The 71,766-nt window shown below is 39.9% G+C and overlaps 4 protein-coding genes across 11 annotated transcripts; 2 read left to right on the top strand and 2 right to left on the bottom strand.

The window, feature by feature from the left end:
• Positions 1-85: 85 nt before the first annotated feature.
• Positions 86-3,262, bottom strand: omd (integrator complex subunit 5 omd). The gene has a single exon (XM_022853519.2). It carries the CDS (start codon positions 2,927-2,929, stop codon positions 311-313), a length of 2,619 nt encoding a protein of 872 aa, XP_022709254.1. The 5' UTR covers positions 2,930-3,262; the 3' UTR covers positions 86-310.
• A 782-nt stretch (positions 3,263-4,044) lies between these two features.
• On the top strand, positions 4,045-22,960 carry LOC111272204 (WD repeat-containing protein 44). Of its 3 annotated transcripts, none has more exons than XM_022853513.2 (15): positions 4,045-4,100; positions 7,529-7,697; positions 11,020-11,190; positions 11,341-11,642; positions 12,107-12,323; positions 12,732-13,096; positions 13,737-13,916; positions 14,831-14,941; positions 15,557-15,639; positions 15,933-16,079; positions 16,399-16,643; positions 17,044-17,294; positions 17,597-17,959; positions 18,454-18,623; positions 18,940-22,960. In XM_022853513.2, exons 2-15 carry the CDS (start codon positions 7,539-7,541, stop codon positions 19,122-19,124), a joined length of 2,949 nt encoding a protein of 982 aa, XP_022709248.1. In that variant the 5' UTR covers positions 4,045-4,100; positions 7,529-7,538; the 3' UTR covers positions 19,125-22,960. The 3 variants fall into 3 exon arrangements, with proteins under 3 accessions (XP_022709248.1, XP_022709247.1, XP_022709249.1); XM_022853512.2 differs by lacking the exon at positions 4,045-4,100 and adding an exon at positions 4,807-5,201; XM_022853514.2 differs by lacking the exons at positions 4,045-4,100; positions 13,737-13,916 and adding an exon at positions 4,807-5,201.
• Positions 22,961-32,051: 9,091 nt separating this feature from the next.
• Positions 32,052-63,030, top strand: LOC111272203 (putative sodium-dependent excitatory amino acid transporter glt-6). 5 transcript variants are annotated; one of them, XM_022853508.2, is made up of 14 exons: positions 32,052-32,192; positions 34,074-34,172; positions 49,129-49,232; positions 52,936-53,085; positions 55,434-55,650; positions 56,443-56,485; positions 57,141-57,243; positions 57,442-57,568; positions 58,143-58,376; positions 58,497-58,590; positions 58,814-58,914; positions 59,231-59,365; positions 59,845-59,998; positions 60,719-63,030. In XM_022853508.2, the coding sequence occupies exons 2-14, from the start codon at positions 34,114-34,116 to the stop codon at positions 60,755-60,757; spliced, it is 1,560 nt and encodes a 519-aa protein (XP_022709243.1). In that variant the 5' UTR covers positions 32,052-32,192; positions 34,074-34,113; the 3' UTR covers positions 60,758-63,030. The 5 variants fall into 5 exon arrangements, with proteins under 5 accessions (XP_022709243.1, XP_022709245.1, XP_086829324.1 ...); XM_022853510.2 differs by lacking the exon at positions 32,052-32,192 and adding an exon at positions 33,642-33,755; XM_086973198.1 differs by lacking the exon at positions 32,052-32,192 and having other exon boundaries at positions 33,767-34,172.
• A 2,021-nt stretch (positions 63,031-65,051) lies between these two features.
• Positions 65,052-68,901, bottom strand: LOC111272207 (uncharacterized). 2 transcript variants are annotated; one of them, XM_022853518.2, is made up of 5 exons: positions 68,785-68,901; positions 67,938-68,051; positions 67,316-67,572; positions 65,687-65,877; positions 65,052-65,293 (listed from the first exon to the last, which is right to left on the bottom strand). In XM_022853518.2, exons 2-5 carry the CDS (start codon positions 68,038-68,040, stop codon positions 65,095-65,097), a joined length of 750 nt encoding a protein of 249 aa, XP_022709253.1. In that variant the 5' UTR covers positions 68,041-68,051; positions 68,785-68,901; the 3' UTR covers positions 65,052-65,094. The 2 variants fall into 2 exon arrangements, with proteins under 2 accessions (XP_022709253.1, XP_022709251.1); XM_022853516.2 differs by lacking the exon at positions 68,785-68,901 and having other exon boundaries at positions 67,938-68,071.
• Between the last annotated feature and the right edge of the window lie 2,865 nt (positions 68,902-71,766).

Below are 71,766 nucleotides of genomic sequence, written 5' to 3'. Positions count from 1 at the left end.
AAGCCATACACAGAACATATGCAATAATTTTCTGCCCTGCCAAGATGCCATTATTTCTCAATTCTCAAAGATGAAAAGCGTTGGCTATTGCTGTTCATACAGTTTCCGTACACAGTTTCGCGCAGTCTTCAAATTGAGATTTATTTACATTAAATTCTATAAACATACAACTTCCTTACGGCATGATGGTTTCACTAAGAGGATATGATCTCCTAGCAGATCACAACCGTGTACTTACCTGTCCTCTGTGTTTCTTGTGCTTTAATGATCACTAGTTTGAAAAATTGCATGAAAATATTCTCATCATAATTTAGTTTACAGGAAACATTTTCGCGTACGCGGCTCCAACCCTGTCCATTTGATTTAACATTATAATACGAAGATTATTGGTAAATCGAGCAGGTACGGGCTCCTCTTCCATAAGGGTGCCACCAACTTCTCGCATATAGTTCCATATATCGTTGAGGATACAGTATAGATGGAATGAGTTAATGTGATCAACGATCAGAGGAACTTCCGCCAACGGACTTGGGAGCATCTTGCCCAAACCCATAAGTTTGAGTACCTTGACAGTCATGTCCTTCTGCTCAGGACACATATATGAATCTTGCGAGTTTTTCCAGAAGGTCATTTGACAACCCAATAGTGAACGGATGATTACGGCGGCCGAATTCAATGCGGGTGGATCTTCATTGGCGACCAACGTAAGGATCTGCCAAAGCATAGGATTGGCTCGAAAACTCTCTCGGATATCAACATCTTTTTCCTGGGTGGCCTTCAGCACGTCTTCCGTAGGCCACACCGGATGGTTGAACATCACGTCGGGGTTGACGATGTCACAAAGAATCGTGGCGATGCTAATCATGCCTTGGTGACTTTTATCGGCCGCGCAGCATTCTTTCAGAGCCCGAATAAAGCATTTCTGGTTCTCCCGAATCAGATAATCCGCCAGCACTTGGCCTATAGAAAACTGTTTCGCTCGTAGACCGTCTCCGACAACACCTGCTCTCATGATAGAACTGTGACTCTGCGGGAAGTTGATTGACGCAACGATTTTTCGATTTTCTTCGAGTAATGAAGTCATCGTATGCGGCTTTAGTACGCGGTCAGCGTCTCGCGGAATCGCACCAAATAGTCTACATGTATTTGAATCCGTTACCCCATCTAGCAGAAGGCGGAGCGCCATCTGTTGAGCGAGGGCGTTGCTACTTGTAGCTGAAAAGAGCTTTAAGGACGAAATCATCCATTGAATTTTTTTCTCATGTTGATCTTTGTCCGATATTCTTGCCGCTGCAAACAGGACCACCACGGCGGCGCATATGATCTTGTAGAGAGTAGACTCGGGGATTTCCTCTGAGGGTAAACTGCACACTCCTAGTAAACTGACGATCTCAGCCGTATATTCGAGATTGCAGTCGCTCGAGTGTAACGATAGAGTATCGGCGAACTTCCACAGGATCTTCTTAGCCCGCTCCTCAATGACAACCAGCTTCCTTAGGTTGCGTAAGACTAGGATCGGATCAGAAACTCGCCCTGAACGAAGTTCAACTATCAGTGCGTTGAGTGAGTCGATTAGCACGGTTGGCTGACTAGTCTCAATGTGCGATATGATTTGAAGAAAGATTGGTGGATCTGTTTTGGTGATGAGCATTTCAACAAGAAATCGCATTTTCTCCGAAGAGTGCAGGCATGTGAGTGAAATAAAACTGATAGTCCATGGACAGGTAAGATCAAGTTGACTTAAAAGTTCTTTGGCGCGTAGTTCAAACGACACTAGGAGCGGTACCGACGCTTTAGAATAAACACGCTTTTGCAGTTCGATAAGAAGTCGATCCAGAAACGAAGTCGTATAAGCGATAACTTCTTCTCGAACCTCAGCGACTTTTTTTTGTTTAATTCGTAGTGCGAGCGATAGAAGGGCAAGGGCTTCGTGCTCGTTTCGACCACACTTCAAGAATAGGTCTACGAAAACCTTTTGAGCGTTATGCATACCAGGAGTCTTATTCATCGTTCGAAGCCTTGTATGTTCTACTAATCTGTTGAGGTTCGTTGCAGTCATAATCAGCGGCAAGTCACTCACCACAGAGGTAAGCAAAAGTTCAGACATGATGCTCAGATCAAGAAGATATGGAATGACTACAAGTTGTTCTGATGTTGGTTTGTCGCATAAGCTACCACTAAGCATGTCAGCTAACGCTTTTTTAATGTCGCCCGAGTGCTGACCAGCTAGATGACCCAAGATTCCAACCACAGATACGAGTTTATTACTGTCCACAACTCCCGGCTCCTGGGTAAGGAAATGTTTGAGGCCAACGGTAAGTACTCTGGTTATCACCGTGTGCGGGAACGATGAGCCAATATGCGCTACAACCCAATCAAAATGTGGTGAATAGCGAATCGTTGTATCCAGTAGAGCGTTAATACAGCGGTCGGTGTCGAGATCCGCGGCGTTCAATACGCATTGCGACGTGATATCAATGAGAGAACGCATTGGAGGGCATGACATCCACCGTTGCATGACTTCGGCCAATTTTAAACCGGATCGCCGATCTGCGAACTTTGAAGAGAGGTGCCCAAGTAACTGGAGCGACCAAGGGGAAACCAGCTGTGCCCAAACCGCTGGAGAGGTCTTTACTAGCGAGTATAAAGCCTGATGAACCTGCCGAATAACTACCGCCATTTGTGACGACGCGTTCGTGGATAAATTGCCTTGGGTAGGTCCGTCTTGGGCTTGGCTTTTCTCAACCGCACTTTCAAACACCTGTTCGAGATGTTCAAGAACGGCTGGTCGGGACGCTGGCACCGCTTTTAGCAGGTAGATAGCACTTTGTGTGAGTTCCAATATATCAGAGCGTTGGGCCAGAAAAATTTTTAAATGCAACCTAGCTTGTTTCTCAATCGAAACGTTACTGCTATCTGGAGCAATCATTATGGGCTCGAACTGAGTTCTCAAACGAACTCGGCTGACCGTCTTTTAAAGGCGTTGCATTATTAAAGAATGAAGCACAACACACATTCACATCGCCGGGTAACAATCATTATTTGCTAGTCAATAAATGCAACACTAGCTACATTACCAACTAATAGATTAAATCATGTTTTATTTGACTTATGAACAAAATTGTTCTTAAGAGTCTTTCCAGCAGGTGCTGAGTGAGGTCTCGCACTGGTGCACACGGTGCGGCCAATCGAGCGCGTGGCCTTCTTCGTCGTTCTCGTCAAAACAAAACGCGCCTTTCCACAAATTCAAATTTTACGCGGGCAGTGTTTCTGCACTATGATTGAAACGGCTAGATTTTTGGTTGGAGAAAGACAAAGACCCGTCAAACGGCTGACTCAATGCGCGGGACGTTTTAAATCATTACAAAGCATGATGAGTAGGTATTTATAAAAACAAAAAGTTGCTAAAGCCTCTATATTCGTGTCTTTTTTATATGAAAACATTGGACTAAATAGAACCTAAATTCAGCCTGAAATGCTGTTTCGAATGACAATGGAAATTACAGTGTCTTCATAAATGTTATTACCGTTATGAATATATTATTATTATCATAAAAGATTCATTTTATTGGCAAATTTGGTTCTATTCGGTAAATATTAGTTCTCATTCTTCCATGCCATCGACACGGTTTAATGTGTTATTCAAAAAGAGTACACTAAAAAATTTTCGGAAAACTAGTATACCAGGATTCGAACTCACGAAGTCTGGGTCATCGAATTTATTATCACACATCTCTTTGTAGGCCTATTATATTCACAACTCACACAATAATGTTCTGGCCATATTAGGGAACCACTCAGAATTCAATGAAGCTCCTATTGAGTGACCAGAAGCTTAATTTACGAGATAGTAAGGACCTTAGCAGCCTGACAAACCGCAAAGGCTAAAAGATCTCGCTACCGAATGCACCACGACAATCATGGGAGTTTTGATGCTCGGAAGGGTTTCATTACCAAAACATGTTTTTAAAATGTCGCTGTACTTTATCGTACTGAAGAAGTATCATTTCCTTATAGAGCGATTCCGTGATACACAAGAGCAGGCTTAATTGCCCTTGAGCACAGACTTGCCTTTCGGTTATTACTAGCGCTGTAAAAAGGTAAGTTATTAATATCGAAAATATAGTGAAAATAATATTGAAAATATATCCTTTATAAGAAACGAATTAGGAAAATCAGCTTATACTAGCCTTATAATATACGTTATAATAATGTATACATTTATAATATATCAGTTTCCAACATCTATAATAAATAGATATTCATTTTCTTATTTGTGTCTATGTCGAGCGGCAAGCAACCGCATCTGGACTTGTTTGTATACAAATCTTGTTTTGTAATGGAATATGTTAAACCAACGTTAGAAACGCAATATTTAAATACATTATAAGTAAGAACTGGTAAGGAAAGTTAAATGTGTCAGCTGAAGATGACGTACTGAAGATGACGTTACTGACGAAAACGTACTATCTAGTCTTAACATGTTTATTAATACCGACTAAAATAATTCTTCAAAAATGATCGTGTTAAGCGTACCTTTCTTAAACCATAGGGCTTTTTTTAATACGCTAAACCCCCCGGCTTAACTTAAATCCTCGAATTTCACCAATCCAGCCCTATTGTGTGTGATTCGTCAGTGAAAATGTATTGGATAATCTCCGATCAAAGCATACACATCTAATGCTCTGCACCTCTCGACGACATGTTTAGTTCGATAGCCCGGAAAGCCGACCAATCCCAACCATATTTTTAATGTTATTGTTTCTGGTATGAGAGCGGACAACAGAGTTGCCTTAGCAGACGACGTCTTTCTATTCGTTCACTCATCCAGTGGTTGTCGAACGATACAGGGGAAGCATGTGTGATAGATATATATTCATCGATCAATTGTCATGTGAACAGTAGTCATTGCCAGTGTGAGTTAAGAAACGATCGGTGTGCTCACCTCGGATGTCTCAGGAGGCGCCCATGGGACACGATAGCAGCAGGAAAGTATTAATGTTAGTTATTAGAACTGCTGTATGTGAGTGTTGTCTCTGTTGAGCTATACTATGTAAGAAGTGAAAAAAACGTTTTATGGAAGTTTCGCTTTAAGCGTGTCGTTTGTGCATCGGAAAAGGGAGACCAAGCGTCTATCGGCTCTCCCTGCATTCCGACATTGGAGTCGCAATTAGACCAAAGCTCTATCTGATAGGAGACAGGTAAGTTTCCCTGAAGACGAGAGATACAGTAACTAGATAGAAATAGGCGATACTTCCTCTTTTGCAATTATCGTTTGACAAAAGTCATGTGGGTGGTAACGGCTACGATCGAAGTATAGAAAGATACGGATTCAGCAGATATTGAAAATGCTGAATAGCACAGAATAATTATGCGATATTGAATTGCGCTTTTTGAGACGTTACGATCTGTTTTGCGTATTCAAACGAAACACGAAGTTTGTTCTATACGGGAAGGGATAGCGAATTCTCTGTGAAGTGTCTAGCTGCAAGACTTTTTGCCTCTTTAGCAAGTACTTAAAGTCTACAAGTCTTGGGCCTTTTTCGTGCACAGTATCACCAGAGAAAATCTATAAATAGTTTAACAAAACTTTGCCAAATTTGCTGCGCATACGGCGGGACATTTACAAGAAATACCACGTTGTGCTCTTTCTACATGTAACAGCTGTGTTAATGCGCACATGTAAACATCAATCCATAGACATCTCGATAATTCAAAGCAAGTAAATATTTTATACAATTTCCCATACTGTAATTTCTTATTGCGTCATAAGATATTTGCCTTGTGGCGTTTTTCGTATGGTGTTTATTAAAAGTTAAGGGTTTATGTGACAAGAGCCAGTCGACTACGATGTAACCGGGAATTGTCTGACGATCGTCAAAACCATGATATTTTACGTGGTTCACCGAGTACCTCTAGAGATTTAAAAGTTTTTTATTTATTCAGATTTATTTGACGAAAAAGCGCCGACATTTACTATACTCGATTGGGTCAAAAGTGGGACCTACAGTAGCTTTCAATTGGCATACCGCATCTCATTCTCTTTGAAGGCTTTTGGTTTCAAAAAACCATGACATCTTCATCAGGAGTCCATCCATATCTATAATACTTTTGGCTCGTTGCGGTTATTATGTTGACCAAGAGTTCAACTAGTTTGATAGACAGGGTCAAAATGTCACTATTACAAGTGATGTTCGTTATTACAACTAATACATTTCTCTGCACTTGTCACGTGCAGTATAACTTGTAAAGTACTGAAGATAATTTTTTTAGACGTGCCCCCACAACGAGCTTACATTTTAAAAAGGCTAACGAAAAGGGACAGTATAGATAATACATTGAATTGGATCGTTAGAAGTGGACACGCGCGAATGTTTTTGTTCCATTGTCTTTTTTTTGTTAACTTGTGCGCACACGTGTATAAATAGAGAGATCAGATATTACATAAAATAGGGGAATTGGTCGATTTTGCAAATTATAATAAAATCATCGAGTATAGTTCTATACGGAAATTTAAAATCGAACAGCATATAGAAAATAACTTTGTAAATACAGAGAAATTTTTAAAACATGAGCGTATTTATATTTTTTCGTATGTACAGCAGTATGAAAGCGAGTAATATATGCTCTACGACATATTTTTTTACAGAAATAGTCATTAGGACGGCAATTAAGTAGGTGTCGTCGTCCAGCCTAGACAACTTCTTTTCTTGTGTGCTTATTTGATTTACAAGGATTTCATTCATCACTGGCTTAATGTACTAACGATCACCACATTTTACACAATGTACTACTGCCGATTACAAACGCAATAGATAAGCTGGTAAACATTATTTTTCGGCATTTTCTCGCACAAAATGTCAGTGGCGCAAAGAAGCAAACATGAATTAATAATTAGATTTTAAGTGGGTCCGGCTAGCGAGATCGTACCTAATACTGAATGCATGGTAAAGACTCCAGGTCTGTCACAGAATAACCAAAACAATTACAATTATGTTAATTATTCTTGAGTATATTCATATTTACTTAGTTAAAATATGGAAAATAATATTAAATTAGTTTTAACTAAGCAATGTGTTAGTATAAAAGCAAAAGAAAGATATGTGTAAATCACGATCCTCCTTGGCGACAAGTTGTAGAAGAACTGCATTGATTGTTGAGCACATAATAGGGTTCCATTACTATAGATTAGCCTAAACAATTAGGTTAACATACGGATGATTCTGTGCTGTATTGTATTGTGCTGCACGGTTTTCATCTTCTGTTATCACACCTTCTAATACTTAGATGCCAAAGATTTCCCATAACCTTGTACACCAATAAGCTTATACGTTATAACTTTTACATTTCGGTTGAAATTTAGTACCAAGTTGCAGCTATTTTCCAATTTACTTTTATAGTTTTTGCTAAGTACATATGAATTTACAATGCCCCAGTCGAGTTAGGTTTTTGGTATTGCCTTGGTAATCACACGGATCGGACAGCACCAGAGTTTACGAAATCTGTTGTTCTTTCCCTTTGTTTTCAGATCAGAAAACATGTCCCTATCAGGATCCGATTCGGACGAATTTTTCGATGCGGAGGATGCATCATTGACACAAATTGCTAGCGAAGATTTGAGCACGGAGCCGGCTAGTCTTGATAGTGGAACGCACTTTTTCATTGATAAAGAAGCCCTACGTCTTAAGGCTGATGAGGTACGGGACTCTTATAAGATATTATGTATACATATATATATAGATAGTCGAAATGGTCATGTATTTATGCTGTACTGTAGACTGTTATTTTTGCGTTCAGTTCTGTACCTTCGGCTTATTTGAGCAAAATGCAGGCATGATAGGTCGTCCTTTAATGCTTAAGCTTAAAGCCTCACAATTCGGCGAGTGAATGTGACATATTTTGAAGAACGGATATGAATCTCGGGTTACGCATATCAATGGTTCGCTTAAATATTTTACATAAAACGAAATTTTTTTTTTGAAAAAAGTTTTCAAGCTCAAAACTTATAGCTATAGGGAGATATCTGATGAGTGATTCACTTATTGTTTCTTATGCTAGTGCAAAAATTTAACTCGGCCACAGTTGCTAGCTATATTTATGATAGAAATGATAATGAAAATTCCAAAGGCGACGCAAAATATTCTTTTTCACTATATCAGCTTTCGGCTAATAAATTTATTTTTACGCATAATAATGTATTATAGTCCGTTGTGTATAATGATGGGAAGTAGACCTAATTACGATTTAAATGATGAATCGATAAAGACCCCTTTGGTGTAGTCACAACTAGATTTTAAGTTACATGTTTCTTTTCTAAAGTTGTAAGTTTCCTATTTTTGTATTGTACTGGATTATGATCGTACAGCCGTAAATGTTTTTGACGATCAATTTCCAGGACATCGAACCACACACCTAATAACTGTTTCCGTCAACATTACAATTGGCAAAAACAATTTCTCTCTATTCTTCCAGGTTACCAAAAAGTGTCTATTTATTTTACACAGATAAAGAACTCATCCACAATGTATTAATGATTAAACAGAACTCTTAAATCTGATCTAGAAGGATATGTTGATTAATTATATTGCCCAGTTCTAAAAGTCAACGAGTATTCGTGCTCTGTAGTCTGTGAAATTACGTTTACGAGCAGAGACGAATACTAGATTTTTTCGTAAAGATCAGATCCAAAAAAAATGTTCTTATTGTGCTACTGAAAACTTCTCCGTGCACTACGGCATGATTTGTAGTCTGTTGTTTTCTTTATAAACTCGAGGTTGTGAAGTGGTTAAACAAATAGTGTAATTAGATTTGAAGTGGACAATTCTTGACCGAAAAGAACTGGATTGAAAATATTATGTTCTGCCTGTCATAATATGTGTATATATATATACAGTATGTTATAATATAGTACAGTTTGAGCAAAATAGTTTCACGGGTGTCTGATGTTGAAACGAGTAGCTGTAAAGCCAGCCGGTGGCATCAGTGTATCTCATTTACTAATATGTTGTCGCGTTGGCGCATTTCGGCTTATATCCGCTACTGGGTTTATGATTATTGCGATTTGAATCTTAGCTGCCATTTCATGATTTCTGAACTTGGTGTACTTACTCCTAAACATTGTTGTGATGAGTCTGCCGTTTGCACTATTTTCAGATTTGAGTAAACTTGTTTTTTCTATTAGATTTCACTGTCTTTAAACCAATTTCTTTCTATGTAGCATTTGGTTCGTGATATCCAATCCATATACTTCTTGAAGTCTTTTGCTAATTTTCGTGTTGTTAATACTGAAACATATCAGTCTCGGTCTAACTCGCATAAGAAGACCTGCGCAGGTGACTCGCGCTTTCCTTGTTTTCGTTCGTTCCTAAGGACTCTTGTGCTATTGACATTTCTATGACCTTATGTTTCATTTGATCATTTAGCTTTCGCTTTCGTTCTAAACCCGAAAATGGATGCTCCAAACATCCCTTTTACGAACTGCGTTGCCTACGTGCAATTACATTTAATTGTATTGTTGCACTTCTGACTAAATATTGTATTTTACTTACTGTGCTAATCGTGTTATAGCATTTAGCATTGTTGTCCTATTCGCTTATTACGATTCGTTTGTCGCTTTGTGTGTATAACAACTGTCTTCCGTTTGTTATTGTCCTTTTTCAATTGCGACTGTTAATCTGGTCTCTTTTACTCGCGTTCGTTTTTTTTTTTTTGTTAATACCATCTGTATTCACAAGTTAAATGTAAATTAAATAAGAGAAGACAAGTTAAAATCTAAATACTTGTTTTCGTCTTGACACTCTACTTTTTTGCTCGTGTAAATAATTCCGCTTGTCCTACCTTATTTATGAATGATTATCTTTGCACATTTTTTTGTTGGAAGGCCGCCTTATTCTAAGAATTTTCATATATGTGCAGCATTTGTCCCAGTTCAGAGGCCCTTTGGCTAGATCTACCATATCGTCGTTAAGCAACAATAAAGGTCCCAAGACAACTTCTTTTTTATCTTATACCCTACCTCGAAATTTTAGTTGCTTCCATATGCCATACTCGCTGCTGTATCCGTATGTGTACACACATAATATGGAGTGTATACGCATGTACATATATGGGATATGGCTATGGAACACGTACATAACATAGATATCCTTGTTTTAACCCCTGTGATTAAAAGTTATTCGATTTTTATCTGTCCTAATTCGAAACCATTTTTTCTCGTATTTTCCCTTAGTCCACAAATGTCCAAAAATGATGTTGTTCCTTGCCCAGTTAATCGTCTTTAGCACTTCCATTTTGTAGACCTACCTCAATTCTGATACTGCCGTTTTGCTTTTATATACACCTCTAAGTGGGTTAATGCCCACCATTGCTGTACGACCATTTCTCTATCTTTTCTCACAGTGGTGCGCACGAAATACATGTGCGCGTTTCTTGTATTAGCTTGATTGGGCCAATCTTTAGCCTTGTTCAGGCATTCTTCAATTCTATATTTCTCGTTAGTTCTCTTGTTTACTTCTACTTCTCTAGCTTACTAATAATCTCTGTAATTATGGTTGGTGGTTACATCTTCTGTTTTTGATTTACTGTCGATTCCCTATAATGTGTAGCCTTTTCATTTGATGGGGCATAGTCGATAATTTCTTTGTTATTTTTTTTTTGTTTTATATACATGTGTTTCCGTTTACAATATTTACACACTGATATATACACAAAGGCGTGTTTGAGTTTTTGCTTTTTACCACCTCGTTATCTGTTCGGTTATCAAACTACGGTGAATACGCACTTAAATTAGCTATTTCTTTATTTAATAGTTTCGCAACTCTATTCTGTGGTGACACTAGTGAACAAATCAATAACCTAAAAAGTCTAAGCTTAAAACGAAACCCTCTATTTCATTGTATAAGTAAATGATTATATGTTTGAATATTGCATTATTGAAATTAGAAGCAGTGGAAATAATTGTGAATGAAGGTAACATTGGGGAATCTAACTATATCCTTGGCCTCAACCTAACTTAATTAGGTTGAACAACGGGCCCGGCGGATTGAGGAGCGACGTCAACGCCTTCTTCGAGAAGAGGAAGAACCTTCTCATCCTGGCACTTCAGCATTGCCAGCTCATTTTGACGACGAATCCAGCTCGTATTCTGAAAGTATTGCCTCGTCATCCGTTGAGGGACTTTACCTTACGAAGGTATTCATCTAGCTTTTAGATTTTTATAATGATTATCTAGTGGCGTTCCATAGTCGTATACGTACTGGAACCAGTTACTCTTGAATGTTAGATATGTCACCGCATATACATAATGAATCTCGTTATTGTTAACCTTTACTGTCTGTTCAGCTTAAGCAGCAGACCCCGCTAACATCAGCGGTAGCCCATCAACCCTCGAGTTCATCGTCATCTTCACCGTCGCAGCTGCTGCCGGAGAACCGTCTGCAGCCTCTGGCCAACAGTGCAGCTAAATTTTCGTCGAATAGTTGCGGTGTTAAACGGGCAGGTGTCGGAAAAAATGGAACGAATAACAGCAATTCCCACAATACGAGCAATAACAACCACAGTACTAATGAACCTGACCTTGTCGCGTCAACAAAGCCACCGACGAATTTCCCACAGGAATTCGTACCGCCGATTGCACCCCCAAGGTACGGACCATAATTCACGAACTAAAAAGGAATAGTGATGCATGCGGACAGATTATTAAACGAAGCTTGTCCATATTTTTAAAATAGATGGCCAGTATTTTGTGTTATTATACCCATATTAGTGCGTGAATCTTATAGTGGTTTTCATTGCTGTATTATTGGTCGTTAAGGGACTCGTATACTTGGCAACAAAGAATCAAAAATCAGTGGATCAACAACAGTACAAACCTGCAAATTATGCGCAAATATAATAATATTGTTAGCAACAGCGCATGCAGTGAGAAACAATAGTAAAGCACAAAAGACTGTTATACAAAAAGTTGCAGGTTTGCTATGTAATGAAAGATTGTTTCAGATGGCGAGGTTGAAACGGGCAAGAATCGCTAGTGGAAAAGCCCTTCATGTGACATGAAAATGTTTTCACATTTTTCGCAATCAGCGGCTTATTTTCTATCACGTTACAGACGTCGCAAAACGTCGCGCTCACGAGCAAGTTATGCCGAATCGCGTCGCTCGCCAAACCCTTCTGCATACGACAGTGAGGATGCAGTTTCGATAAACTCTGTAGTACCTCTTGGCCTCCCGGCACCACCCGTTGAAACACCGACTTCGTCGATTGGTAGAGACTTCTCGCTGCCAATTGAAAATGTCCAGAGGGGACAGTTCGTCGTTAAGCCACAGGTCCTAAAAGTTCATTAAAACATATACAGTGTCTGTTAGGTAAACACAAATCACTATGCGCTTTTCTACAGTTATGGCATTTGATGTTTATGGAGTGAACAACTGGTTTCCTATTCTTGCTTAACTTTTTATGATTTCACGTTTTCGACGTTATATCTCTACTGATATTATCTGCCCTGCGTTTATAATACTTCCTCAGGATTATTTCAGTTCGACTTAAGAGCATGCATTCTGTGCCTTTACTTCGGTATTATATGTACGCACACATATGAACTGCATTCTTGACATTTTCAAGGCTCCAGACTAAATCTACTTACTATTATATTTAATGTGAATAATATTAACGCGAATTTAATTAGGTCGACGTGCGTTTACGTGACGTGTTTGATTTTGATCATTTGCCCCTAGGACAACGAAGAAGATAAAGGTTTATCAAAAGAGGAGGTTCGGTTGTGTGAAAATGCGACAGGAAGCGGGAAAGAAACCTCGAAAGAAGGCACTGGAGGAAGATTGCCTCGAAGGTCAAGCAATGCTAGCGTGAAAACGCTTGAATACAAAACTCCCGAGAATTCGTTAAAGGCGACGAATGCATTGCCACGTCTAAGGACAGATTCTGGTCGACAGTTGTCAGACTTAGAGATACTAGAACAAATCGAAGTGCTCAATCTGGACACTGGCGAGAAGATTCCATTAAGTGTAGCTGAAGACAAGCTGCCGCAGTGCGTTAATCCTCTCAGTTTACATTTAATGCGGATCACGCAAGAATATGTGAGGTGAGTAGCTGTTGTCTTCAATGGAGAGAAGGTCTGAGACATGCAGTAAGTGCACTATAAAATCATTAAACGAACGTGTTAGTTGGAAATGTCAGTTCTAGGGATAAGCTTCTATACAAGAACGTTGCTTAGAGGAGAATGCTCTTTCGTGAGACATTGAACAGCCTAAAACTTTGTTTATAAGTAAATCTAAATGAAATCCATTGGACAGTAGTGTTATCCCGTTGTCAGCGCAAAGATTGATGGTTAAGGCCTTACGCATTATTTCTTTGGCACCTACAGTATAGTCGTTCATCAGAGTTTGTCAAGAAAATCTCGATAGTTGCAAAAAATATTTATCAAAATAAGGGTTTTGAAGCACCAATAGTATTTAGAGAACAAAAAATTACATATGTGAAAAGTACGTCTATTATTAATGTGATATTTACGTAGTTAAATTATTCGACCTCAATTTTTCACTTTCATTAGGTCGAAGCCATTCCCGAAAAAAAAAAAAAGAAAAAAAAAGCTCTATTTGATAGTTTTAACGATGGTAACCGTGTTTTCTCTATGGTTCTGGTGCTGCTCATGACGATCTGGTGACGGTGCATTTCTACTATGTGATTGGTTCCTTGCTGTAACTACTCTAACGATTGGCCAGCCCGTGGTTCAAAAGCCGCAAACAAAAGCGATACCTTCGAAGAATGAAGGAGCGTCTCAATGACAGCTCACAAGACGCACTCGACGAGGTGCCACCGTTGCACCGCAGTCTCAGCGAAGTTAGCGAATCAGCTGGCAATAGCGGACCTGAGGCAGGGGCCGGAGATAACGACGATCACAGGTGAACAAGCTCAAGAAAACGCTGTCCCCCTGCTGAGCACGATTTTGTTTTCATCAAGTTTTCATCGGTGGTTACGCCTGGCCTCGTCGGAAAACTCCTCGGCCTGACACGCGCCCACTGGCTCTACCTAGAAAATGTTTTGTCGTGCTTTCCATTTCCAGTATGCGTAACGATTGGCAATTGCAATCAATACGTTTGTTCCCAAAGAATGTTAGTTTTACAAGTCGACTGTTGGAACGGCGTAGATATGTCACAGATTAGCATGTTTCGGTCACTTAGAAAGATGTGCGTAGTCTTTTTCCATCCGTGTGTGATCGTTTTTGTTTTTTGACATATTTGAGCGCAGAAGCTGAAATAGCACGAATGACCCCGAAGGACACCGCTATTAATACCATTCACGTACGCCCGATATATGTTACATTTTTTTTGTTGCTATTGCAAGTGTGTATACGTTACGCTTTTTTTTTCAATTTTGAAAGTTTAATTGTTGCTATAGCGGTAATTTAGGAAAAATAACAATTTATGCTGACGTTTATTTAAACATCCTTAGAACTAATGGGTGTTAAATAAATTTTGAGAGACCGTTCGGTTTCGTTCGTCCGGTTGAATTGGATGTTAGTGTTAAATAAAAAAACGGCAGGCCTTTACGTGCCTTAAAGCACAACGAACAAGTGCTTGCTCTATTTGCCGTTGCGTGCTCTTATTTTGTGACTGGTGTGTAGATACGAAACAATGGCTAACAATTTTTTTAACAGAAATGTTTTTCTGTCTCTTAGTGAGCCTTAGTTTGTAGCGCATTCTAGTACGCGCTAACGGTTCTTCGGTATAAAATGCAAAATGTATGTTCGCTTTATTTGCGCTTTACTGTAGTTACGACCGTGCGTTGAAAAAACAGTATCGCTAATTGTTTTCAGTTCGACGACCAAATTGGATGGCGGCTCGGATATCGAAGGTGCCGGCCTTACAGAGCCGGCTACAGACGACCCACCGGACTTGGAGCCCAGCGGTACGCTGAAGAAAAAGGCGTAAGTTCTCTTTGAACATTTCAGTGATTTTTATTAACAGATAGTCTTTGTATGTATCTGTTGACGCCATCGCTGTTGTCAATGGACAGAAAAATGAGATTTTTTCTGTAATTAGAAGAATCAAAAATGTATTGACTACAGGTCACTTCATTGTTCTCAGTAGTACCTTTTTTAGCTTTCATTAAGTACTACAGCCAACAAAATAGGAACTTAGATTATATTTTATAGACGCAAGCATGTAGGTGGAACCAAAGCGCATGCAGAGTAGAAAACCATCTAATCGCAAGAAATTTGATTAATGTTTTTTATTTTTAGCAGTATAGAATTTGTTATAAAGGCATTTCAATTTATTAAAAAAGTGATTTATGTAAATGCATAAAGAAACTGAAACAAGAGGTGTTTTTTTGAAATAATTTTTCTATACAGAGAAAATAAATATCTAGTGCTCGATATCTTTTACTCTATGTAAGTGAAATATAAAATTATACAGAAATAAAAGAGAAATATATATCTGTGACGTAGTTAGGAGCCATGTAAATGATTTGCACAAGCGCTTCGGATGACAGGGGTATGAATATACTGTATTTCAAATTGGCATTTATTTTTGTATTACAGAAGTAAGTTGAAACAGAAGCTGAGCAAGAAACTAGAAGCCACAGTGACAAAGATTAAAAACGTTGCTGAAAGTGTTGATGAAAGTAAGTTTTCGTTGTTGCGAAAAGATTTTTGCTTATGCAATTGTTTTTACACAATAGTCTAAGTAGGCGCGTGCATGCCAAAATAGGCGCACGTAATGAACACTGTGTATTGCCACATATTGCTCATGCATTACGGAAACCTAGTCAATAGTAATACAAGGATCTATTTCATTCAAGCATCAGTCAGAATAGATCAGTTTTGTAACGGAAGAGCCAACGTAACGATCTAGGAAACTTTGGATTGTTCTAATCTTCTAGATACTACATTTAGAATTTGGTGATTTAATCTGCAGAAATTCAGCAGTGGCAGTCCCAGCATAGTCAGGAAGAACCAGCCGAAGTAGATCTTATGACATTAGACCCACAACCGGACAAAGTTAAGGTGACCACGTCCTCCAAAAATCAGAAGTCGGATTTCGACGGAATTCGGGAAGTGCAAGGTAGAAAAAATACAATTTTTAAGTGCTATTTTTCAGTAGATCAATAATAATGTTATCTGATAGATATTTAGATTAGCCTTAAACTCCAAGTGCAAAAATTATGATATCAGTATCTGTTTCTTCTGGTTTATTTTTTATATTCTTTTGTAGCTTTTTTAACTATTTTTGGATCATAACAATTATAATTTGTACTTAAGCTTTGTCAACCAGCTGTTGGGTTCCCAGACCGTTTTTCAATTAAAAATATTTCAGACTTGTTCTGGTAACTGATCTTGTTTTGCATTGTCTTGTATTGTTCTGTGTGGATTTGGTGCACTAGCTCTGAAAGGTATCCACCAAGGAGCAGTATGGACGATGAAATTTTCGCAGTGTGGTAGGCTATTGGCAAGTGCTGGTCAGGACCATATTGTGCGGGTCTGGGTCCTTAGAGACGCATTCGAACACTTCAATGAAGTTCGACGAAAAAGCCAAGCGAACACTGGGCGTGACCGGGAGGACAGTATCAACGATAACCGCGATTGCAATGCAGGCCAACTTCAAGATCTATTATTTGCTGGTAACCAAGTAAGTGCTATTAGTCTAAGTTGTCGATCGCAACGTTCGACTGCCTGTGACGTGAAGCGGAGGGTCTTATGTATTAAACGAAAAAATCTTTGTTTGACTTATCTACATGGTACATCCTTTACATCACGTATTATTGGCAGACTAACGGAGGTGGAATAAAAAGCCGTCTTTAGAACACTATGGTTAATATAATTATACTACAACATAATAATTTCATAGCACATATGATATGTGTAATTTATAAGTAACGATTGTTTTATTTCTTAGTTGCCACTATATTTATTAAGCTTAGCGACGTGTCCGGTATGGTTACAAGCCTGTATTCTAAATCGTGTTCCGTGATCTGCATTTCTAGCAGACTTCTAGTGTGATTTTTAACTGTGTGATTTTTTTTATCTAGGAGGCCGGTAATTCAGCTGGTATAGAATTAACGGTCGAAGACCGTGGCCCATTTATGCCTCAACCATTTGCCGAATACGAAGGTCACACTGCTGACGTATTGGATGTGTCATGGAGCAAAAGTAACTTCATTCTCAGCTCGTCGATGGATAAAACTGTTCGCCTGTGGCACATCAGTCGAGCCGAGTGTCTTTGCGTGTTTCACCATGTCGAATTCGTTACTGCGATTGCATTTCACCCCCGAGATGACAGGTATTTAATAGGGATCTGTTCTTGCATATGTAGGAAAAGTAAAGAGATAATAACCGACGCTCAACAGCTATAGGTATGTTGTCATTAATGCAACGTAGCACGCAATATTATTAAAGGTGGCTATGCCGCAATTAAAATAAGCTTCTATTATAGAAATATTTAATGCCAGTAGCAAATTGTTACTTCAAATTCACCAATACTCTATCTATCCACTTTTATTAAAATCGGAACATATTCTCTCGCCAATTTTTTAACAACTTATTATGTGATTATCATTACTTTTCCACATATTTTGCTTATAGATATTTTTTAAGCGGTTCGTTAGACGGCAAACTCCGCTTGTGGAATATTCCTGATAAGAAAGTGCATCTATGGAACGAGCTGGAAGGCACTCATACAAAACTGATTACTTGTGCCAATTTTTGTCAAAATGGCAAATTTGCTGTTGTTGGTTCGTACGATGGTCGATGCGTATTCTACACGACCGACCAACTTAAGTACTATACACAGATTGCGGTGCGCAGCTCGCGCGGTAAGAATGCCCAAGGAAAGAAGATCTCAGGAATCGAGCCAATGCCCGGCGAAGACAAAATACTTGTAACTAGTAACGATTCCCGAATTCGCCTTTACGATCTCAGAGACCTGACGCTCTCGTGCAAATATAGGTATAGTATAGTGCAACGACGTCTAATTATTTTAAGATGCAATAGAAATACATGCAATACGATTTTCTAAAAAATGTAATCAAATACAAAACCAGAATTGCTAAATTCGGACTCCGAATGTTAATTTAAAGAAAAAACTGTTCAGGCTTCTAGTTCGAGAAACGGCGCAAATATCTAAACGTTCTTTTTTTTTGAAGATTTATGCTAAACTGCACGGACTCTGCAGTACGTTTAGTTTGTATTTTGTTTATGTCTAGTAAGTAGACAACTGAATATACAAGCTGGCTCTAGTCAGTTCTTTGGGTGCCTTTATTAACATGTTTTTTAATATAATACTATTAAAAGTTAATATAATACTGTAACTGTTTGGATGTGGTCTGTTGTGTTCCAATAAAAATACCTGGCGCGCGTGACCACTTACGAGCCGTTCTCTGGGGCTCACTGGCCATTCTCACTAATGCACTACATGTTGGGGTTTTACTTGATATTTACAGAGGTCTGGTGAACAGCAGCAGCCAAATCAAAGCCACATTTAGCCCAGATGGACGATACGTGATTAGTGGCAGCGAAAATATGTTTACCTATATCTGGAAAACCTACCATGACCACTCAGCGTTTTCCTCAGCTAGGCGAGACCGCAATGCCTTTTGGGAGAACATCAAAGGTAAGTAGCACTCCGCGAACTCTGCGAATAGGAAGCTTCTCGGGCCGAAAGTTGTCTTAAGATAATATTTGATAACTAATAAAAGGAGACAGATATATCTTGTATACCTAACAGAAATAAAAGCAAGGTAAGCGAGGTAATAGGGTTGTTCCAGTTCGCTTATACTACCGACTACTGTATTAGCGTTTGTACGTTTCAGGGAAACAATCATTTCTTTGAATCCTAATGTTTTTCCCCTAAAGTTTCCCCCGTTTCTAATGTTTGGTCTCTCTTTTGTTCTTATGTTTTCTATATTCATTAACGCGCGTTTGACTAGTTCACGATGCTTCGGTCACATCCGCAGTGTTTGCTCCGAAGCCGGATATCATCACGAAGCAGCTGGATGATGCGCTTGTTCCACCTTCGGTAGCGTCGGAAAGCGCCAAAAATTACGTAATTGTTTCCGCCGATTTTCGGGGTGAGATTCACGTGCTAGCGCATTCGATGCGTCAAAGTGAATGATCCGGTCGCCCGGGACCGCTGTTGGCCGTATGCTGCAGCAGTGGGCCCAATGATGATCAGACTTGTGAAGGAGGCGATCGTGATGATAGGACCAGCGGGGTTGTTGGTACCCTTGAAAGCTGCATTGCTATAACCGGCACTGGAAAAAGGCTCGGGTCCTACAGGCGACGAACACCTTAGAATAACTGTTTGGTTACTTATAGAGGCAAGGGAAGCCTTCGAAGGTTACCCAAATGTTTTCACATGAATGATCAATACAATAATTTATTACCAGGAGGAGGAAAGTTGCCTGAAAGGGAATTCTTGTGGATTTGTTACCGATCAACGGTGACGTTAATACTTAATGCCAATAAACAGGGCAGTGTGCGACATGGCCCAGCTAAAGTGACACAAAGGACGAGAAAAAATCGAACGAGCTAGTCAACGAAGCTTGGAGAAGGAAACCTGTTCTTGTTTTTAATCTAGTGAATTGTCACGCACAGAACCACGTTAACAGAAACACTTATTTGAGGAGAATGGTACAACAGCAGATATAGTGGAAGGTTGCAGGCATGTTATATATTAACATAAATTTGAAATTGGCCACAAAGAGAGTTAAGAATAGACAAAAATATACACCGGTTAAAAACGAGTGATTATAGACGTTATCCAACGGTTGAGTGAGATTTCCACGATCGAGAACTGTTGGAAGACCCCATAAGTCCTAGGCCTGTCGATATACACAAATTTAAATGCCTGATGAAGAATCAATGGGTGGCGTCCACTAAGTAAGCAAGATCTATGTAGATGCCAAAACATGAGTTATGTTGATTAAGTGATACCGCCAAGATCGTTCGGTAATACAAGAAAGCCTAAGCCTATATACATACAGCCACGAGCATGGCAACGTGTCTGTGAATATAATTATTAAGTTCTTATAATGTGATCCACCTGGAATTGACTGAGACTGGTCGGTTAATCCTAATGACCACATATACTGTATTTATTATGATGGCGTTTATACCCTTGCAGATAATCAGTCGCAAGGGTATGCAAAAAGATAAATATATTTTACACTTTGCAGCAACACATTGTAATACAGTAGTTTGAGATTGAAAATCACCAGACGATAAGATAAACTGACTTTCCAGAGGTTTTCGTTATTGCGTTAAGAAATGATATGATAAGAAATCCTTCATGTGGTGAATGATATTACTACAGTCTCTGTGCCACAGCATTTGTGTTTGTCCTGAAAAAACAGAACAAGGGCATAATAGGTGTGGGTATATGTAGGCCAGCAACCACTGCGGTAAACGCAATGAGCGACTTTGTAATACTATGTAAACAACACAACAGGACGCGCCAAACCATTGTTGGACAACTATTGTTACGGCGACGCAGAAAAACGAAAAAGGAATGACTTTGTGAGTAGCGCGCGGAGTACTGAAGAGTGTTGATGCTGGTAACCGTTGGAGAAGCAAAAAAGTGAATCCGTGTAGAACTATATGCAAGCATACGTTATATAACAATGACAATTGCGATTGCTTAGTCGAAAGCGTACCTTTGACGTTTCTTTCTACCTGCAATGTATATACAGTACACTATTAGTAAAAATACGCGTAATGAATATATGAATAGCTAGATAATTCGCTAAATGTTCGAGGATGGCGACTACTGCTAGAGGCATAATTAGGAATATGAAGTTGGATGATTTATTTCAGTTTATCTGTTGAAGCAAGGTGAAAATCGAAAGAAATTAGGTACTGTAGCCTTATCATGTACGTTAAGTAGATGCATATTTCAAGTTAAACAATAGACACGCACAGATACAAAACAATCAACCATTCGAACGTGTTGGCAATTATTAGCTGAACGAAATTTTTACTGTTATTGTCTGCGTTAATTTAACTGCTTATCAAGACAGGTCAAGACGAGCTTCCATTGGTACCTGGTAATCGATGGTCCACAATGAAGTCGGCAACGGTTGGTGAGTTACCGTCGCTACACTGAAACAAATTTTATACCTCGTTACTCATTTTTCAAGAGCTATTCTGGTCCAAGCTTAAGGCTGTTACTCAATCTTCGTAAGATTCATTGAATCCACCAAGCTAAGTGAGCCGGTTTCAGACTACAGAAGGGCGAATAGATAAACTTTTAATAAGTCATTATACAGCTCTGTCCTTTTGCCGATAACACGATTTGATAGAATAATGAAATCCGCTAATCGTTTGTCGTATTTGGCTACACTAAAGAAGATACTCTTTATTGTTTCCGATAGCTGAAAAATGGTATCTACTTCTACAACCAGCACCAGCAGAATGATATGCGCAGTCTATAATTGCGTACACGTTGCTTGAAGGAAGTGGAGCAACTACTGCCGAATCATTTTTTTTCGCGCCAAATTTGTTGAATGTTAGTTTTCGCGCAATGGGCCATATTTGCGGTCCTGTTGAATAAATGATCTAATACAATAGGTTTTTTGTATTAGTCAACGATGTCCAAAACATCCAAGTCATAAAGCAAATACGCTACACAATCAACTGTACACCTACTTTTTTGGTTCTTATTTTTTCTAATATAAAAGCATTATGTATACGTTTTGCAGTTACACGAGGAGGAAGAGAAAACAGTGAATCTTTTCTTAGGTAGATACGCTCATTTAACTCTGCGGCTGAGCACCTGCTTGAATTAGACAAAACATAAATCATAAAGATGCTAAAGATGACCGACCTGTGACGTTGTGGTATATATTTATATACATATATATATATATATGAACTGCCACAATAATAAACATGATTTTTATTACTATGAAGTTGATTGCTAGTACCCGCTTGTGCATAGTACCGATTCCTCGATGTAGAATGGTTTGATTACAAGCTGACACTGGTTCATGGTGCAAATCCACTGCTCGGTTAAAAATATTCCACTGTCAGCTATAATCGAAAGTATACAATATATCAATACAAAACCACCTATATTCTTAAATTACATGCTTGGAGAATAAAAACATAATTGTAGTGTTCAAAGGCATAATTGCTAGATCTGTACGGCCCAACACATTCCATTCTTAAAAATTAGCAGACGTAAAAACAATGGCAGTTCACGTATTATTCAAATAGTCTAATCGCATCCGGACCTTCAAACCACCTGTCTGTAAAAAGTTGCTCATACTTGGTAGAGATATACTAAAAAGCGTAATGTTTTTAATCAGTTGCTAAGTCTTTATTTTGATGCGCTAAAGATCCCTTTCATGCGCTGTTACGATTATTACTGTTGCTATACTGTAGTACTTTATAATTAATTTCATATTGAGGTGGGCTGATGTGGATGTTTTCGCACAGATCTAACCAGAGACACAATCTTTATCATCCTCTGATGCTTGGTAGTATATAACTCGAACTCGGAAAATTTTTCGGTTAATAGGGGCTCTTCGATTGCTCTCGTCAACCGTGGTTCATATTTCCAATATTGTGTATATTTTGATAAATTATTAAACAAAAAAAAAAACTTGCGCGTAAAAGCGAATAAGCCATAGGACAAAAAATGCTCCTTAACAAACCGAAATAAAAATTTAGGCAACTAGAACGTTATGAGAGATCTTTTCGTTATGGAGGTGAGACAGCACGATATATAAACATAAATGTTGAAACACTAACACATATAAGAGAGACCCTGGTAGAAAGTGACAGAGAATTGTATACTGTAGATTTTGAACAACGCAAAACGAGGCACAAAAGGTTTTTGCCGTTAATGTTAGTCTACTAAATGAATTATTGATTAGGTTATAAACTATTACTGTATCAACTCATAAGTATCTTATCGTATGTGATATAAACAATGTTCATGTTTTCATATCCTAGTGGCGTGATTACTTACATATGTTACCGTAGGTATCAAATAGAACTCACGGCCTTTTCTTGGCGAACACATCCACGACCCTTGTTTATTCATTAGCACTGTTTATCGCATCGTGCTCTATCGTTACATTAATTAATTAATACAAAAATTACTAATTACATTGCTACGTGGATTGATTAGAGTAAGCGATATTCAGGTGGGTGGTTACGGAAAAAACATTTTTTAAAAAAGTACGATTTGATATTATGGTGACTCGTTTCATGTAATTGGCGCACATGTCTGTGTTTTCGAAGAGACTAACTAAATGAGTCTCGGGCGCCCCCTTAAAGAGCTATGAAAGCCAAACCCTAGAAACGAGGCTCGGTCTTGAAGTTTTGGACGATCAAGACTGGAAGCTTACAGATGAGAAATTCAGTCGATTTTTGGTTACGACGAATCTCAAGAAAGGCGCTTTTAGTACCCGTGACTGACTTAGCAGCGGTCTTTGTGACCAGCTACTTATGAAGGCCTTGCCTCCGAAAGAGTTACGAACGCTCTGCTGAATACGAGCATAATTCAACATTAGGTTCTTGGAGAATGATGTTCAATAACTTTTATAGACGAAAAGAGAATAGAACATGGCAGGAAGCCACAAAGGCGTCACTTGAAAGAGTATACCGAAACACCACAAATGAAAACCCTTTCTTTAGAAAATGTTTAGGTGCTATATAGACAGGATCTAGCCGATTCGCTGGCACCCGTAAGTTCCATTGATGGCTATTAAAATAGGTTCAGCAAAAAGACAGATCTACTCGTCCGTTTTGTTAATCGATGTAAATCATGTCTGGACGTGGCAAGGAAGACTAGGGCTTCGGAAAGAGAGGCCCCAAACGTCATCGTAAAGCCCTTTGTGACAACATTGCTGGTATTACCAAACCCGCCATCCGTTGTTTTGAGCGCCGTGGCGGTGTCAAGCGTATTTCGGGTCTGATCTGCACAGTTAAATAACAATATGTATATAAACTAAAAAACCAGTGTTGCCTGATGTAAAATGGCAACTAACCCAACTTACCTAACAATTTCGATAAGTAGATCGCACATAAGCGCTCACTTACACGAAGTTAGTCCATATGTCTTCAGTATTTGATTTTTTCTTTTAACTTATTATATTGTACATCCATGTACAGTAGGTGCTGATAATAAAATAATAAATCAAAAGTACTTGCACCGTTTGATCTCCTACTATGTGGTGACCCTGAAAAGAGCCGTTTTTAAAGCACCAGCGCTTAGATATGGGCTTTTCGGTTTTTTGGGGAGGAGGACAGCTTGAATATTAGACAATACACTACCCTGGCCGAGGGTCACTCCAGAGAGAAGCTTCTTCAATTCTTCATTGTTACGGATGGCGTGCTGAAGATAGCAAAGTATAATCCAGGTATCTTTACTGTCACGAAGAGCATTACCAGCCAACTAGAGTGACTAAAAGGAGCAAGATACTCAAGGACGGCAGCGAGGTACAGGGGGGCAGCAGCTCCAACACACTCAGCATAGCTGCCCTTCTGGAGCACCAACAGGGAACGCCCCCGAAGACCGAGTCTTGGTTTTGACTTCTCTCTCTTGAGATGTCCGGACACGATAACGTTTAGATTAATAGCTGTGTAATAGTTAAAAACCGAGTGGATGCGATAGCTTTACATACGTTTGAAATCGGCTCACCCGGATGCTGGCTCCTTTCCCAATGGACGGGGTCTATGATTTGTCGTTAAATCTCTTTTGAAAGTAAGCTATAAGTATAAGTCACGGCTAGGTACAAATCACTTGGTTTCATCACCGAAATCATGCCGCCCGCACCTTCGGAAAACACCTAGAAAAGCCGGAAAGCCCAAAAAACGTCCAAGCTACGGACAAGAAAAAGAAGCGCAGAAGGAAAGAGTCCCTTTCTATCTACATTTACGAAATTCTCAAACAGGCCCATCCGGACGCCGATATCTCTTCGAAAGCAATGTCGATCATGAACTACTTCGTGAGCGACATCTTCGAGAATTGTTGCATCTTGCCTTTCTCACCACAACAATCGCTCGATCATCGCCTCTCGATGTTTGTTGACCAGACTGATGTCGAATTTCTCCCCGCTGGTGAGTTGGCAAACACGCCTGAAGGCTCTAAGGCTGTCACCAAGTGCACCTCGTCAATGTGTACACTGCAATTCTTCCACTAAAGATGGCTCTTTTCAGGCCCACCAACGTCAAAGAGGTCAAATTACTTTATTTCTATATAATATAAATCTTCAAGCAGTGGTGTTCGAAGCACATAGAGCAATTTTGTCTTATGCAAGGAAAATCGGATGTGGTATAGTTTTGTTGCAACTACGAAATTCCAGTGCCGGTTTATAGTATCTTTTAAAGCTTCTACTGTTAAAAATGTATGAATAGACTAATGTTTCCAATAAAGTTCCGGGCGGTTAAAAAGCACAAATTAAAGATGTATTTTCGTAAAGATACAATAAATGATAAATACATTAGTTATATTTAACGCAGCATTGCTAAATTCCCCTCTGGATCAGCAAGATAAATAATTTAAACCACTCAGCTAGGTAATAGATAGTTTGATATTACGAATCGCTTGATGGGAACTGTATGTTAAAAAAGTATGTGTTTTAGTCCATGCTTGAAGCATCTCGAAGATATCATATTGTTCAGATTGAGGTTCAGTCGGTCTCTGGTAACCGCGGATATAACGAAAAGCGACGATGCTAAGCTTTCAACGATGAGGTTTCTTGACACCACCGGTAGCCGATTTGCGAGCGGCTTTGATGACCAATTTCTTAGGTGGAGCCTTGCCTCCGGTAAACCTCCGAGCCGTTCGTTTGGTACAAGGGATGATGCCGCAATGAGTGCTTCGAAAGTTGTGCTCAACGAGTTTTACAAATGAAAAGAGTGGAGAACATGGCAGGCAGCCACAAAGGCGCCATCTACGAGGAGTATATCGAAACACCGAAAGTCAAAGCTGCCTCCCAAAAATAACTAGGCGCCATGTGAAAAAGGTCGAGCCTATTAGCTAGTACCAGCGAGTGCCCCTGACGACAATAAAAGCGCACTCAGACAATAGACAGATCAATTCGCTCATTAAAAGTGAGTCCACCGTTAGATATATAATACTTTTAATTTATTGTACTTAAAACTACATATGGCGTTCTATACGTGAACACTGCTAGCTGTACTCTTTAAAATGTCCGATCTAATTAAAATGAATGGGTCAACAAGAAGTCGATCATTATCCCTAAGGAAATTTGGACCGCCGTCAAGCTGCTTCTTCCTGGTGAGTTGGCCAAGCACGCCGTCGTTGAGGCTATTAAGGCCGTAATCAAGAGTCTTGTTAAACTTACCTGAGGTCTTTTCAATAGACCAATAAAACGAAATGGTAATCAAATGTTATGGTAATCCTAAAATTTGGATCGACAATGGCCGCATATCCATAGCTGCCATTGCCATAAATGATTCAATTTGAGCTTAGAAATTATTCCTGTTACAGCAACAGAAATCCGCAAGAATCTATTAATCGACATAGCTTATTAAGCTTATCGGTCTCTGGAATTAACTTTCTATTACTACTAGGTAGTAGGAAATTAAGCCGCAAAACATAACTTTTTAGAGGGGCAAACAAAATTGTAGCGGCTTGCCATTATGCAAATTAGTTTGATAACTAAAATTTCTGAGGACAGCTTACGAGAATATGTTTTGCTTCAGTGCAAAGGACCTATTATTACAGTTATTCCTTGTGGAGAGAACGGACTATAATGTGTCTGAACTATAAAACCTAATATGTCTCAAATATTTGTAGACATGCTGCGAGTTCGTCGAAAAATTATGTCGTTACACGCATTTTATATAGTATTATTTTCAGCTTTTATGGTTTGGTATTCACGCTGTAAGAATACACCGAAGGTAAACAGTTGGCCGTGCACCTACGTTCAACGGGCCTGTAGAGCAAACTCTTTTGTATGACGCGTAATATATTTCGCTTTGTTGTCGTTTGCTTTAGGTGTCTAAGCCTGTGGCACTCTAGAAAAAGGTGTCCTTGACAAGAGCTATATTGCGTTTTCTTAAGGCTTTATGACCTGTAGAAATGGACGGCTCAACACAACGTACCGGGTGTTTAAAAAGTGATGCATCCTTGTATAAGATTGTCTAAAAATAAAGTAATCCTCTGTAGATGTACAGTGGTTCTTGAAAGAAAGTGCATTAGTCGAAAATACACATTTTTAACACCACGTGGATGGTTTTTGTAAATTTATATTTATCTCTATAGAATGGTTTACGCTAATACCCTTTAGACATTCTATATTTCTACAAAATTTTGCGATTATTTTCCTGAGCACAGTCATAACTTTACTTTGCCCTACACTTAGCTAAACGGAGTACAACTTATGCATCTAAAGGAGTATGTCTCTAGGATAATTAAAGATATCTATTCGAATAAGTCAACGGCCTTTAATAATCCAGGCCGTTTATTACGAAGGTTTTCTATTCACTCATCAACGTCTTACTTTATATCGAATCCATTTCTTGTTCGATGACATTTCATAGCACGCCATTGCTGCATCACACTGAGTTGTGCCCATGGCGATAGCCATATACTTATTTACCAGGCTAGGTATGCCGTTATCGGAAACCTATTGCCTTACGCATAGGAACTAAATATATATCTGTATATCAATCCTGTTCCTTGTTAAATTCCTAATGAAACGATTACAGATCATCTGGCGGTCTGTTTTCATTAACCTTTCGGTTAAAGGGTTTCTGTCGCATATTTCAAACGTCAGAGGTCAAGGTCGAAGCTGACATTGACGCAGCTCCCGAACAAATACGCAGATGAATACATAATTGCTGTGGGGCCGGTTGTGGGGCCTTGTTGATGTTTGTCATTGATTAATAAAGAACGTACAAACTTAGGAATAAGTGCTGTCTAGTTAGGAGTGGATATTGTAATTCAACCAGGAATGCGACGAGTTAGTCAAGAGACATTTTGTTAATAAGGAACGCTCGACTTTCGACTGAACTGTTCTGTGGGTGTCTGTGCGTTTTTTGTACGGATTTTAGGTAGAGGGCGGGTAGCTGAGTCGATGAGATCAAACGCATAAATAAGAAACTTACGTTAATTGCCTTATGCAGCTCCCGTAACATAGACTTCTTCTTGATACAACACTGGATAAGTTTGCGTGTTATTAATTAAATAAGATGCGTTGGATCAAGTTGATGACTGAAAACAGCAATGGATCGGGGAAAATCTCGTTGATATTGGCAGCATTATACAAAATCTGTAAATTATTTATAAGCATTCTTAGAGACAAAGTAGGGGAACAAGTGCCGCACCCTTCTGTCGTGTATTTTTTTTTATTTTATCGAGGGCTTCTAGTGGTATCGGGCTGGCACGTACTTTGGTCTGCCTAGCTAAACATATATATAAATATATAAAGCGGTAATGGTATCAGGCTTCAATACGCAAAGTTTAAACGGCACAAAAAATAGTTCTTGCTGCCCCACCAGGGTAAATTGCAGCGAAAATCCAAAACAACAGTTATCAAGTAAAGCTCTAATTGTTCGGTTGAATTATTCATCTAGATTTTCTTTGTTTGTGGGTGAGCGGTTGTTTGGATACACCACCGATCAACATTATGATATTTACCACGAAAATGATCCATGGCACAACAAACCTCCATGACCGAGAAGTTCATTCAAGTTAGTGCACTCTGTAACGTGGAACTCGATATGTTACTCTTCGATCAATAAGGAAAAGTTTCCAAGCAAAATACACTTCTAATTTGAAGTAGTATTTAAATCGGGCCCAACGTAAGCTTCTAGCGTATGGGGTCATTTAAGTGAAGTGCACCTCCAAAGTGGTGCAGGTAAAGTCTAGTAAACAAACCTGTATAATGATGTTCATATTTATGTTCGTTTGTATTTTATTGAAAATCTGTACTCATGTTGCAAGGTTGCTTAAAGCGTATGCTTATCCAATGATGTCATCGACTAGTATATATATGTGTATCTGGGGTGGCTTGCCTTGCGATCTTATGTATGAAGCGCGTTGACGACTTGATCATGGCTATGTGGTAAATGTTCATACATATTTCAACGACATTAACCTACCGAGTAATTGCGACCCTTGAGTTTTAGTTTGCATATTGGGCCGTGCTTGATAGAGGACGCAGTCGTTATTGCACGATGGGTTATTGTACTTTTTCGATTCTAGCAATGAAAGGTTTGACTAACATTGTCCCAGATTATCTTACCAGGCATCGTTTCATGCAGAAGTTATGTGGTACATATCGCTGGTGGACCTTGAAGCAAAAATTTCCTGGTCTCTAATTCTGCATGTGCAGAAAACGAGTTTCAGAACCGCATCAAATGATAACTAGCCTTATAGTAACGGTATCGCACTTTTGTCCTCGGAGCACATCGAAGTCGAAGCTATAACCGGCGATACGATGTGCAAAATTTACATTAAACGTTGTTTAAACTTGCAACAAAACTACGAGTGAAACCAAATCGTGTAGCAAGCTGTGTGCATATGGAGTGTCCCGGTGTAAAAAGAGTCGCAAATCGACTCTTTTCATGGCCGCGAAATCATCATTATTATTATTATTTTGTTTAGTCTTTGTTGCTCAAGAACAAACAGAAAGCTTCAACTGTATTCAGCAAATCTTATTGTTGTAGTTTGTCTTACAAAAAGCCCTAAACTTGTCTGCGTTCTCAGCTAACCCTTGGAAGCGTTTCGACTGACAGTATTCTGTGATACGTTCTGAGATTGACCACAGGATTTGGAAGATACATAACATTGAAATTCGAAAGCAAAAATGAGGCCCTCGAACTTGAAACGCCTCATCCTTGTTTCAATTTGTCAATTTTTTCAGCTCTTATATTACAAATTTCTCCGAGTTCTTCTGTCAAATTCTTAAAGGCATCATTTGAACTCGAATTCAGGAAATTCATTCCTCTTAAAATCGATAGAAGATTTTTTACTCACCAGAACATTTCATAGCGTAGTGGCTCCTGTGGCATAACTATCTAAGGTTCTAACGCATGTTGACCTTTAAGTAAACTGGAGTAGAAATTTAGATAAAAAATAATTCAGATGTGGCCTAAGTTCTGATGGCACTCTCCAAACAAGAGAAAAAACAGTTGTTTTCCTGACTTGCAATTGTTCACGAAAAATACTTTTTTTTTTTAAAATTTTAATATCGTTCTTGATTTCAAGTCAGTTCGGAAGTAGAAACTGTGTCCAGTTACTACGCGCTATCATCTATAATATCGTCAGTTACTAATTACAGAGACGTCGGCAATCACTGAGTTTTGAATACACGCCTCGCAGTATAACCGACGTTATTACATTGTCTTCCCTATAAGTTTGCATAGAATCAAGAGCTGTTTACCTTCGTCACTACACATTGTACTATTAATCTTGTAAAATATAGACTGCTCTAACCAGTAGCTGCTCAAATATGTAACAGTTTTGACTATGCATCTTGTCTTATCCAGCTGGCATACTAACATGGAAAGAAAATGATTCAGTGACAATGATAATATTGCACCACCTTCAAGGTAGACGATGCCTCTTTGGTGAAGGTCACGATAAAGATCTCGGCGAAGATGAACAGCTACTGGCACGAAGACTGTCGACTCTTTCTCTAGAAGTCATCGGATAAAACAATTTTCACCGTGGCTACATAGATTCAGGGGGCTGGTCAAAATATGTGATGCAACAACACGTACGGCGACATGACAGCGTGTCTGAGACGGGACGATGCCATCATTGAAGGTTGATTACCTTCGCTATTATTACCTGCTGATAGACGTAACAAGCATGTTCATCTATATGTTCGTAATCGTATTATATAGTGAGAGGGACGATGAATTATATGGTGGCATCCTAATCACACATTTTCGGCGGAAAACCTTGGACAGCCGACGGCTCATCGGTGGAGTTCAAGTGGAAAAACAATCGAGGACAAAAGATGTATATTTGGTTTCGCGCTACACAAACCCCATATGTACTATGTAACCGCTGACAAAACTAGGGTGACATTGTGAACATAATCAATGGGAATGATGCGTATGGGTTTATCACTCAAGTCGGTTTATTTAATTCTATGTTTCATAATTATTTAGTATAAGACGCCACTATTTTAGTGCAATTAAGACATGCAAAGTTTTCAACAGGCCATAATAATGATAGACACATGCGAGACAATGCAAGAATGATTTGAATCCTATTTTTTCTAAAATATTTATTTTCATGGGGTTCCAAGGCCTTCATTCGGGCCCTTTCGTAGGATGAAATCTAGCATTTTCAAATACCTGAAGATACAATGTACAACCATTTTTTAATGGTAATTCCAACGAAAATCTATTCTGCCATAATTTCGGACCAGATTAGAGTGCTGGCAACTAATGAGTCAGACCACGGGACTGAAGCAGGTTATTATGATTTTCAAACTAAAAGTTATGTTTATTCAATTGTTTGCGCTTTCCGAATAAACGAAAAGGGAATTTGCTAAAGCTTCAATAGGTGATGTTCTCTAATCGGGTTTAAGCCAGGTTAGCCACCTCGCATATGACAAATTGGTGCCGCCAAGTCAGATGTGACAGTCGGAGACGTGAGTTCCTTCCATTCTAATATTTCTGTTTGTTGCGCATTATTATGATCTTCATTATTTGTTTGAATTTACCACAGTAATGTCATGATAAGTGCTTTTTTTTTGTTTTATTTACAGGGTTTTGGCTGTTATATTTGCCGAAAAGGATATGCTTTTATGAGTGCAATTTCGAATCAGTTTAAAGATCTTTATGATATTATTCGTAACTGATTCCGATCGGATCAGTAGTGCGGCATTTTGCGTGAGTCAGCAATCTGTCCGCTAAGATCATCGTATCTGAGTACCCCTTTCCTCCTCGCTGAGAACATCATGAATGCAACCTGACCGATAACTCGTTTGTGCTTCCAGAGACACTCTTACAAAGAGTACGACGCGCTTGTGTGTATCTCGGCCCTGACACTGATCGCGATTTATTGCGAGAGAGTAGTTTGAGCACCTCGAACACAACGTCTCTTGAAACCAATTCAATCGATTATCATGGTAACCTGCTAGAACCCGCTAATATACCAGAGACAAGAACCATTTTTACGTAGACGGAAGATCACCATCCTGTCTTGTCAAGTAAAACTCGCGCGTGCGGAATCATATTCTAGGTGACTGATCTATTTTTCGTCAGTGCAATTTAGTAGGAAAAGTCGAGTTAACTATCAGACTGAGCATCATCATTTTTGTGCTGATTAAACCCCTTCTTGATGATTGATGAATGATTTTTGTTGTTAAGATAGCGATTTGTCAACAAAAGGCAAGTAGTTGTAACAGAAGCTTATTTCATGAAGTGTTATGTACAAGTAGTTGATAATTATTTTTAGTAGATAGTAACTTCCTTGAGCTTTTTCAATTTAGGCTGAACAAAAGAACGAAGCAGTGGCCTCTGCTGTTACAAGCAATGTAATTAGTTGGCTGTGAACAATCTGCCCTTTCTGAAAGATTTTCTCGCGGTAACACGCGATACTAACAATGGTTAGCAGTAACATCATCGTAAGACGATTTCTGAGTGCGATACACGGTCCCTTAAAATTAATGCTCATACAGGATTAATTTATCTCCAGTTAATACTATGAATTGACCCGGTCAACATCGCAGTCGTTGAACACTCTGCTTTATGGCACGGTTAATTTTATGCATAAACTCGAAAAATGTGACTGTAGTTTACGGTATATCCAGATTCCAAAGGGACTCCATTAGGAACTAGATATATCTTAGCTAATCAACAAATGTAATGAAGCTATATTCTCGTTCTCACGTCAGTTCAGCGAGCTGTCATCACTTATGACTGTTCTGAGCTAAACGTTAGAACAATTTTTCCCTAAGGCGTTCTCGTTAGCTTCTTGTGTGTAGAAAAGGCTAACTTAAAAGACCTATCATTAAGCAATAAGCACTCGATCGCCTTAGTATTACCGTAGTGAGCGTGATATATAGATGGACTGCTATCCGAGATACGACTTTTACAACATTGAATGTAAGCGAGACCTTATTTTGGAGCATGAAGAGACACACAAATATCGTGGAAAGGCATCGCCGAAATGGCTGACAGAGTAAAGAACTTGAAAAGGCATGGGCCTTATTTTCGATTCATTAATGCCTTTTTGTCAGGGACATCACCGAGATCAATCTATCCTTACGTTGGGTTAAATTTTGCCTCAGCGTCAGGATCTAGATTTTAGCGCTCACATGCATTACACGGCTTCTGATAAGCATTACCTGCAGAATGTTCAGTATAGGTAAATTTGGCATGACTGCTCCATTACGTGGGACGTACTATTAGTACTCACTTTGTTAAATGATCTCGGGGCTAACACACAGTCTACATAATAGAGCTCATTTGTTTATCCCAACGATTGCAGCTAATTGAACGATGTCGTACGAGGATTGTCAATACTGGTCTATACATACCCCGGGTATGTCCTTCGACACCAAGAGCGCTGTAAACGTTAGGGTCCAGCTTGGGCGAATGCCAACAAAGAGCGTAACAATAAATGACCACTGGCAATGATGCTTCGTTGGTCGTTGTTTCCGTGATACGGTTCAGTTGCTGCTCCCCTAAGCAAGTCGGCAGAGTTTAACAACAATCCCTAACGGCACGCCAACAAGGAAATCGCGCACATACGCTAATCCTTTAGAACATTTCAACAAGCAGTTGACAAGCGTAATGTTAGGTATGGCCGCTCTCTTGAATTAAGGCCCCTTAGATTAAGATGAGGGAGTAGTTTGAAATAGGGCGGTAGAATTTTCTGATGAGGCTCTGTGACAGAAAACAGCAAAGTACATCGAGCGGAGTTTCCCCATATAAGACACAATCGTTGTCCTGCACCTGCTCTATACGTTATTGAGTGTATGAAAGCTGGTCTTAGTGATTTCGAAAACGGCACTTTATCCGTATGACAAGTGTTCACGTGCTACACGGCACTGTAAAACACAACTTACTTGGATGGTGGTACTTCGGTCAGTTCTAACATATTGCTACTCTGCTTTAGCTGTGACCTTATTGAACAGAAACACCAGTCACCATTCGAAATGTTTGAGTCTTGCAGAAGGATGGAGCCTAGAACGACATCACAAGATTCGACCATTCGGTGAGTTGAATGATTTTCCAAAGAGAAAACGAAAATTGCTTCTTCGAGTGCTCATATTTCAATAAATTACGTATCGGCAAAAATTCGTTATTTCTCTTGGTTTTTTTTTTTGTTAAAAATAGAAAAGTATAATAAATAATATATTCAGTTTACGTCCAAATTATAATGCGCAATTTTTTCGCGTCTGGCGAAAGCTTGCTAAGTTGGAAATTATTCACAGCTCTTCATTTTCTGGCACCAAGATCACTTGAAACGTGCCCTTTTCTTCCTTTTGCATTGAACAGGGAATATAAATAGAAAAACTTAACCCATTTAAGTTGTAGTAGATAAGTAGTTACCTGTGGGCATGTTGAATCTGAGATTACTCCCATGTGCCATCGAAATCAAGAAACCTTATAAATTCCTAAATTGAAGGGAAATATTTCCTATAATAAAGGATCGGGATTTCGCAGACCTGGCTGATGCTATGCTTATTAAAACAATAGGCAGTCGATGAAAAGTCTGTTATACTAATGCCAACATGCCAATCATAATTGATAGGATTTACTGATCCCAGATTTACCAGCTGGTCAGGGTGGGCTATTCAGGGTGAAACTGATAGATGAGTATAAATGAAAGGACTCAATAATAAAAGCATGAAACCGTCGTTAGGCAAACGAGTTGTTCATGAAAAGGATCGTTTTGTAGTAGTCTAGTTATCTACCTGTTTAGGCCCAGAATTCCTAACTCGGGCATGTAAATCCCAGTACGAAATGACCGAAATACCAGGAGCTAAGAGACCAGTAAGATCCAGTTTCGTGGGTATTGTTCTAAACACAAATGGTTTCGTGCATATAAATTATTTGAGTTTAGTAATGTTTATTTGTGTTTGTTATCATGAATTATTAAATTTGTATAGCAAAATATGAACTCAAGGCACTTTTCCTCATGAAATATATACATTTGGATAGTGTGATTCGAATCGGAATATAGTGCACAATATCTGATATATATTTTACCTGATGTTATATGTAATCCTAATCTCCCTACGAGATCGTCTTCATTACCACTGACTTTAGTTTGAGATTTGACTATTCGTTTATATATGGATATTACTAGATATAAGGATATATTATTCCGCGTTATTTCTGTTGTTATTAATTCATCTGCCCTTTTCGTCGCAAAGCAGGTAGGTTAACTCAAAAATCGGTTCAGAGTGAAAAAAAAAAGTTAAAATGTTAATTAATTCCCATAGTACAGCGTATAGACGGAAAGAGCAGGAAAATGTCTTTCGGAAGTTTTTCCCGCGAGGCTCACAGATTTTTTTTCACTTATTTGAAAAAGAGCGACCTCTACGAAAAACATCTAGCGCAGAGATAGGGAGTTAATTGACAATCTCGTAGCACGTCCACCCGTGTGTGTTTATTCTAGCTGCTACCATCCATAGAACTTTGATAAGAATTCTGATCAACTTGTTATACATGGCGCCAAATCCTGTTCGTTCTGGTTATTCCAAAGCTACAGATTTTAATAAGCAGCTTTTTTTTGCGCTGTTTAAAATATTTCTATCTGAAATGACGTCAGCTGGCATTGTTTATTAATTATCATCGAGTAACTGTGTGCAATTCCAAGCACACGACGTTATAGACAGAAGAGTTGGGGAGAAAAAGGGTCTGCTGTATTATTTTTTTTAATGCTGGATGTATCTCGTAAGGCACTCACCTAAGAACTCTATCTTACAGCAAGTTTCACTTTTCTACATAGTTGATAACAAAATTCATAGCGACAATAGCCATAATAAAATGTTTACAAATTTTGAATATATGAACTTTGTATGGAGAGCAAAAAAAGCTCGAAATACAGTGATTAAGACATCTTCGAAAAATTCGAAATTCTTTAATTATTTATTCCTAATATTTACGTCCACTTGCACTTTTACATTATTGCGGGTCTGAGGAATATCGTTTTTATCAAAGCAAATTATCTGAAAGAAACGAATTACTCAACGCTGCCATCCCGGGCCACTTTCCAAGCATCCCGTTCTATATTAATGTCAACATGTCGTATTTAACATTAAGCTTTTTAGCATATTTTAATTATTCAAATGATGCCTTTTTCTATTAGCTTATTGCTTGGTTAGTTATCATACGACACATGAGTCGGTTCTATCCTGGCTAAACTACGACAATTCTGATTCTAGCTAGCTTAACTATAGTATATCTTTTGACTGTCTATATTTGTACAGATTTCACGATTTCTGTTGCGTGAACATATAAAGGGTTAAATCTAGATTTTTTTCCCTGTGAGTTGTTTCTAAAACTGTATTTAAACAGAAATATATATTCCAGCAAGAATGTTTCTCATAAGTTGTTAAAAATCCAGGGCTAATATGAGGCCGAAAGACCCAAAAATGCAATGGCTTAGAATGGTTTGAAATCCAAAACGTGCATAAACGCAAAAGAAATTCCTCCTTATGGCTTATCTGGACAATAATCGGTAATAGATTTTTTACATTCCAAAACGGCTATTAATTTCCATATAGAGATCCAGGTATTCCAAAACTGGCTTTTCGAAGCATGTTGATACGTTTTTGGGCCCTTTAAATCTAAACTCTATTGAGAGTTTTCGGTTTGTCTGATGAAAGTTTTCCTCAGGTTTTTCAGAAACCACATGAAAATTGATAATAACGTAGGTTGTTAAACTAGTAGAAAAATTGATGCAAAAAGGTTGGATGTTTCTTAGGTGCATTTTGATGGAGATTCGCTTCGTGTGGAAAAATTGCGTAATAGCAGATATTAGCTGCTAAAATTAAAAGAATGACGCGCCGTTTTTCGCCAAATTTCAAGAGATTTGCTTCAAAAGCAGCTGGCTTTATTCCGGTATACAAAAAGAACATAGAAGAAATCGAACCCGACCAAATATGCTTTTTTAAAGCTTTGGAAGTGAATCAATAATTACTTTAAGCTGGAATGTCCGTAACAATAGGCAGTATGTTAAAGTTTGCTCAAATTTGAATGTTCTACTTCATATATGAATTTCGGCAACTTAAGCCGATAATGCAGTGAAAGTTCTACTCGAGCTTACTTCGACAGAGAAGTAGCTAAACACATATAGAAAGAACACATAACTATAAAGAACAAACCTCATTTGAGAAAATATCTGTCTTAAATGGTTTATGGTTCGATTTTTAAAGGAGATGTATATCAGAGTCGAGATTTGGAAAATGGTTAGTGCTAGAATGAACTCGGCTAAATATGTACTATTTACAATTTTTTCAAAGCTTTGGGAGTAATTCAATAATCACTTTAAGCTGGAAGACTTGTATAAACTTCGTAGCTTTTTCAAGTTGAAGGTCAGTTTAGCCAAAGGTCTTAATAACCTTTGTTTGCAGGTTGACAAGTGCAAACCTACGTCGTTCTATGCATCATTATATTATGTGATTACCAAAATCTTATATACAGTCGGATAGTGACTCTCGAAACCCATAGCTACAACCTGCAAAATGAACTACAGTAACGACATATCTAAACCCCTTTTATTAAGAAACAGAATGTATTACGATTATAACTATTAATCGGGTGGTTTTATTTAAGCAATACCTCAGAAATTTCTCTTTCTGCAGAAAACCATTTGCCTTTGACATAACCTAGTTAGCAGTTTCGACACAATAGCTTGTAAAGATGTATTCGCTAATTCCTTATGGCCGAAATGAGCGGGATGATCTATCTGGCGACCAACCGACTTCGCTCCGCTTATTGAAGGACAGAGCTTTTTGTTGTAGGAACAACTTTGGCTCGCACCGACAATGAGGAACGTCTTGATTCTAAATACGCTCGCTATACTGTTTGACCTTTCAATGGTACATAACTTTCTATTAAATGCATATATTATGGCCCGAAAGACTTCTTGGAATAAGAAAAGCAATTAATTAATACCTGTAATGAAAACAATAATAATAATAATATATGATAGCGTTCTGTCTATATCTTCCTTTATTCCATGAGGTGTCACGTACTATATAAAAAAATTTCACTAGTTGATAAATTTGAATCTGTCTGAGACTTCATGACTCAGCCGAACTTAAAGATACTGCCGGTAATTTCAGATTTAGTTCGCCGATGCGTAACTGCACAGTGTGCTTCAATCAGTAATTCTGCAGATTTTAAAAGATTGAGCGTCAGCTGGCTCTCAATGCGGCATCTCGATTGGCACGTCAAATAAATACTGACGTCGTGCCGGCAACGGGCCCTATCTTTAGGTGCAAACATTGTTTTGTTTTTACAGGAAGTCAAATGAAGTAGAGCTTCATTCAGTTCACTTTTCAATATGGATTTTATTTCTTCTCATGCATTTAAGCACACCTATAGTAAACACTGGTATAGAGTAGTTTATAAAATTTTTTAGTAATTTTTATTCCGTCGCTTGGCCCGCCATCTACAAATCGATCTTAGACAGGTTCAATATTGACACTGTGTCGATTTCATGTACCCGTAATATCGCTATTGTCCCTTCCTCATCATTATTATTGAAGGCGTATGGTACTATTATAATTGTCTCCCACAGGTATTCCTTGTCCAATCAAAAAAAACATTTTTCTGCAGCAGTTGATGTGGTCAGAACTCACAGAACCTTCCATACTTTGCACTTGTCCACTACCTGTCACAATTTTATCCACGAAATGCGGTCTCTCCTACAGTCGCGGTGTCTGTGGGGCGGCCACTTCAAACACGTGAGCTTTTTGCTCTTGAGTTGTGGCTATCGTGGGCACCTACCCTCACTCTCTGCGTAGTCCCCTCACTCGGCCCGTGTCCTAGGCTGGTGCTCTCGCCTAGAGTCACGGTTGTGTCTCGTCAGCTAAATGTGCCTTCTTTCCATTTAGCTAGTCACTTAACGCTCGTCATCAGCTTTCGGCGAAGTTCAGCGTTCCGTCGTTGTCAGACAGTAGGTGACTATCTGGCCGACAGTAGCACATATTTCCTGTACACCAAATAGTGGCAACAATAGAAGTCAGTCGTATCACAGACAGCTGGCAAGGGGCTCGTTGCCAGTGCTCGTCGTCCAAACCTGTGTTTGTTACGCTCGCTTCTGTGTGTTCGAGCCTATAGCAAGCGTCTGCGCTGGCTTAGCATCTGCTACGCTGTCTCTGTTCTCTTAGTGAAGGTCCATTTGTAGGCTCGTGAAGCCCAACGGTGCGGAGTCCTGCCGTCGCCGATGAGGACATTGCCGCCAACAACGACAACAGCATCGTCGATGACGACAATAACAACAACAACTGTTTCTCACATACAGTACCGAGAACAGATGACATTGTGAGTCTCCGAGTAGCAGCTGTGGGTACAGGAGTGACAAAGGATAAACTATGTGAGGACCTTTACCAGCCATACTGTCTATACACAAAACAGAGGTCGCGAGGCAGACAATCGCGAAGAGAAGACCAGAGCCAGAAGCCTGTAACAGAGTGTATCCTGTAGAGTGTTTGTGCTGCCCATTAAAGTCTACTATCAGCTGGCCCGTTAATGGAGGCAGCCAACGGCGAAGTCTGCGCGGACCTCTTTCTCGGGCTACGTTAGAGCTGTACGAGGCAGTTATTGTTGTAACAAGTGCGGCCTCTCTCAGTTCACGAGCATTGGTCCACGATTGCCCCCCCCCCCCCTTGGCGACCCCTCCTCTACACACACGCTCGCATCTTAATCGTACCGCAATTTCCACTACCTTTACTATTACTGCTGCCGACTGAAAAAACTTTTGCAGCATCATCTAACCTGCTGCTGCTACTGCTGCTGCTGCTGAGGGCGGCGCTGCAGCCACCACTACAGACTTAACTAGAACTTTGGAGAAAGGGCGAAATTGGCCTGTGCTAGCACTGGGTTTCATTGAGTCAGTAACTATTGAGTTGGTGATAAAGTTGTCTGGCGCATAACGAACTGGAGACGAGTCACAAGCCATAGGAGTCTAGCGGTAATGAGGTCCTGTCCTGTCAATGGTGACTGTTAATTGTGTTAGTGGTAACTCCAGTGCTGTTTGGCCTTAGGACTATGCTGTTTTCTTGTTAGAGTTTTTGAGTTGGTGGAGGGCAGTACGAGAAAAATACTGGCAACCGAGTTGGTGATCAGATCGCGAGAAAAAAGTCGAAGCGTGTTTTCGTCTATAGTTTTTATCGCTAAGAGCCACGAAACTTCGGTGCTGTTGTTGTCACCGAGGCCCATCAGGACTAAATCGCGCGAAGTCAGGCCCCGTTTTACGGTAGAAGTGAGCCTGCTTAGTGTGCGCGAACACACAATCACGCAAATATTTAGCAGATCAAATCGCTATAGACGAATACTGACGCCTAAAAGAGAATTGGAGAAGCGCTAAACGTGGGCTAAGTTCGAAAGGCGGATTCACAGAAAGCAAACGATTCGTCGACTTACTGAAGCGGTGGGGGCTTCGTAAGGCGCGAAGTGAGTGGATGAAGCTGGTGCCAGTCGTGGGTTGGTGGCACCATGGTGAACTCTGTCCCGGAAAGGGCTGTGTGCTCCATGTCCAAGCACATTATTCGCAACACAGGATCCGGATACCGGACGTATGTGTCTACATAGACAAAATATTGCACTACAGTAGCACAACTATAGAAGTTAAGAATAAAACAAACCGTTTACAGTATATATCATGTCGTTATGTCTGCCCGACAGACAAATTAGATATTTATATCTAGTTACGCATATTTTGTTCAAATCGAAGCATTTTAATATACTATATGAATATATCTGATCCACACATTCACAAAAAATAGAAGTATAGTACAAGGTTGGACATAAAGGTCACGATCAGATATCGAGCTAAACGTATTTAAGGGAAACACTTCCTATCCAGAGAATTTTTAATAGAGAAAGCTTATACTAATTTTCAATTTTTTTGGTTTAACAGGACTCTTATTTTTATGGTCACCTTAATTCAGTTGTTAATCCATTGGTTACGAAAGATGAACGAAATGCGTTCCTAATAAAAAGAGAAAAATTTTGATGATTTGCTTTGATTCTATGCTTTATCAGTCGGTAGCCTGACAGGATTGAAAAGCTCGATAGCGCATTCATAGGTGAAGTTGGCCTAAAACAAGGGATTCCTGTTTTAAAAACAGCTTCGTCTGTTTAAACACTATAGTGATTATTTACATCTACGACATTTGCCCTGCAGCAAACCCAGGATTGGGCAAGCTTCTTTCTCTCAACAAGCTACTTGGCCATTTCGCATTAAATGCGCATAAATAAATAGGTCGTAGCGCACTAGCGATAAAAGCCCGCGCTGATTCAAACATCGAATTTTCTAGTTCTGAGTTCTCGTTAAATGTTGCGAATATTTTGGACATCAATGGTATTGGTGGAAGGACGGCGAATATATATAAATCTATATTTAGTAACAACATTCGTTTAGTTTAAGAACACGTTATCGTGTATCTCTTTGACTCGTTTGACATGTAGGTTGCCCACTGGCATTTAAATGGTGGGGCAACGTCCATATGAATAGACCTACTCTCTACGCTCCTGTGCGAAAAATGTTGCCCTCGCTAAAGAGTCTAATCATGTGCAAGTTGCGGATTGTTTTTTTCATATAAAATTTGAAATACTATAATAGATCTGAATTATAGCTATTTTAGGGTGAGGGTTAAGCAACGTGGGTTATGGTATACGCGGTGAACGTTTCTATTTCGATGTCAATTGTAAATTGAAGTTGGAATATTACATTTGGCGATATTCCCGTACAAACGGCAGTGAATCCATAGACATCATTGGCTAATGCACACATGATACACGTTATATGTTCACTCAACTAACGGATAGACAGAGATTCCAGCTAGATGGAGCGATCGATTGAAGCGATGGCCAATAACGAGTCTCTTAAAGACTTAACGAGGGCTACAATAGAGAAGTAAAAACATTTATGAATATTGAAAAGCTTAAGAATAATGTTAGTTTCTGCAGCAGGCACTACGGCTACCCAATACGTATGCACACTTTTAACTATGTAGTTTCAATAACATTAGTAACACAATATATGACTATGATGTCTAAAGTTACAGTGAACTTAGTTACATAGTTGACTCTGTACTGATTAAAAATACGAGCGAAAAATAAAATACCATAATCTGCACTCGTGTGCCATACGGTGTAAAGCATAACATATAGATGTTCAATAGAAACCGTTTTAAGTATGCCTCCTGCCGATCAAAGGGCTAGAAACCTTAGAGAGGCGAGTTTATATGCAGGCCGCCAAAAATTATTTATGAAAAGGATGATCCGCCAAGTGCCCGGTGTAGACTACGGCATAACAGGGGACAAGTCAACCATCGATAGTCTTAGAAACAACACGGACTCATTAGAGAACCTGACGGCTTTATGTATAGATCAAGGGACAACTAGCACCCCCAGATTCACCGAACAGTGCCGCTTGCGGCAGTATATCATAGTCCTATAGCTAGTCAATGACTATTTCGGGAGTTCTGTCAGATTGAGTATCGAGAAAGATGCCAAAATGTTAGTACTAGTCTGAATACTATTAAGTAAAGTTTACGTATATATAACCGGGCAGCTTGCTAACGCCTTTGTCTGACTTGGCTATCAATAGAATGCCGTTCGTCAACATATGAGCATTTGCCGATAATATATTTAAAGGCCGCGGACAATATGACATTTCAGGGCTTAAACTTTTAGTCTGACGGTTAACCAGACCCATATTTGACAAACGACCTAACCATATTATGTATAACTTTCTCCGTAGCTATAGCAAGTAGCCAAAGTTTGAATCCGTTTGACGTACAAACCATACCGTACGTGTCATACACTTTTGGTTTAGCCGCGAAAGACGAACATTTTATCGTAGCCAGTGGGAGCGCAATGCAGAGTATCCATGAAGGCATCATAGACATCGGGTAAAATATAGTCTAAGTATTTGAAACTCTACCATATTTTACTACTTTACTTACGAAAAAAACGAAAAAAGGAAGTATTTCGCGTTTCAAAGTGATTTCCGACGACAGTTAATGAACAAAAAAAAAGGTTGATAGATCTGAAAGTTTACAGATAGCGAAAATGGGCTTGTGACCTACATATCCAAGACTAGAAAAACTCTGCCACGCGTATTCTGTCCTGTCAGAAATAGTCCTCACATTTTAGCCCAGCCTTGCGAAAGTGCTGCCAAATAATAAAACATTCGACGATTATTGTCACAGGGCAAGGACGGCTGATAAAGCACTTGAGACACGCCATCTTCGCTGCGTCATAGAGGGACAGCTGGTTTTTCCTAGCAACCGAACCCTTAAAGTATAATCAGTACTTTACGATCGATAAAGAAAACATGTTCAAGTGTTTAGGCATCAATAGTTTTATCAAAACAAGTGGCTTTAAATAAGCTGTTTTACATTTATAAACAATGGATGCCCATTGTGGCAAAACACAAATTTCCGTAAGACCTAGAGAAACCTAAGCAAAATTGTATTCAAATTGACCGATGTCGACCTTTGCGCAGGTTTTGGTTGAACGCAAACTCCGGGATCAAAGTCTATTTATTGCCTCATCGAAATCGTTTAGATGCACCGACAGTGCGGCTCTGAATGGGAAAAAGGTGCGGTAAGAATACCTACGGTTAGGCGTTGGTGAAGGCAGATTTTTTCGTTGCTTTGACTCTTGTACTTTGCATCAAAGTCTGAAGTCAGTGACCCACGGCCGACACAAAAGAAGACGCGACCAGCCATGTTCGAATAAGACCGCCACCTAATGATTACTTCATATGAAAGTATTGATTATGACTTCACAAAGGCTTGTACGACGACATCATTTGAAAAAAGTCGCCGGCAGAGTTTCTCGCGAGCGAAGCCATAGAAACAGTATATGTACACATACATATATACGGGGTTTGGGTACAAGGGAATTTATATGTACTGTGAAACGGATATGTAAATCCAGTAGAAATGACAAGAAGTTGATATTGCGGATGCTGCTTTAATTAACCTGCTTTTACAACAACTATTAGTTGAACATTTTTCTGATTTATACGTTTTCACTGTAAGTACACTTTACCCCACCCTGCATATATTTTCAAAAAAGACTAGGCCTAGTTTCCGGCGGGACGAGGCAAGAGGTCGATGCATCCAGAGGTTGAGTTTCTGGGGCGACGACGTACCTACAAAGTGAATGCATTCCTGACGTCTGTGCCCAGTTTAGTTTCTGCTTTTGAGAAAATTAGCGAAAGAAATCAGAACGTCGCGTGTTCCTCGAATGTTAGTCTACGGACATACCTAATCTAATCCAGGTAGTACTTATTTTTTTAGTGGTCATAAAGGCAGGACGGCCTTGTTATTATCTCAGACACATTCCACCATTCCATATGGGATAACACTTGGGGCTATTTTTAGAATGTTAAAAAAAAGCGTCTTTGTCACTTACGTGTGATGTCTGATACGTGCTCATACGGCAAACGCCACGAACATGAGCGTTCGTGTTGGACAACTATGGCAGTTCTGTCTTGCGGTTTTCTTGGCCGGGCAGCCTTATAACCTTGACGTTATTACAGTGAAAATTACAAACACATTGATATATACATACATACCAATTCAGGAAACGTTGGTCTGCTCAATAAGCGCGATGTTAACGTAGATCTTTATAATAAACAAAATAAAAATAGCGTCTTGCCCATAAACCTTGCAAAATATACAACAGAAAATTCGTGCGACAATTTCTAACAGTTGAAAGTTAGTTGTGCCCGTCAACGTTCAGTACGCATCAACATGCACAATTCAGTTTCCGCTAAATGTTTGCAGTAATATATATATATACATACATACATACCTTAAAATAATTATTTTTTTCTAAACTGCTAAAGAACATTTCCACCACCCTGTATATAGATCGTATGAATATCAGTTCACCTAGAACTTTTGGCCGGTAAAATTTTGGCGGAGATTAAAAAAAAAATTCGAAATTTGTACCTATCGACATGTTAGTACAGGCTGGCATTCTGACGCTACTGAGCCTTCTAACCTTATAACATTTGGACGCAGGGTTTTCGCACCGGGTGCAGAAATACCTTAGGCTTCTTTTCTGTGCCCTATGGATTCGAACCTAGACCACAACGTATCCCTAAGGTTAGCACTCAACTACGTTACCCACTAAACTATTTCGACGACGTCGCTCTTCACAAGGGACCAGCCGTCCGTGTGATAGGATGCCTAATGGTGATACCTAACAACACATAGAGCCTCTATTCTACACCCGCCATACAGCCCTATCGCCGTGTCTTAAGTAAACGCGAGAGGCGTGTCAACAAATGGAAATATTCGGAAATAACGGAGAAAGAAGCCACTTTCTAGAAAGTTGTTTTTCCTCTGGCCTTTACAACGGATACGAGTCACCACACCACGACTGGTTGTGTGACGCATGGCCTGACGCATAGACAGGAGGTTCCTTCATTCACTTAAAAAACGCAAAAACTGTAGAAAGTTATCTGTCCGAATTTTAGATTGGCTTACAAACCAGTATTAGGGATCGGACGAATAAAGGCCAGCTATCGCTATAGCAGTAAGGGTCGTTTGCCATCTGGGCATTTTTTTTTTTCAGTGTTTAAGGGAATATGCGAGTTACGATAGCATTTTAGAAATTTTCATTTGATTGAAATTTTCGTGCGATGTGTATTTATGCAACCTACTTTGATAAATATTTCCTCTATTGCTCTAGACGATAACTATTGTCGGTCATTAGCGAGACATGCTTCTTATGCAGCAGTCGGCTTCTCATTACAGTCGGAGGACAAACCTAATAACTACCCACATTACACTGAAAATATGAAAATCAATAAAAACTGCTTCGTCATAGGTAAGCTAGCAAATCTGTGGCTGGAAACCCCGTTTCGCCGTGAAGCTTAAATGAACCCTTCATGAGGTGTTGACCAAAATTCGGTCAAGACCAACTAAAAGTAAACGAGACTTTCAAGTACGCAAGTGTGGGCACTTTGTATTGAAGCACAGACTCCATATACTTGTTAATGGCGATTACTACGGCAAAAAAAAAACTACGCATGGTGTACTCTAACATTTTTTGTCGTTGAAACCCTGCAAGCGAAGTAAAGCATGTCACAGGTCACATCGTTTAGACCTACCTGAACACGTAATAGGACAATTGATTCTGTGGTAGTGAACCTTAAGATAGTTAATCAACGTTCACTTAAAGCTCAAGGTGCTATACTATACATTCATAGTCCAGTACAATATGTCTGCTGCTACTGGCCCTAATCCGTCTACAACGATTCCTTTCGGTGTAGACATATTTGCTATTGTTTCAAGCCATTGCAAACACGAGAAAAATAGAACCACTGGCTTAAATTAGGCCTCGGGCTATATTTGTCGCTGCGGCTGCAGCTGCGACAGCACAGACGCCGCTACCCATTGGTCCAGAGTTATTTTTGCTTATGAAATAGTCACCGGCGGGCTATACGAGCAGCGTCGGGAGTGTTGTCATTGTGATTAGAGCACTGGAAAGTTTCTATAGCCCGCCCGAGCTAACCTTTGTTGCTATCATAGACCGTCCAGTGCGTGTTCCGTGTCTTCCGTGCCCGCGTTGCCCATAACAATCGGCTGATTGTCTCGTCTTACAAACATTTCTCGTTAGCAATCGCCGTCGAGCAGTTATTACTGCTGTGGGGTGCTATTAGAGCGAAGTGTCGGCCAAAAAACTGAATGGAGTAAACTCACACAACTGGAAGCGTTCGAGAAAAGGGGGCCTATCGTTTTCAACTCATTGGTAGACATGTGAAATGTGCGGACCCGCTTGCAGTCGGAACGACGGAATAAATGTGTCTCGGTCGTATTTCGAATTTCTCACATGTGAATCTCATCTGTTAGCGGCTATGCTGCTCATCTAAATTTGTTTCCTTATTATTATTATAAAGGGTCAAAATTTACAACTCGACATTGTAACTGAGTGTCCAATGCAAACGTTGCTTGTCATGCGCCCTCGTAGATATCTGGGATGATTCGTTTTTAAAAATGTAAACAATAAGCAAGCAACGAAATTTCAAACACTTTCGCTTTCCCTATACTTTTCACGGATTGCTTGAGCTATTAGAATTGTGCCATCGGTAACTCGGGGTAATATTTTTTTTTTTTTTTCTCGGTAGCCTTGGATAACGGCGATGCAAAACGAGCTTTCTACTTGCTCGACCCATAGTTTGCTTAAGATTTGCCTAAGGGCGACACGATCGGGCTCACGTACATTAACGTCTGCCTGCCTGTCGTCGACCGCCCATTGCGGCAGTGCTCAGTGCTGTCGTTGCTTTTACAGAAAATCTGTTCTATTCTGACTTAGGCCGAAGTTCCGGCCGCGCTATACAGGAACAATGCACCGACAACAACCCTCATTCTATTTTAAACGCTCGTGTTGTAACAACTACTCCGCCGTGGAAATTTTCCATTCAGTAAAAGACGTGTAATTCTAGTTATCTATATATATATATATATATATATATAGCAATCTACAGGTACACTCGACGTATCGGGAAATGATGTGACTTCGCAAATCGTTGTATCTCCCATCAGATAGGATCAAAGTTCTTGCGGCCAGGAGTTAGACATGAGTAAGGTTTCCATCATAGCTTAGTGGGTATGGAAATTGCCTGATAATATTAGGGATACGTTGTAGTATAGAGTCGAGCCTGGGAACGGACACGCTTTGCTTCGTGCTGGGAACTAGCCATCTGACGGAATTACGTCGAACGGCTGCAAGACGTAGAACTCGGAACATAGAGAGATACGAACAATGCTCCGTATGGATAAACTCGCTAAATTAATGACATGGAGGTACGCTGATTCGAAGGCTGCAGGGTGCCGGTCGATATTCCAAATCATTATAATTGATAATTGTAATTTTCTTGTTTTTTATATATTTTAATTGCATACAAGAGAAAAATTAAATAGTTATCCAGTTTTGAGCTTGTAGTCTAACTTATTTAAAATTAAGGTATAGTCTAGACTACATCGAGTTAAAGACGTACGAGATTTTTAGTGACGGGATGCAAGACTATATCCTTTCGCTGTTCGATCTAAACCCCTAGAATGCTGGCATAGCTCAGATGCTTTATTGAGTTGCCTTCTTCGAATCATTTCTCCCGAAACCGCTGTAGTTTCTCTAGCCTAGGCCAAAGTTGGATCAAAACTTGAGTATTAAACGATTTGAGACTTTTTAATTAGGTGATGATCTTCTGCGTGACGGGATTAATCCATTAGGACTATTCGAAGATAAATTACTAAGACCTTGTTATTATTTAATACTCTTTACTACACTACAGATAGTGTGGATTTGGTTTCCAGAGCGTCCAGTAATTACCCTTCAATCCTCTGAATGCGCTTGCATGAAGTACATCATTCTAAGACAGAAATAAAGTACTCATAATTCACACTGAATTTCTACTTGGTGTCAAAAATTAAGAATTTTGTAGTGTCTTATTTAATATTCTTGACAGACTGGCCATATTGTGACGCTTTCGTATGCGCGCACAGCTGTGTCAACAAAGCACACGAAACATGCATTGACCTAAAACGATGCCGCTGTGCCAGAATCGTTAGTTTAAACCATTAAATTTAAGTTAATTTTGTTAAACACGAATCGTTCTTTCTGCGATGGACATTTGAAAGTTCCTTAGAGATATGTGCGCGTAACGCTTACTGCGAGTTGATTAGCTAGAAATAGCTATTGAATCTAGAAACAAAACAACAACGTACAAGATGTGTTTTTTTCGTAACACGGCCATCGTCACTTGTTCATGCCTCGGGCTTTTCAATAGAAGCTTGCTTGCTTTGTTAATTGTATTCGTTATCTAAAAATATGTCAAGGCTCAATTTATGTTGACTTTCCCACAAACGATGGTTCCTGTGTTTGATTTTCTAGCTTTGCTATAGCAGTTACTATGGCTTATCTTCGTTTAAAACAAAGCTGTAATTGTCGATCCTTTGCAGGCATCAGGCCGACGCAGTTTCTAGCGATTCGGATATGTCGACAATCGTGACTATGATTGCTACTGTAATTCGGAAGAATTTTTTCCTCGTTACCACTGTCTTTGGTGAGTTGAAATCGTTCAGTAGAGTAATATACGTACGATACGTTTCAACGTGCCAAGGAGAAAAGACGAAATGAAGAGGCGCTCACGTGATTAGAATGATGGAAATATGATGGCGTATGGCGGAATTGTCTAACCTCAGTAGAGCCGTATAATGTAACGTGATTAAAATAAGAAAAATATCAAGTTGCAAGGAGTAGTGATAACCACGGATGCCACACAGGCCAAATTGTTCAAATACTACAAAAGTACAATGTACCTACTGTCATTGAAGACTGCTTTGTCAGCGTATTTGAGCGTGATAGTTTGCCTTTCAAGTTCGAGTGCGGAATCGCTACCTTATCAATCGATCTAAAAGGGCATGTGTGCGCTAACATCTGCGTGCTGTTTGTACTGGTCCACTGATTAAAACGCGCGATTCTCACTTCCGTTGAGTTATGTAGTTGTTTTTATATACAAATACATATGACCTTCCATGCCTTTAACCGCATCCATGAACGCAATAAACTACTCACTGTACCACCAGTCCAGTTAGCATTTTGTTGTCGTGAAGATTTGAATAGGTACTTCATTATTATTTTTAACTCTTCGGATCTTCTTCGATTTCTCTGCTCCTAACGAGACATACCAGAACGCAGGTGGTATGTAACTAGGGTTGAACGGGACCCGCCATGTTGTCGCATCGTCATGACAAGTCCCGGCGACCACTACACTTTTATTAAAAATTTACGACGCAGCTTAGTATCTATTGGTATGAACCACCCTGGAGAAATCTAATGGAGAAAAATCTAATCGGTGTAGCGATTTAGCGTATACTTTATGTAATAGAAAACTGAAGAGTAGATTCAAAGAAAAAAACCGAGGCTGGTCAGAAGGCGTTCGAAGTTACGAACGCTTGAATTTCATTATTGAAATTGAGCGATTGCTGATTTTCGATATGATACATCTTCGACTGAAGAGAAGGGTCGTGACATTCACGCAAGCAAACATGGACAATTATAAGAGCAGGCGAGAAAATAAGCTATTCCTATTTTCTGCTGGCTATCGCAATATACGAAGTATGTCCTGTCCTGTCCTGCCCTGCCCCCTATTGCTTTACTCGTTCGGTGGCTGTCCGATAGCCCATCATCGCGCAGTCGATGCTCCCAGGACGTCCTTTCTAAGGCCTAGATTGTTTCAAGGGTATAGTTTGAGCCTGCGTTAGTGTAGGTATCCAGATGATGTATGTGCACGGAGCATACTCAAAGCCAGCTCTTAAGGGTCGCGCACGGACGGAGTTTAGCAGCAACGTGAAGTAACATCATACTCTTGTCATACACTCTCGATTAGCACATTAGTCACATCGCGGCCTTTCGGGGAATTGGCTAGGACGGCATACATGATTTACGAATTCTGTAGTTGATTTGTACAGGCCAAGCATGCGCACGATAGGTCTTGTTGTCTCGGATACTATAAACCGTAGACTGGTGCTGCCTTAGAAGGTAATGTGAAAAAATGAAACTTAGATCCCATTGGAAGAGCAAAAGTGCCTTTGGATATATGAACGAAGACAATTTACTCATTATCCTGAGCAGCTAGTTACAAATAGCAGCTATATTTTCTAAAACAAGCTAGATGATTCCGCGATCAATTCGTCGAGTCGAACTCGATGCTATAAGCTCACTTGTACCAAGCAGTACAAGCTATGCATCCGCCCGCCTAAATAGCCTAGATAAAGATGTTGGCCGCCTATTTTTCTGTCTGGTCAGCGCAGTCCAGCCTGTGGGCTGAGCGAGATTGTCAAGGTGTCTTGAGAGGGTCAGTCGCTCTCTACCAACTATCATGGACGGGCATCGTCAGCTCAGCTACCTTAGTTCACATTCTACAGTGACAAGAACTGCAAGATAGCGCTGCAATAATGAGAACTATGGTAATGATTAGAGTTCGAGTTACAACTACTCAGATTGAGTCCATCGCGTCTCGACGCAATATGTACAAATGTGCGACTTCTACTTTGTCTCGTACTGTGAAAATGAACCGAGACGAAGCGCGGACCTTTCAGGGTAGCGCCTCATTGGCTCAATGGAAATTCAACCTTTTAATGTCTCTTGCAACATCGGCAGTAACAGCTGCAGGAGACCTGTAGGCAACTCTGTATCGCATAGACTTTTCGTCTATTTACTGCATGTCATTCTCTGAAGGCTTTACTGAGGAAGGCAAACGCCCACTCAACATAAGCCTAGGGAATATGATCGTGTTGCATTCCCGATGCCAACAGCGGCAAGCACAGGTTTTGCAAATGCGATAGCTACCGCAACAGGCAAATGTAAGAATGTACCTGAAGATTTTTTTTGATTATATAATTTTTTTAAAGACACGTGTAACATACGAAGAACCCGAGCATGTCACACACATTTCAGACTATTGAGGTCGATGTCCAGTTAACGTACGGGAAAAATGAAGCCGTACTTGCCGGTGCATCGGCGAAGTGCATTATTGTACTCGAACTTTACTATCAGTTTTTGCAACGAGAACGTTTTAATAAGCCGACGATGTAAGCTGCATCGTATAGAACTGTGCCACATTTCAGATCGTTTGTGACGCGCAAATTAGGTATTGTCTACTGGGTGTTTACCACCCCGACTTGCTAGCTAGTTAATCGTGTATGGCATAGGCCTCTAGGCCTTTACTATCACAGGCATGCAAGAGATTTTCTTCGGGTCTGTTTTGTGACCAGGGTGTGCTTAGGTTAGAGGGACCTCGCGTTGTCTAGAGCGAATCTTCTAGTCGCTTAATTGGAACAGCGAAAAGATACAACGGTGGGATAAAGAGGAGAGAAAGGGGACACATGAACGAGCCGTGGTAAATCGAGAGGGGGAGGAGGGACATAATATTACAGATAATGTCAATATAATTGTAGACAATTATTCGCCTCAGGATCCTTTGTCGGTTGACCCCAAGGTCAGATTGAGTCGTAGATCTGACCTAGGAGAACCGAGAAACCAACGTGTAGAAGAGGAGCATCATACAGCAGTGTACACTATGGCGCGTAATCTTCGCCTTGTAAATTGTTGCTTAGCTTACCTGCTACGCCGTCTGTGCACCCACTGGGTTTTGGCCTGCTTCAATCGATGGGTTAATAGAAAAGTCCCATAGCGTGGCCGTTCTCTCCCGATTAGTGGTGTTTGGATGGAAGTCTGCGTAAATGCTTGTTTTGCTATGCCGAAAACAGCAATACATTACGTAATCTTACGGCTAGAGGTAAATTGTGATTAAGAATTACTCCGAAAACGAATGAGATGATGTGGTTTTCACGTCCGTTCCACGGGCTGGTCGTCATCAGACCGGTTGATCGTTTTAAACAAGACAACACCAAATGGGAGATTAATGACTAACACAAGATTGACCCCCGTATCCAAAGCGTTAACTGACATTGGTAATGCGTAGTTTTACATTCACCAGCTTAACATGCTATCTGGTTGAAGTATATTAAATTTTTAACCTGCTATAGAAAAAAAAAAACTATCCTAGGTCTATCGTAATTATCCTAAGTTCGTACGATTATGTTGGGCTGTTAAAGAAGCTTTGTATCGAGTATGGGCCTATTTGATTTGATTTGGTTTGCTTACCACTTTATAGAGGCAATGCAATAAATAGTGAATGTTGCCACTGACGATGGCAAGAATCGCAAATACATATAAACACAGTTATTATTTTTGTATTTCAGGTGTTATTGCCGGAATCGTACTTGGCGTAGCGTTACGGTCGCTCGAACCAAGTGTTCAGATGATCTCGTTTGTCGAATTGCCTGGAGAAGTGTTTATGCGCTGTCTTCGATTACTCATTCTGCCTATGATGATAGCTACAATCGTTTCGGGTACATGGAAATTATAAGGTTTCAGGCAGTTTATTTATCTGCTCTACCTTAGTTAGTTTTCTAGCTCGCGAAATGTCGAGCCGCATTAGAAGCTTCGCTTACCTAACTTGAACCAGATGTACGCAATGTGTATGGCTGAACGTACGTGCCGTGCGGCGTACGTTCCAGATCGATTCAACCATCGGTATCGTGCTTGTAGTTCAGACGACACAAGTTTAAGTTAATTATGTAGATAAAGCACTAGTACAACAACGAGGCGAGCGTCCATTGATATAAGCTAACACATTTATTCGAATACAATAATCGAGTTAAGTGACTGTTCTATTTTTAACTAAGTCTTTTTTTGATGGATCCACATTGATTGATTGTGTACAAGAAAAATGAGTATGTAAGTCGGGTTAATTTTTATTGCCGATATTTGTTAAGCTATCAAGGGCCAAGTCTGTGATTGCCCTTACTTACCCGTTGGCAACACCGTGTATCGTATACGTATGTTTTGATGTACCTAAGTAAGTGTAAAATAACTTTCAGATTAGCAAATATATATCCATAGATATACAAATCAATTTATTGCAGTCCCGTTTGCTATATGTTCTGTTATTGTGCAGACAAAATTCGAAACAATGACGGGGTCGGCTTTGCAACATGTGAGAATACTTCGAATATGGTCGACTCGATTTTGACCTTTCCGCTAGCCAAATTCAAGTGTTCCGCCCGCGCATATTGTCTGTACATTTTCGGAAATTGTACGTCCCTTAACCCTGTCCTAGACCGATATCGACATTAGGCTCGCTTTTTTGTCTCGTAAATGTACCTTGAGTCCAAGGACGGGTCGAAGCTCTTTCGAGCAGAGAAGCCCATGACGGTTGACGCCGGTTAGCTGAATCAAGGAACTCAACGTACCGAGGCGCCGTCTCTCTAACCGGCGGCTATCACATTGGCAGCTAATTGGTAAATTACCGCCATATGCATAAATGGAGTTCCAAAACGCCAGCCAGCCATATATGGCAGGCAGAAGGATGCTTGTATAAAAAACAACGTCGTCAACTGACACGACGTATAACGCTATCTGAATCAAATATCCTTCCTTATGGACATGTGCTCTATATTTGTATATAATACGCACTATGGAAGAAAAATGTGGAGGCGTTTTTTTAGGGAAAAAGTATACTATCATATGGCAATAAAAACAATAACAATAATTAACCGAGTACCACTTCAAAAATCATCTATGACTAACTAGTGAATTTCACCTATTGGAGGCTACTAAAACGTTGCGGCCCATATCGTGGATAACAGTCAACAGTATTTTTTATGTGATCTACGAAAACTACTGATCACGTCTAAGGTGAAACTAGACTTGCCATGAGTTCGATTCCAGCGGACCGCACTTTGGGCTCGTTATCAAATACAGACCCATTCGGAAAAACGCGGAGACCAGAGATGGCTATTAAAGCTAGCGCTTATTATCTAGTGAGTACCTAGATAATTAATCGACGTAAATGACTCGTTTTCCTCTATACGTATCCGAGATCGGTGAAAGGAACAATCGCAGTGGTTCTGACCGTGATTTTCTATCCATGAGATTACCCCCTTGCTCAGGCGGTCAGGACTTCGCTAACGATTAGGAGGTTGAGCTTTTGCCTTTAAGTAAAGCAGAGTTCAATATCTGCTTTCATCGTGACAAGCGTATGTTAATGCTCAAAAAACGCTAGTGTTTGTACGTCACGAATAGCTCTGAACTTGTAACGTTGCAAGACGTAGTCGATGAGGAGTTCGAGCTCGGTGCTACTGACAGTAATTGTCGCATTAACAGAGCAAATATATGTAAGCCTATGTAAAAGCAAAATGTAAACAGCATGACATTAAAATTTAAACAAGCTACCCCATTGATCCATCCGGAGCAGAAAGCGAGGACTGTTAAAGAAATATCCGCAAACTTTACCAATTACCGTAAAATCCTTTGTATATTCAATACGAACTGGATTCATAACCGCGAGTACACATTTAACTGAATATATGTATATGACAAATCTTTTTATGGAATGTCCCTCACACACGATAGCTTCAAATGAAACCGAATACTTCGCACTAAAAGCCTGTGTCTCCCAGTGTTTCCGTAGGCAGTGATGGTGCCTTTTAATCATTATGGCCGCAAGATAACTGTACCTGCGGTACAAGTGAGATAATAGTACTTTCACAGCGTGACCATCAGTATGCTGAATCTGACAATGATAATCTTTTTCATATTAATCTGTATTGCGTCTCTCCATGTGTACGTGGATGCGTCTTCGCGCCCGTCCTGTGCGCTTTGTCGATATCCCGTCTTTTGGTATCGATCGCTGCAGGCAGCGCCAATCTATCCGGTAAGGCCCAGGGTAAAATGGCCTTATTGACGCTTTCGATCTTCATGCTGACATCGTTGATCTCAGCCCTGATCGGGTTATGCTTCGTGACCGCCATTTATCCTGGAAGGGACATGAGTGGTTTGGTCGGTGAAGACACCAGCCGGCAACAGAGTCAGAAAACTCCCACCCTGACCGACACGTTCCTGGATCTCATCAGGTATAAAAGAGTCGCCTAAAGTTTCTTTGTTTCATGGGTGTCATGAGCACATTAATACGAGCATTGCTTGACACATAGATGCATATATATACGTACACTTCAATATAAGCTATTTAGGACCTGCTAAGTATCCACTTCGTTAGTAGCTAATATAGCAGTAGGCTTTTTTTGTAGCTAGCATGCGTCCAGTGATAAAAATTCAGGGTGAAAAATGCTTTTTCAGTAGAATGTATTAGTTGAATGCTAAATATGTCGTCTAGTTTAGCTTCCATAGCTTTGAAATACTGTTGAATAGTAGATTAGTTAGTTTAAGAGCGAGTAAATTAAAATGATAAAATTTTCTATATTATTCCTAACACTTAATTAATGTCCTAGCGGCAAACTACATGTATAATTTCAATACTCATAGTAACGGCACAAAAAAGCTGTCACAGTAAAACATATCTATAAACTCTAGATATTATGCAGCATAGTGTTTTTATATGATTACTTTTATATAACAGGACAATCGATTTTAGGTTCAATCCGAATTGCTCTTAAGTATAAAATATATATTGCCAAGTCTAGTATACGATTAAATCAGCCGAAGCTTCAATATGCATCAACTGTACAATACAGAAAACAGTGGAAATTCTCCAGTGATCATCGTGCTAGGACGGAATAAATAGGCAATCCGAGTTATCATTAATTGCTTTATTCATTTGTAACCATAGCCATTAGTAGACATAAATAGGTAGTGCGATAGATAATACATGTGGTGCATTTGATGGTCCGACCCATCGCCATTTTCAGAAATGCATTCCCCGAGAACCTGATCGAGGCCACGACCCATAGCGTAAGTGGAATTCTCAGCGATTTCTCACGTTGGAGCCAATCCAAACTCCACAGAAAATTGAGAATTTATTCCTTCGCCCAGCTTTAAGATATACACAGAGGCTTCACAACATGTCCACGGTAGCTTCGTAAGATTCTTGTGTCCCAGTGTGTCACCATTGTGGCGCAGTGTTTTGAACACAACAATCGATTCCATAGGTGAAACACATTTGGTTCATTCCAACTTTATCTCAGCAATCATCTTCAAGTTACCAACTATTTCTAACTCGAATTAGGATGGAATTGCCAAAAGAACGGATAACGTTCGGGGATTAACTAAATGCTCAGAGAGCTGATTACCAAAGAGTTCATCATCCATCACAGCCATTGTCTCTCATACTCACCTAATAACCAGTTGAATTTTACTGACATATTGGCACACAACTCATCATAACATTCTCTATATAGAGAAGCAGAAAACAGGCACACCCCCTAACCAAAGTTTGTTTCAATCAGACATGGAACAAAAAACAAAAAAAAAAAACGTATGGTGAATTCGAACTTCGGCTGTCAATTCCATGCCGCCGGTGCGACACCAAACGATGGACTTTTCGTGTACCTAAGTATAAACTCCATTCATGTTGTGTTGTCGTTTACGACTTCGTCCCTTTCTACAGGGCTACTCCGCTTACCAGAGCAAGAATCAGACGCAGCTGGATGGCAGTGTGAAGGAGATCTCCAAGAGGGTGTGGCATGTGCGTGGAGGGACAAATTCTCTCGGTGAGTCTATTATAATCAATCATTCGCATCACCATGAGTTACTATCGTTAATTATGTTTTATATTATTATTATTATTAGACTTTTGAGGGAACGGATGGATGACAATTATTTTTATTTTGGGGTTTCGTCAGATCAGATCAGATCAGAACGTTTGGGTAATTGTAGCGGGGCTTGTTTGTGTGACTTACTCATTTCAGGACTGATCGTTTTCTGCATTGCCTTTGGCTCGACAATTGGCTCGATGGGCACTCCGGCGGACCCTCTCAAGCATTTTTTCTCTGCCTTGGATTCTGTCATAATGAAACTTGTCGGAATTGTTATGTGGTTAGTGTCTGAAACCTGCTGCGGGCATAATAGCTCACAGAAGAACTAGTTAACTGGCCAAACTGGAGAAGTCTGTATAATACAACCTACACTATTCATATCGTTTCAATGCTCCCTTAGTATCCAACGATAAACGGCAGTATTCGTTTCACATATGACACTTACAGCGCCATCGAACTGGGCATAGCCCAGTCGCTCCGTTGAATTTAGGAACGATCAGGAATATAGCAGACGGATCATACTGCCACAAACGTAAAGTTGTGATCATAACGTCGTAGGTCATACATTAGTTTCTGACAAATGGTGATTAGCTACGAGCCTCGTGTTCGGAATGCATACAAAGACAGAGCGGACAACCCTCGAATAGCTTCCGATCCAGGAGCTTGGTTCATGAACTCGACTCGTTCTCCCAGGGTCATTAGAATGTGACGAGGAAGCTGCCCGTAGAACAACCACCGTTACGGAAAAATAACTCAACCAGCCAATTACGTTGCGTATACTTCTTCGATATATTACCAGGAGCTAATAATCAACTCTTCTTTAACCTTGTTTGTTCCCTTAATTCATTTCGCAGGTTCACGCCAGTCGGAGTTTGTTCCCTGCTGTGCGCGAGGATCCTTGAAGCTGGTGACATCCTTCTGCTTTTTCATCAAATGGCGCTCTTTATCTTGACAGTCGTATCTGCTCTGTCGGTCGAATTGTTCGGTGTACAGCCGATCCTCTACTTTGTTCTAACACGAGGCAATCCGTTCAAGCTTCTCTTACAGTTAGCCTATCCTGGCATGTGTGCCTTCGTTTGTGCTGCCAGGTGCGTCTCAAGGACAGGGAACAGTTATTCTTTATTAATGCGGATAGAGTTGTTTCAAAGCCATACAAGCTTAGTGCTGTCTAAATTACGATAGCCATTATTGAACTTCGCTTTTCACAGCGCTCCGGTGATGCCCCTGATGCTGCGCGCACTGGAAGACAAGTGCGGGGTGGACAAACGTGTAGCTAAATTTGTAATACCCATCGGAGTCACTGTGAGTCGTGTACAATGTACTGGTTTATCGATATGGTTTTACGCAACATAGGTGAGCGGCCGAAAATACCCAGCATTGAATCAATAATAGCGATCAGGTCTACGGGCCAGCAGACATCATAGGTACAAACTGAATTTCAATACCGCCAAGTATCGACACTGCAAAGAGGCGTCCTTGACACGGCGGTAATTGCATTAAGATGAATGTACCTATATTATTTTAGGTAAACATGAACGGAACAGCCTGCTTTATCGCGGCTGCGACGATGTTCATTGCCCAGATGAACAACATCTCCCTTGAACTGAGCGACTACTTCGCTGTGTTGTACGTATATCGTTTAGTTATAATTTATTCTTTTATTATTTATTTGCTAACACTAATCCATAAGTTGTGCCACTTCAATGTCTCTTCTCGTTCCGAAGAAAAAAAAGGACTCGATTTCTCAGAAAATTCATACACTTTTCGACCTAAACGCTGTTTCTATTCTACCGTAGCTATTTTACTCGCTGCACATAGAAAATCATTTTCAGTGAGTATATTTGTTGCATTGAAAAAAAGCACGGGGAGGCGGGGGAATGGAGGTAGGGGCTAGCGAAACTACACTGTCAATTGCTTTTCTGTCCTACGTCTATATTTGCAGAATCACCTCAACAGCCGTATCGATTGCAGCTACCTCAGTGCCTTCAGCAGCTCTCTTCCTTATGGCGATGACCCTTTCGGTCATCGGGGCACCCCTCAGCGATGTCAGCTTACTCTTCACCACTGAATGGCTACTGTATATATTCAATTTTAGATCAAATTTGAAGGGTACTATTGAAACTTAGTAATGAGAGGTTTCACATGTTTGAAATAAAGCGCTAAAAGTCAATCTATATTATTTTAGAAAGCTTCCCTAAAAACCATCATAATCATTATTCATTGCCTTTCGTTACACGCACTAAGCGCTATGTCTAAATGTCGATACGACTCATGGAATGACTGTGCAAAATAAATCATCATGGGAACGTGCATCATGCCGGTTCTATAGTGCTTTAGCCTGCATAAAAAATGGCCATGCTTGTAGAGAACAAAAGCTAACCTTAATAACTGCCTGTTACGAGAAACTCTGTCGCGTAATGCGGATCGGCGGCCTACCGACACCGGTTTCAGTATTGACAATTTTTACGTCTGTCTGTCTTTAGAATCTTGATCAGTTGATTACTAACGATGCGGAATCGTTCGTACGCGTATCGCGATCTGTGGCATCTTTTATAGGGATCGTTGTCGAACCGTGAACAATTGCTTGGGCGATGGCGTAACAGCTGCTATTGTTTCGCATCTTTGCGATCTCAAAGGCGAACCTGACGACGACAATGGAACTGACTGCAACGGTGTCGATGATGGCTGCCTAGATGAGAAGAAGTCTAAGGTAAGGGCAACGCAGCTCACGAGGGACGAGTCCCCGAACCTCGTCAATTGTTTCGGCGTTGACCTCTATTTCACTTCAGATCTGTTTATAGAGTAGCTACAATATTTTCAAGTACAATAGCGCTTTCGATGACATTCGTCGGTTGCCAAGACTCAGGATAATTATTGTTAGTATTAGTTACTCTACGCAATGCAAATGTTATACGCTGAGCAACGAAATGAACCTCTTTCTATTATAACATTGAATACGCTGGTAGCATTAGTCCAGCGATATCCCTTTTGATTGATACTTGTTCACATGATTTAGGCTCAGACAGATGTACGAGGCGACTCTTTCAGGTAAAGCTTGGACAAAACTGTCGATCAGGCTGTCTTACACTAAGCCAAAATAGCCTTGAGGTCACAAAGTCATAAAACTGTGTCCTTTAAGTAAGCGTTTTGAAAGCGACAATGGCAATATCCATTATTGCAGGTACGCGTGCATAAATTTCCTAGATAACAGCTGCTGTTACTGAGGGTAGTAACGGCTTCAACCCTAACGGTATAGAGGGTCAAATCTATGTCTATTTAAATAGCTAATCTGCAAATCGATATGGCATAGCGACAACTCAGAAAGCCTTCTGAATGTTACCTAGAGAACCGCGTTAGGCATTAGATCGATGGAAAAAAAGGTTACTGATCTTCTTTCAAACAAACCTTGTATGTATTCATTCTTAAACAGATCACTGAGGACGCTCCGTTAAATTGCCCTCCAGTCTAACTTCTCGGCTCGAAGGTATGACGGAACTGTATGAAGTCATCACTGAAAACGATACGGCGGCGAGGCGAATCGAAAGTCAACACCAACTTCACAACAATAATAGCAAGAAAGGAAATGAGCCCTAAAGCTATTAACAGGCTCTCTTAAAGCCATCCATAAGCTGTAATGTTCGCGGGGACATGCAAAAAAACCCTACTATATGAAAACAAGGTGACACAATCTGTACACAAGCTAATAACCATACATTCACAGAAGAATGTACACCCCGTGAATCTGTACATGTACAACAAGAATCATCGGCTTTGTCTCAGCCCTATTTCTGATGTAGTTTTGACACTGAATTGAAGATCGGAACAGAATTTTGTCGAATGCGATACCTTCTGCAGATTGTTCTCCGCTTTCAGACCCCGCGATCTCTGATCAGTACTAGTATCCAAATTGTCAAGAGTCCAACAATTGCCATACCCTAATCCAAAAAGGAAACATGTTTTGACGCAACATGTTTGCATCTTGTCGTGGTTCTGGCCCAATCTCGGCTAAATAAAAAAACATCTTCAGTCCCAACAACGACGTAGTAGAGCTGAGTCCTAGCCACGTGGCATCTTTGTGCCAGAGTACTTCACCGTAGAAACTTCAGTACCTTGATATTCCAATTCATCTATCGAGTTTATTATTATAGAGCACATTCGCATAACGTTCACGCACGGAGTTGAACTGGCACAACTAGAAAATGTGAACTAAAGACGAATAGATGACACTGATAGAGGGCAACTGTTCAATTCGAATCTAACTAACATAGTAGGGAAGTCTACTTCTGACAGGGTAGACATATGGGGATTCGATAGCGTTGACATTTTTGATGTTTTTAGTGCCCGTGCCATGTGGTCGATTACGTGGTAGGCTGGTGGCGACCGTAGCATAAAGAAAGGCCTTATAGGAGACCCCTCGACTAGACTACATAGGAGCTCGCGGTTGAGGGGAAAACCAATAAAACAAAAGCTTTATAACGCGAATGGAAACTCTACAGTGGCTTTGGTGGGGTTTACAGTAATAGTGGGAAGCGACGTTTGAGGAAGAGTTTCTGAACGGGACTATAGAAGTGGCCTGCATCGGCCGAAGCTCTCTCTCTCTCTCTCTCTCTCTCTCTCTCTCTGTACACCAAAAACTGTTCTTTTGAGCGCGATCGAGTGTCTCATAATTGCGTTAATTTCATTTGCAGTGAAAAAGGAACTTAAACCCGAAAAGCGAGTGGTACAGCGGTTTTGGCAATACAATTAATGCCCTTAGTTGGATACGGTCTTCCTGTAAAATTAATTGTGCCGAAAGTCTCCGGTCTACTTTCGGACAGCACCTTAGTCAGTATAACAAGTATCTTTTCTTACTAACTTAAACGAAGAAGGTACTCTAGACTGATCAAACTCTGATAATAGTTTTCAAATGTGATAACTTTCTAAATTAAACTTATCCTATTTTCAGACGATAGATGGAAGACTGAAAAGTATGTTTTAATAGATATTGAAGAGCAATTTATACAACCATATATATATATATATATATATATATATAAAGCAAAAAACGTGTTCTATAGACACCGCGCACTGCTATTTTGGGAAGGTCGAAAAGCAATTTTACATCGCGTTCAGCCAGTCGATGTATCCGAGATTTTGAGGACAACGTGTAGCACTCGATTGCGCCAGTATATATCTTAGAGAGGGTTACCTTTGTTGAAAAAGTGCTCTCCACGATCCCATGCGGGAATCGCTTGAGGTCGGTTAGTAATAGTAGTCACTAGACAATTATTATTCAGCATAATGAATATATCATTAATTCAATATAGATGAATGTAGGATGAACCTAGTTATAAACAGATGCTTTCACGCCCCGTAAACGTGCTTGTTTCTCCTGTGAAAGTCTGTACGGTCACTTTGTTTAAATCAGAGATCGTCGTTCGGCTGAATAAGCATAGGTATCATAGTGATTAGAAATAAATGACGAGCTTATTGTTGTTGAGAAGATATAGATATTGGTAGTGTAAATTGAGTCTAAGATAAATTAGGCCTATTTATTGAAAGGTACAACTACGTGGAAGAATGCTTCCCCTTTTCAAACAATAGTAGCTATTCTTATATCATATGATAGAAAGTAACTAGCTTAGAGAACAACAATAATGAGTCATACTTCTAGACTACTTTCGTGTAATGTTATAAATAAATAAATAAGCAGCAAAGCGGTAGTTGCTGTTTAAAAATTAATAAAAACTTACTAAAACGCCATTAGTGAAGTTCCTTGACTTTGAAAAAGTAAAAGGTACAGTACAGGAAAAGTAAATACAGTTCGTGGATTTAGTTCTGTTTATAGACTTTCGATGAGTATTGATTTTTGTACATAAAATTCACGTACGTAATAGCATAAGGTGGTATAATTTCTCACATGAAGGGGGTGTAATTGCTCAGACTTTCAGGCACGGCCTGCTCGGCCAGCTCGCCTGGAAGCAACAGTCTGCGATTTAAAATCGCCTGAGAGGCGGTGGTTGATCTTTTGTTGCAACGAAAAAGGCGGGCTGCCTCATCAGCGATCCTTTTGAAGATGTCGTTCGCGAAAGAGTTCGATCTATATAGTCTTCGAAGAGATACCGGTGGATCCGCCCCAAAGATTTGGTAGATATAGGTAGAGAAAAAATCTTTCCTACCGCGCTGCTTTTTTCTTGTCTATGGCACGTACTTTCTGCTGGATCTTTCCAGTTTTCTTAAGTTTTTTCCTTACGGTGCATGCGGTGTGGCTTCCACGATAAAACCAAGTGATTTGTACCTCGGAGCAATTTGATGCCGAACCGTAGGCCGCATCCATTGGGAAAGACAGCACGATCAGGTCAAGCCAGCACTAAGTGTATGTAAAACCCCTGGAGCAAGTTCAGTTCTTACTTTTATACGTTTCTAAATAACGTAATATTCGGACAAGGCGAAGACAGAGGTCAGGACCCAGTTTCACGAGTGCGCGGGACTTCAATTACCTGCCGGCAGTATCCACGGTCCGTTCCGCAAGAGGCACTATACCGAGCATGTTGAAACTCATGACTCCGTGTAGCCCACTGCCGTCCTTGGGTATATCGGTGCTGAGATTCTCGAACTGGCTAATAATGCGGCTCATGACAAGGTGAAAACCAAGGTCATACTCCGTTACCTTTAGTTGGTCATCCGTAACGACGAAGAGTTGAACAAGGTTCTCTCTGAGTAACCGTCGCCCAGGGTGGTGCGCTACCTAACATCTAGGCTGTCTTCCTTTTTAAGAAGAGAAGGAAAAGCCCAGATCAAAACTACTGTCTCTTTTAAAAAATTGTCTTTTTCTATATATACACTACATACTACCAGATTACACGATGATAGTATTTTTTTTTATCTTATCATAAAAACTTATTGTACACGTATACGCATTTTCACAGGTTTAATGAAAAAATAAAATTGGAGACATATGCTGACCTTTAAGTGACTAAAGAAGTTATATGCAATCTTTAATTTTTCATTGAGATTATTCAGTCAGTAGTTATACCTTTACAGTCGTTTGTAGACCAAATATCTAATGAACGAGTATTCGAAAATTTAGCGAAGTCAAATGTTGGAAGCCTCTGAAAGTTGGCCATTGACTTCTAGTGGGCATACACATTCCTCCAACTTAGATTGTTTGACGCGCCAAAAATGATCCGACGAGTTCACGTAATTCCTACAACGATGTCCGCAAAGGTTGCGTTTTGTCTGTAGGAGCATCTCGCTAACTAGTGCTTTTGCGGCTACCAGCTGTTTCTCCTCTCTTTTTGTCAACAAAACTCAGTAAGTACCGTGACCGAAGCACCCACTATTGAATCATGGTTTATACGAAGCAGACCGCTTTACTGGGGGACAAGGCTCCACGTAAGTAACTGGCTACCAAGGCCGTGGTAAGTAGACCTCAACTACCAACGGTGTCAAGAAGCTGCATCATTACAGGCCCGGCACGATCGCTCTTCGTAAGATCCGTCCTTACCAAAAGTCGACTGAACTATTCATCCGCAAGCTGCTCTTCCACTATCTGATACGTAAAGTCCTTCAAAATCTTGAGATTGACCTTCGTTTCCAGAGATTGCCTGTCATGGCTCTGGCGTATCCACGAAGGACGTGCTTCAGAAGCTGAGTTATTTCACGGGAAAATGGCCCTTATTGGGGCCACCCACTTTCGATATATTGAAAATGATAATTATTGCTACCAATATATAATATACACAAATACATCGTGCAATTAAGATTGAAAAAATAATTCGTGATTGTTGAGGAACACGGCTTATTTATTAATCAATTAGTTACGGCTTATTCAGTGGTTTCATTGATGCGAACGTCGGGAATACTAACGTCCTGTTGACGCAGGGCGTCATACAATGCACGATACAAACGGATATTGATTAGATCAAGTATCTGAGGCAAGATACCGCGTGTGATGCAGTCCCGCAAAAGTTGGTCCCGCTCTTCGTTAAGCCCCAAAGACTCGTAATGGATCGCGCATCTTAAGCTGTTATACATGATAACGAATTTGATAAAAGTTAAATTAGATAAAATGCAGTTCATCATGGTCCTTAAATTAAGGAAGGAAGGTGAAACTGAGTACCGTCATCGAGACCTCGAAACAGCCATCTATTTTAGTGGTGTGAACTTCTTTCGCTAGTTTTCGACTGAACTCGATGTGATATATCAACCACTAATAGCTATTGATAACATCTTGTAGTAAAAGTATATGAATTATAATGTAGCTAGGTTATTCTTTATTTGAAGGTCTTTTGCTAATGAAGGCCATTACCAAAACGTTCGTTGTGTTAATTCTTTCGGTAATGCAGCGTGTGACTATAACTCAACGAGCCATGGGTCCTACGTTTGCATAGCATCGTAATCTTTCGAAAAAAATTACCTATCGACCACGAGTGCATTCATATGAGGCCGACTTCCAGCCGATTTAATCTCTTTGGCCTCGAATATTAGCGAAGAGTCCGCGAAATCCGCTGTAATGACTGGATGTGCTATATCACCACGCAGATTGAAGCCCTTAACTGATGAAGCATAGGTAGCCTTCAGTGAGCCAATATTAAGCTTGCAGGATATCTAGGGCACATTATATTTAAATCACAATATTAGTTTATTAGCGGCTTCCAACATGATCGGTGTATTATGTGTTAATCTTCTCACCCACGTTCTCGGTTGAGCTCGTGTACGTACAATGTACTTTTCAGCCGAAAAAAAAACACTTTTATTAGCTACGATGTTATATTACGGTTAAAAAAAGCATAAAAATTCATCAAAACACGGGTATAATACATAGAATGTAAACGAAACAGTTTAACTATTTTCTACAACTGTGCTTGTGTAACTTGCAAACTTTAGGAAAAGTGTCCTTTTTCAGTACATTCAAAATAAAAAAATCTTACCAGGATGCTGTTGGTAGATACAGTCTATTATTATTATTTTTGTTTATTTATTGGCTATACAAAGCCGTTTGCTATCAGCTAGGAGAATGATACGTGTCCCCGTGATAGGTAACGTATTTGCCAGAAAATGTTAGGGACACACTGTAGTGTAAGTTCGAACCCGGGCATTCCGTGCTGAGAACCAGCCATTTGATGGAATGTCCAACAGGAATATCAAACGCATACTCAAAACATACAAGAGAATGATATGTATAGCTTAAAAGTGTTTCGCTAGGGGTCTTGCCAGAAAACTCCACTGGGACACCTTTTACCAAGGTCTGAAGAAGTACAAAGAAAGACAATTTCAAACACTTAGCCGCATACCGAGGAAAAACGTTGGCCGAGGGTCAGCAGAAATTTCGGTTTGAAGTTATATTGAAATCAATTAACTTCAAGAATAGTGGCTCCAAGGCTTACCGGATGAGAGTCCTAGTCAATTTAGTTATCTTAGCAGTGATGTCTGATGTGCGTAATGTTGCCACTTATACCCCTCAAAATAATAGCCGTAACCGACGTTAGGGCATCCACAGGCTTGCAAAGGACAGAGGTCGTTGGAACAACAAGAAACGTCACAACAAAATGCTACTTGGGTAGGGTTTCAAGGTAGTACAATATATTGAAGATGAACACCATTCTATCCTAAAAGCATTTTGTTCCTTGCGTACCTTAGGTTTACAATCCTATTAAGAAACTGGCCAGATATAGCTCTCAGAAAACTGCGAGTAGAAAGTTTGCAAATAATCTTATGATTTCAGTGTAAACCGAAGACGTCAAAATTCTGCGTTAAGGTTTGTCAATAGTAGCTTTTAAACCTTTTTTTCTACTGTACACTCGCAAAAAAGCTAAAATCGAACGAAATTCCTTTTAGTGCAATACGGCAAGTCACATTTGTGGACATCGCTAGATCATTAATAAATTACGAAACCATCCAGTGTAAATATGAGGGACAAAATATACCTGAAGTGTTTTACAATGAACTCTTCAACAGCCCAAACGTATACCGTTTGACATGTCAGCAGCGCCTGTCAGCTTTCCCTTACTCTGTAAACTGAATATTTCGCTATCAATATCCATACCACAACGTAATTCCCATCGGAGAACGTAGGTTTGCAGTCACCCTCTCGCTTGACTTTTTGAAGTCCGCTAACGGTGCCTTCTGTGAAGTTGGCTGTCAGGTCCCGATGGGTAGGCAGAATGCCGATAAAGAGCTTCTTTTCTATATAACATGAGAAATCCCGCAATCGTTCAGCTCGATCAGGCAGCAGTTTCGGTAATCGAATTTCAAGAAGATTGTCAAGAAATTCGTTGGCTTCCAGGCGGGCGCTTATCACCACTGGGCAGAATCATGCACAAAGCAACGAAAAAACACCATGCTAAAGATGAGGTTGTACGTAAGCTCATTATTGGTCGATTGTTTTTTTTTTGGCAAATAGGTCTACGTAGTGCTAATATCGGCAGGTTATTGATCTAGCGCAGTCAACAAAATGGCTATTATATTGATATGATTTAAAGCAACCCTTCAAATTCAAATCATTTACGCACGAATATTGTTTGCATACGCATACAGCCAACCTGGACCCGTAGGGCTGGTTACGCAACGTAGAGTCATTTAGCTTTTTGGTGGGGTCCAAGTCGGGACGAAAATTGCGTTTACTAAAATACAGCCCATTGCTAAATTACTATTTCGTTTTAACTCACGTAAATCTTCAGTGGTTGCCGTGGTTGACGTCGTTATTAAAGTAGCGGCCATAAGCAGCGCGGTGCGAAACCCGATCATCTCGTTTGGAAGAAAACTCTTCATGACTAGCGTGCCTAAACAAGATAGTGGTAAGCTATTTTCCTTTTATCGTTTGAATCTGCTTTCTACAGTGCTATGAGTAATCTGTTCAACCAGTGATTTCCAAGACACTGTTCTTGACGACAATTCAATCTAGAAGAGGCACTTCAGCGTTCGGCTGGAAGTGCGGAACAGCAGTCTAACGGGAATAGCATAACGCCATGGCACTCATCAACGCGTTAATTGTTTCCCTTGTCACTCATATTGGTTTTTTTTAATCTGTTTGAGCTTAGCAATCGAAAGTACAACCGCGGGCAAACCCAAGTTGAGACCGATAACTTCTACTGAACAGAGGTGTGTCGCTGGTGATGGGAAAACTCCGCAGGCCCAATTCTACACGAGCATTGATGATATAACGAGACCGAATGAAAGCCGAGATTCAGCTTAGAAGATCATTTATCTAACCTTGTTTAAATATGTGATCTTCATCTTGGTATAATTTAGCGCTGATCTGAAGCCCATTTATTAAATTTAGGCTACGAGATTATATGATGAGAAAAGCCTTTCCCACTAAAAAGCTGAAAAGTCCTGAACTATCTATAGAATTTTAACACTTCTTTAAGCTAGGAGGATCTTTAACCAAATAATTGAATTTTACAAAAGCGACAGATCCATCAGATATCTAATTTAATCTAAAACAGACATGCGGTTATTTTTGAGGGTCATATGTTAGCTTCTGTATACAGAATCTGATTGTTACGTACTTACCAGTAATAGCCCTTTATCCTATTGAGAACGGAAGACTGAGGCGTCAAGAACCTATTTCCCACAAACGAAACGATCATGCTAAGGTTGTTGCGTCGTTGAACGTTTTCCTCTCATGTACCTATCAGCAACTAGCTCCCTCTCCCATGGGACAAAGGCCAATCAGTTTCACGGCCGTGTGCAAAACGATACGAAGGAATAAAGCGGTATTCTTCCATGCGTTGTCTACAAGTTTAAGTGTTAACAGCGCTAGGTCCATTAGTACCTGCGTTGCCTCTTAAATACATCTTTTTGTTAATTAGCAGGGCTGAAATGAGCGTTAACATCTTTTTTTTTGTAAAAATTCGCTGCTTAGATTGACGCATAGTAAGTTTTGACCTTTACACAAGGTTTGCTGCTCCGGTGCTTAGGGTCAACCTGATTCACAATAAGGGTGTTATATTATTATATATTGGTGTATTTTTATCAAAACACGGAGTGGCTGGATTTAAATAAGTAAATTATAATGGCGCTGCAGAAACAGTCAGCTTCCGCTCATTTTTTGTTAGTACCCAATAAATGTCATGGTCATTTCTGTTATTGTCATTAAATAAGTACCACTTACTACCTTGTAAACCAATTTCAGTTTATTTATAGTGTGCAGGTGGTATCTTTAAAGATGTTTGTTTCAGTACACTGAACCGCTTAACATCTTTCCACCTTTTTTTGTTCGATATCGGGGTACAAACTAGGGCGTATATTTCTACTGATTCTTTGATGAAACTTAACTACATCCAAATTATATCAGTGGCGTAATAACAGCACGCCACAAAGACATCATGTTAAATATGCCTTTCTAGAGGATTTTTAGCAAAGTTTATTTCCAAGTACTTAGAATAATCGTAATGAATATTTCGTTTTGTCAGTTGTTAGCAGTTACTAAGTTCTCCATTAAGTTATTGGGAATAACCATAGGAAAATATTTTCTTCCTGGGACACTTCTTTCGACCTCGAGACGTCCGATAACTGAACGAACTAATTGCTCCTATAGTTATCCCGCCATCTTTAGGTACATACACAAATCGAACTTACAATAGGCACAGCAGAACAGGAGGCTTGATCTAAAATATAAAGGTTTTAGGCTTCACGCTCAACACTACCGTCCCTCGAAGCAGAAAATGTAAGTCTCACATTCCCTTCTTAATATACTTCATGCCACAACTATGAACAGTTGATTAATAATTAATCAGTGATTGGGTCAAATGTTTGTTTTTTAGCATTTTTCAAAATCTATCATATAACATTTTCAATGTTGGTGAATTGTTTTAATATATTTATAATATACTTATTAGTCTATAGTAGAAATAGTAACAGAAATATTCGCCAGATGGCAACAACAGTCGTATATGTTTACTGAAAAGGCCCATAGTGCAGAACTTAATTACTATCTACGGGTTCGGTCCGAAAAATGGAAGCTTTTGGCTTAAATCGGATCAGCAGGGGTTTGAATTCATGCTCGAATGCGTAGGGCCACCTCAACTTCAGCCAAAATTTCAATAGGAATGCATAAAAGGATCTCACACAGATCTGCATAGGCACCCGTTCTTACCTAACGATAACGAATATGGGTGAGTAGCAGTATCTGAAATAAAATTTTCGCGTGATGGGTTTTTACTTGCAAACACCTTTTTTTCTTTTAACGAAGTTTTTGCATAAGAAAAGTAAAAGTTCTGGGCCTTGCATACGAAGAATGTGTTTAATCTATGAAACTGAAATGCATCCCACTACTTGGTTCCTGTTCGTTTCATGCAGAGCAGATCTTCCAAAATATTCGGTATACATCTTGTTAAGGATGTAGAGATTTGGCCGAAATTTCGTACTGAAGTTCGTACGCTGTTTTCCATGTTTTCAGCTGCAAACACGCATGTTGCAGGGTGAGTCCTATTTCAGTTTTAGTTAGACGTTAGTCGCGTATGCGAATTTCTTAACACGTTGACAGATAATTGACGTAAAACAGAAGATGGCTTATTTTTGCTTCCGATCTGTGAAATAGCGATGCATTAACATTTACAATATTACCGAGTAATGACCCTGATATTTGTGTCAACAGTGATGGAGCGGTGTTCAAATACGAGGATGCTAAGGGCAAAATAGAAGATGGACTAAATGAGATACTCGGAAAGATTGATGGCCATCTTGACCATCTTTACGACGGTTTGTGCATATTCACACTATACTGCCGTTTTAGCGTAGCAGTATACTAAGCGCTCGGGAAGTACTGCGTTTGATTACCGATGTGTTTCAGTCGATAGGCACATTAGCCACCGTTGGTCCCTGTGCATTGAAGCCCGTGTAAAGGCAAAACGTTTTATAACTGAAGAACGAATTTGTTATAACAGTGGGCAAAGCCAGTCTAGCGTACAATAGTTCAGGGGTCATTTACGTCATATTGGATGTGGTAACTTTCTGTAAGAAGTCTGTCTTTTTCGTTTCAGAAATGATGGCTCGGTCTCTAAGAAGACGCGCCACATTTTTGTCAGAGTGCATACAGGCGGAGATAGTGCGCCAAACAGACCTTATGCATCAATTAGCACACCTCAACGTGGTCCTGCAAAGGTTAAGTGTCAATCAACACCTACAAAGAGCGAGATAGAGCGATATATGTAGCCGGAATTAGAATCGATGAATACCATTCGCAGTGAAACAGCGCATTTATAATGGAGATAAGATATACATTTGTGGACTTAAATCTTAGAATCGCCATTTTTCATTACGCAATTTTAATTAATCTCCAGGAGGATTGAGCATATACATGATGAACGCGGTGACGAAAGTTCCTTAACGGCTCAAAATTCCACCGCCGGCGCTGACGCCGAAGAAAGCTTTAAGGACGAGCTTCAAATCGAAGACTGTAGAGAGGACCTGGAGGAGGTTCCATCATCTGTAGAGAAATTTCCATCATCTGTAGAGAAATTTCCATCATCTGTAGAGAAATTTCCATCATCT

The sequence above is a fragment of the Varroa jacobsoni genome, unplaced genomic scaffold (genome assembly GCF_002532875.2).
Source record: "Varroa jacobsoni isolate VJ856 unplaced genomic scaffold, vjacob_1.0 contig01777, whole genome shotgun sequence".
Taxonomy (NCBI): Eukaryota; Metazoa; Arthropoda; class Arachnida; order Mesostigmata; family Varroidae; genus Varroa; species Varroa jacobsoni.
The sequence above is the reverse complement of the archived record's forward strand: the minus strand, read 5'-3'. Positions and strand labels throughout refer to the sequence as shown.

Excerpts from the sequence above, each read along its gene's own strand:
- omd (XM_022853519.2), bottom strand. The coding sequence starts at position 2,929 with ATGATTGCTCCAGATAGCAGTAACGTTTCGATTGAGAAACAAGCTAGG.
- LOC111272204 (XM_022853513.2), top strand. The coding sequence starts at position 7,539 with ATGTCCCTATCAGGATCCGATTCGGACGAATTTTTCGATGCGGAGGAT. Across the intron at positions 13,917-14,830 it reads GGAGATAACGACGATCACAG|TTCGACGACCAAATTGGATG; the intron begins GTGAACAAGCTC and ends AATTGTTTTCAG. Across the intron at positions 16,080-16,398 it reads CGGAATTCGGGAAGTGCAAG|CTCTGAAAGGTATCCACCAA; the intron begins GTAGAAAAAATA and ends TTGGTGCACTAG.
- LOC111272203 (XM_022853507.2), top strand. The coding sequence starts at position 40,634 with ATGGTGAACTCTGTCCCGGAAAGGGCTGTGTGCTCCATGTCCAAGCAC. Across the intron at positions 55,651-56,442 it reads ACGTTCCTGGATCTCATCAG|AAATGCATTCCCCGAGAACC; the intron begins GTATAAAAGAGT and ends CGCCATTTTCAG. Across the intron at positions 58,377-58,496 it reads GCCTTCGTTTGTGCTGCCAG|CGCTCCGGTGATGCCCCTGA; the intron begins GTGCGTCTCAAG and ends CGCTTTTCACAG.
- LOC111272207 (XM_022853518.2), bottom strand. The coding sequence starts at position 68,040 with ATGAAGAGTTTTCTTCCAAACGAGATGATCGGGTTTCGCACCGCGCTG. Across the intron at positions 67,573-67,937 it reads GGCAACCACTGAAGATTTAC|TGGTGATAAGCGCCCGCCTG; the intron begins GTGAGTTAAAAC and ends GATTCTGCCCAG. Across the intron at positions 65,294-65,686 it reads AATGCACTCGTGGTCGATAG|CTTAAGATGCGCGATCCATT; the intron begins GTAATTTTTTTC and ends CATGTATAACAG.